Raw genomic sequence first — 72089 nt, 5'->3', positions numbered from 1 at the left:
TCATTTCCATCCATCATTGCAATAGTAACATTATCTTTCATGTCAAAAACATAGGTCGTGTTCATAATGGTAAATAAGTATTTTGCAAGGTTTTCCCAAAATTGACACAAATTTACATTCAAATGACAGATTCTCACCTTTGTCACAGAAAACGCAGATATCATCAATAGCCACAAATTTGGATATCATAGAATTACATGGATATATCTTATGTACAATTTTGAAGTGCACTTCCTTAACTTTGTTTGGTATACAATATTTGTAAGGCCTTAACCATGCATTTTTCCAGACAATGTCAGGAATAAGCATGTTCCAGAAAAACTTTGCTCTCTGTGTAAGTTGGTTTTGTGAATGAAGAATTTGTCTTACATATTTATTACAACAAGATCTCTCAAGTAAGCCCACGCCTTCCAATCTGAGTTCTGGATCAACTTTGTGATCATTCCCAAAATTAATGAGTTTTCATAAGTGTAGTTAGACCACTGGGAACGGCTTTGCTCACATAAATAAACAATCTGAAAGGTATTGGAAACTCTTTCAATGTTATAAATTGTTCATATGTGAGAATATTACCCTTGTTGTCGAAAACATCAAGAACAAAGTCAATATTCCTCTCATGCCAGCTGGGGTAGAACAATGACTTATTCCTTACAGTTATGTCTGAATTAGTCCACAAAAGAGCTTTATGTGGGAAAAAGTGTGCAGGAAACATATTTTCCAGGCCATTTAAAGCTTGTTGGTGAAAGCTAGCCAATTTAGCAGGTAAGGAAAGTAGCTATTGGCTGTCCTAAAATAATTATTCCTGACATCACCTAATTTGCATAATTGGACATGTGCAAGTAATTGTGATGGACGCTGTAGTAGAGAAGAATAATGTCGTGGGAGAGACAAAAAGTGAGTAAAATACCCTAAATATGTTTAGAACTACAAATTAACTTTGTTCTGGCTAGTCTTTTTTTGTTGTCACAATTCCAACCCTCTTATCTGGGCTTGGGACCGGCAAAAGTTACCCAAAATAGACACTGGCGGAGTTACTTCGTTTATTTTTTGTTTAGATTTCTTATTTGGTTTGGTTTTTAACCTCATGGTCCACTTAGGAGCATATAACAAGTCACTGTGGTAAAACATGAACATTCTTAACCATAACATTTTTTACATTTACATTTTACATTTAAGTCATTTAGCAGACGCTCTTATCCAGAGCGACTTACAAATTGGAAAGTTCATACATATTCATCCTGGTCCCCCCGTGGGAATTGAACCCACAACCCTGGCGTTGCAAGCGCCATGCTCTACCAACTGAGCCACACGGGACCACGGGTCCATTTAGATTTACGTATACAATCTAAATGGACCAAAAAAAGACAATAGAAAAAACTGTCAATGGCAATGTGAGAACTATGGTAACTAGTCTGGCCCTAATTCAGGTTAATTTTTTTTAGTTTTAAATGTAAGCCAGGGCGGGATCAGCCAGCTGCGGCTTCCCGCATACATGATTCATTTGAAGCCTGGACACGGAGGGGTGAACATCTCCTACTCTGACTGCAGCGCGAGGACTGGACCGCCTGTTAGTGCTTTGGGACGGGGGCCGCGGCAAGCACCCGCGGCTCGTTGAGAAGAGTACTTTCACGTCAAAGTATCCAATAACGCCGGAAAAAGAAGCTAGATTTGTCGCTAGTCCCTTTTTTGAAAAATTGTCGCTAGAGGGGTCTGAATACTCGCTAAATATAGCGACTAAGTCGCTAAATTGGCAACACTGCACACAGGTGCCTGTAATCATGGCCGGGTGCGGCCTGATCATTGGTTATTTATCATATTAAAATAGCAACAAAAAAAAAATGGATAGCGTACGATTATAGATACAATTTGGCGGGTGGGTATAATTTGTGGAACGTTCCAACAGGAATCCGTTCCAAAAACTTGGTAAATATCAAGGTTGCCAACAAACAACGCATACAAAGTCGTATAACGAGAGAGTGGGCTATGTAATTACGTTTTCACTCACGTTTATTCGGAAAAATGTCTCTTCGTTCCGGTAGCCTCCACCATTCCTCGTTCGTTGGTTTAGTTATTATTTCCGGTGTTCCTGCATTCGCCGGTGAACTCTTGCACCTCAATTAGGGAATCGCTATGGTTGAAATGTAACTAATGACCGCCAGCCCCAGTATTTTATTGTCTAGGTGGCTTGTACACAATTGTTACCGATGATACTGTATACACCAGCCTACTCGTACTACAGAAACATAACTTGGCAAAATACAATGTTTCTCTGTGTTAATCCTGTTTCCCAAATATATCAGCTAACTTGTGTCGATGTTGAGTTCAACTTGCGTAGTTAAATAAATTAGAACATTTAAAATATATCCCTTGACCTATTTCAGGTAACCTCAAGATGCTTGATTCACTACAGCTGCTTTTGAACTTTCCAGTCGTTTTTACTTTACATTCCGACTTTTGAACGTCTGTTTATTGGACATATATATTAGTGTCTTATAAAAAAGAGCAACGTATGTGAAGCGTCCCATTTGTTTTAAGGTTATAGTTTGTGTGATGTAGTTCCTCTTGCTGTCCACTAGGTGTCAGCAGTTTCAATAATGTCACACCAGGTTCACAACATGTTTTCATGTTGTGAATACTACAGATGTAGACCTTACAGTGAAATGCTGACTTACAAGCCCTCAACCAACAATTTCGTTTAAATAAAAATATGTGGTATGTAAAAAATAAAGAAAAAAATAAAAGTAACAAATAATGAAAGAGCAGCCGTAAAAACATTTTTGAAAGGATATATACATGGGGTACTGGTTAGTGAAGGTAATTGAGGTGTTCCTTTCAAGTCCAGTGGTGTAAATTACTTAACAAATGTATTTAAACTACTCCAATACATTCCGTTTATATCTGGGTTATTTTGTATCTGTACTTTAACTCTTTCTGTTTCTTTACAACTTTTAATTTTACTTCACTACATTTCAAAATAATGTATTTTTTTACTCCATACAGTTTCCCTGGCACCCAAAACTACTTGTTGCATTTCGAATGCTAAGCCGGACAGGAAAATGGTCCAATTCACACACTTATCAAGAGAACATCCCTGGTCATCCCTACTGCCTCTGATCTAGCGGACTCACTAAACACATGCGTCGTTTGTAAATGATGTCTGAGTGTTGGAGTGTTCCTCTGGTTATTTCTTAAATAAAATAAGACTCGTGCCATCTGGTTTGCTTAATATGTGGAAGGTCAAATAATTTATACTTTCACCACTGATACTTAAGTATATTTTAGCAGTGACGTTTACTTAGTATTTTACTTGACACATTCTCTATTAACATATCTACTTTTACTCAAGTTTGACAATTGGGTAGTTTTTACACCACTGTTCAAGACATTTAGCACCCAAGACCCAACATTCACTTGGTGGCTTGAAGTAGGAGTGCTGAACTAGGATCTGTTTAGCGTTTTTGAGTAGAATGATTAACATTACTTTGACAGGGGGGGGGACTGATTCCAGTTCAGCATTCTTAGCCTGCAACATTTCATAAATGGGTACAGAGGAGTACTGTTGTACGATCAGCTTTGCCTAGATCATACTGAATCGGGTGGGTTGGACGGGTGGGTTTGATCGTAGATTAGCACTCCTACTCAACAACAGTTGGTGTAACTTAACATTTTATAATCCAATTTCCCTTGCTGTCTAAAGTCCTTCCGGAACCCCACCTCAACATAGTTCTGTCAAGGCAACAAAAGCAAGTTGGCATGCTCTTGCAAGGATCTTAACTCACAACCTCTCCTTTGGGAATTCACCACCATACCTACTACAACTATTTCTAAACTATCTTAACATGTGGTTTTCTTCAGGGGGGCCAAGATTAGGGACACCTTTGGTCTACAAAGCATGCCCCCAGGTAAAAGTTGTCTTTTGCAGAGAATGGTTGTGTTACTCCACGGCATAATGTTATCACAACTCTATTGAAAGGACATTCTACACAAGTTGTCACTTAATTCTTGCTATTTGATGGGAAATAGCCCCTGTCCCCCTACACACCTCAAGTTAGCTCTTTCATGCCCACAAATGGCAACATAAAAAAAAAACACTAATTGCTCCTCTGGGATTTGAACTGTCAAACTCTGGTTTGGGGAGCAACCACCATAACCACGACTCTACCGGACAGACGATGTGGAGGGGTACTTGAAAATGCACACATTAAAGCATTTCAGAGTTGGGGAATGGTGTGGGGGCTTGTACTTCTTGGATCCATCAACTGTTCATCAATCTTCTTCTGATGACTACAAGCATAGATTATGAATCTTCAAAACCTACACTATAGGATGGATGTGTTTAGGAATGGGGGACGAAATTCGAAAGGGACTATTTCCCATTTCCAGCAAATAGACCCTAGAAATGTTATACCATCTTATTATTGTACATTTTTCCCTTCATTTGCCAACTACTGTCTATAAGCTATCATAACATGTGTTTTTTTTCTCATGGGGACCAGGTATCAGAACGCCTTTTGAATGGTCTACAAAGCATGCCCCCAGGTAAAAGTAGCCATTTGCAGAGAAGGTTTGTATCAAATCCAAATGATAGTTTATTGTTACTCCATGACATAATCTGATATGACAACACTTGAAATGACATACTTTACAATGTGACTGGAGTCTGACCATTTTTTTGCCCTTCCTCTGACACAGCCTAGTATATACAGTAGATCCTGGATGGCAGTAAGCTTCTACCCAGTGATGTACTCGGCCGTACGCAATCAAATTATATTCATAAAGCCCTTTCAACATCAGCCAATGTCAAAGTGCTATACAGAAACCCAGCCTAAAACTCCAAAACAGTGAGCAATGCAGATGCACGGTGGCTAGGAAAAACCCCCTAGAAAGGCAGGAACCTAGGAATAAACCTAGAGGAACCAGGCTCTGAGGAGTATCCAGTCCTCTTCTGGCTGTGACGATTATAACAGTACATGGGCAAACGTTCATAGATCACCAGCAGACTCAAATAATAATCACAGTGGTTCAAGAGAGTGGAACAGGTCAGCATTTCAGGAGTAAATGTCAGGTCAGGGACACGGTAGCATGTCTGGTGAACAGGTCAGGGTTCCGTAGCCGCAAGCAGAACAGTTGAAACTGGAGCAGCAGCATGACCAGGTGGACTGGGGACAGCAAGGAGTGATCAGGCCAGGTAGTCCTGAGGTGTGGTCAGGGCTCAAGTCCTCCGGGATAGAAGGGAGAGAGTGAATTAGATGGAGCATACTTAAATTCGCACGGGACACCGGATAAGACAGGATAAATACTCCAGGTATAACTGACTGACCTTAACCCCCCTACACAAACTACTGCAACGTAAATACTGGGGGCTGAGACAGGAGTGGTCGAGAGACACTGTGGCCCCGTCCGAAGATACACCCTCAGTAGCGCCTTACGGTCGGATGCAGAGCAGTTGCCATACCAGGAGGTGATGCAACCGGTCAGGATGCTCTTGATGGTGCAGCGGTATAACTGAGGATCTGGGGACCCATGTTTTCAGTTTCCTGAGGGGAAAAAGGTGTTATCATGCGCTCTTCACAACTGTGTTGGGGTGTTTTAATTATGATAGTTTGTTGGGGATGTGGACACTGTTAGGGTTCATTCCTTACGTCCTTCTTTGTCAATCATTGATTCATTGGTGAAATTAGCATTATAACAATATCTTTAATTAAATCATTCAAAAACCTTTATTAATGCAATTGCAGACAGAAGTTGACAAACAGGAACATAGCACGCATGTTTCTGAGTAAGTTCTGCCCCCACCAAAAGGTCTCCAGTGGTTTTATTAAACCCTAAGTCGCGCCCTGGTGACGTCACCGCCTATATCATCATCCTCTACTCCTGGGACCAAAAGCATGCCTACAAAGCTGTATAAAACAGGGCCCTTATTGTTAGCTAAACACTTAGCAGTAAATGTCCCCTCCCCCCAAAGTTGACCTGTTGTGGAATGTTTACCTAGTCTTATCTCCTTCACTCCCCTGCAGAGTTCTGTCTAAGGGCCTCTTTATAATGAGGCAGAGAGAGAGAGAGAACTAAAATACAAATGTAGAACAATACTAAACTTCTACAATGACTATCTATTAATCAGTAGTCTAAAACCCTATAAATGTGAGGGAGGGGTCTTTCAACCCCTCCCCTTCTATTAATATAACATGAGCATAATCAATTATTCTAATACACCAAACATTTGTACAGCCCCAATCATGACCCCTAGGTAAATTCTAACACCAAGAAACTTGAAACTCTCAACTTCTCCACTTCAGGCCTGTCCATGTCAATGGGGTCCTGTTCTGCCCTCCTTTTCCTGTAGTCCACGATCAGCTCCTTTTGTCTTGCTCACGTTGAGGGAGGGGTTGTTGTCCTTGCACCACACTGCCAGGTCTCTTACCTCCTCCCTATAGGCTGTCTCATCATTGTCGGTGATCAGGCCTAACACTGTTGTGTCGTCAGCACACTTAATGATGGTGTTGGAGTTGTGCTTTGCCATGCAGTCGTGGGTGAACAGGGAGTACAGGAGGGGACTAAGCACGCACCCCTGAGTGGCCCTAGTGTTGACGATCAGTGTGGCAGATGTGTTGTTGCCTACCCTTACCAACTGGGGGCTGCCCTTTCAAAAGACTTCATGGCTACCAATGTGAGTGCTACGGGGCGCTAATCATTTAGGCAGGTTACCTTTGCTTTCTTGGTCACAGGGACTATGGTAGTCTGTTTGAAACATGTCGGTATTACAGACTCGGTCAAGGAGAGGTTGAAAATGTCAGTGAAGACACTTGCCTGGTAATCAGTCTGGCCCTGCGGCTTTGGGAATGTTTACCTGTTTAAAAGGTCTTGCGCACATCGGCTATGGAGAACGTGATCCCACATTCGTCTGGAACAGCTGGTGCTCTCGTGCATGCTTCAGTGTTGGTTTGCTCGAAGTGAGCATAAAAGGCTTTTAGCTCATCTGGTAGGCTCTCATCACTGGGCAGCTCGTGGCTGGGTTTCCCTTTGTAGTCATGAATATTTTCCAAGCCCTTTCACATCCAACACGCATCAGAGCCGGTGTAGTAGGATTCAATCTTAGTCCTGTATTGACGCTTCAGGACAAGTCTCTGAATTTCCTTGAGTGGGCCAGCCAGAACCCTGACTTGAACCCAGTCGAACATCTCTGGAGTGACCTGAAAATAGCTGTGCAGCAACGCTCTCCACCGAACTTGACAGAGCTTGAGAGGATCTACAGAGAAGAATGGGAGAAACTCCCCAAATATAGGTGTGGCAAGTTTGTAGCATCAGACCCAAGGCTGTAATCGCTGCCAAAGGTATTTCAACGAAGTACTGAGTAAAGGGTCTGAATACCTATGTAAATTTAATCAAATTTGGATTTAATAAATTGGATATCATTTCTAAATGTCACACCCTGATCTGTTTCACCTTTCTTGTGATTGTCTCCACCCCCTCCAGGTGTCGCTTATTATCCCTAGTGTATATATCCCTATCTCTCTGTGCCAGTTAGTCGTGTATGCTTTAAGGCAACCAGTGTTTTCCCTTACTCCTGCTTCTATTCTCTTTTGCTAGTCCTCACGTTTTTTTTTTTTTTTTTACCCTTGCCTGTTTTCTGGACTCCGTACCTGCCTGCCCTGACCTCGAGCCTGCCTGCCACTGTACCTCCTGGACTCTGAACTGGTTGACATTTTGCCTTTCCACGACCATTCTCTTGCCTAGCCCTTTTGGATTGTTTAACCATCTGCCTCCAGTGTCTGCATCTGGGTCTCGCCTTGTGCTCTTACACTAAACCTGCTTTTGCTTTGACATTGTTCGCTATTGTGTGTAGTTGATGAGAGAACCAATGTAATCAATTGTAGAAGGCTGTAACAAAATGTCAAACAAGGGGTCTGAATACTTTCCGAAGCACTGTAAATATTGATAAGTCACCTTGTACCAAATATTTTTTAAACCGTATAGTTAAATTCAGAAATGGTAGGTTGAGACTAATACAGTTAGGATAGTATAACTTATCCCATCATATCCAAGACATTTGGTACAGTCTTCCAATACATTAGATTAATCAAGAGTCAATATCTTTATACCATTATGGTAATTAAGGCTTTTTAATGCCACTGATGGTAAACACCAACTTTGTGTCAAATTCCTTTTTCATCAATATAATGGTTAACCTCTGTAGAAGTTGCAGAAAGGAAAATACCTACTGTAGCTATGTAGGTTTCCTGCTGGCTGCCAATTGTCACTCAAATCATAAGAATAGGTTGTTTTTTAAATTCCAAATTAAGAACCTAGAGGTATATTTGTCAGAGAACTGAAAACAAAACCAAAAAAAAAACAAGTTCACTGAAATCCACTACCATTCGCTTATGCCAGCTCAACCATAACCCATCTATACAGTTAAGTATTGCAATATTATGACATTGTGGTACTGTTACTTTAATTACATTTGACCCTACAGTATATCACAAAAGTGAGTACACCCCTCACATTTTTGTAAATATTTGAGTATATCTTTTCATGTGACAACACTGAAGAAATGACACTTTGCTACAATGTAAAGTAGTGAGTGTACAGTTTGTATAACAGTGTAAATTTGCTGTCCCCTCAACTCACACAGCAATTAATTTCTAAACCGCTGGCAACAAAAGTGAGTACACCCCTAAGTGAAAATTTCCAAATTGGGCCCAATTAACCATTTTCCCTCCCCGGTGTCATGTGATTCGTCAGTGTTACAAGGTATCAGGTGTGAATGGGGAGCAGGTGTGTTAAATTTGGTGTCATCGCTCTCACACTCCCTCATACTGACTGGTCACTGGAAGTTTAACATGGCACCTCATGGCAAAGAACTCTGAGGATCTGAAAAAAATAATTGTTGCTCTACATAAAGATGGCCTGGGCTATAAGAAGATTGCCAAGACCCTGAAACTTAGCTGCAGCACGGTGGCCAAGACCATACAACGGGTTAACTGGACAGGTTCCACTCAGAACAGGCCTCGCCATGGTCGACCAAAGAAGTTGAGTGCACGTGCTCAGTGTCATATCCAGAGGTTGTCTTTGGGAAATAGACGTATGAGTGCTGCCAGCATTGCTGCAGAGGTTGAAGGGGTGGGGGGTCAGCCTGTAAGTGCTCAGACCATACGCCGTACACTGCATCAAATTGGTCTGCATGGCTGTCGTCCCAGAAGGAAGCCTCTTTTAAAGATGATGCACAAGAAAGCCCGCAAACAGTTTGCTGAAGACAAGCAGACTAAGGACATGGATTACTGGAACCATGTCCTGTGGTCTGATGAGACCAAGATAAACTTATTTGGTTCAGATGGTGTCAAGCGTGTGTGGCGGCAACCAGGTGAGGAGTACAAAGACAAGTGTGTCTTGCCTACAGTCAAGCATGGTGGTGGGAGTGTCATGGTCTGGGGCTGCATGAGTGCTGCCGGCACTGGGGAGCTACAGTTCCTTGAGGGAACCATGAATGCCAACATGTACTGTAACATACTGAAGCAGAGTATGATCCCCTCCCTTCGGAGACTGGGCCGCAGGGCAGTATTCCAACATGATAACGACCCCAAACACACCTACAAGACTACCACTGCCTCGCTAAAGAAGCTGAGGGTAAAGGTGATGGACTGGCCAAGCATGTCTCCAGACCTAAACCCTATTGAGCATCTGTGGGGCATCCTCAAACGGAAGGTGAGGAGTGCAAGGTCTCTAACATCCATCAGCTCCGTGATGTCGTCATGGAGGAGTGGAAGAGGACTCCAGTGGCAACCTGTGAAGCTCTGGTGAACTCCATGCCCAAGAGGGTTAAGGCGGTGCTGGAAAATGATGGTGGCCACACAAAATATTGGCACTTTGGGCCCAATTTGGACATTTGCACTTAGGGGTGTACTCACTTTTGTTGCCAGCGGTTTAGACATTAATGGCTGTGTGAGTTATTGAGGGGACAGAATTTACACTTATACAAGCTATACACTAACTACTTTACATTGTAGCAAAGTGTCATTTCTTCAGTGTTGTCACATGAAAAGATATACTCATATTTACAAAAATGTGAGGGGTGTACTCACTTTTGATATACTGTATATAAAAATGCCTACAAGGTAAAGTATATAATTTACAAAGTACTGAGTAAAAATAGTTAAATCCAACATGCCTTTTGATATTTTTTCAATTTCTGTTAACTTAATCTTTTCACACATTACCGTTTCCTTTCAATTTAAGGGAGAAGTAGCAAATGTAATTTAATTTGTTGCAACAAAGGCACATCTGTGTGTCCAAAAAAAATAAAGTTTTACCTCATATCAGCATGTTAAATGCACAACCAGAGGGAAACAAATTCGAGACCACCTTTACTCCACACACACAGAGACGTGTACAAAGCTCTCCCTCGCCCTACACTTGGCAAATCTTACCTTCATACCTGATAATTACGGTAAGACCCAGATGCAGACCACGTCGAAGAAACAATAGTTTAGTACTCAAACAGGGGCAAGCAATAGTAACTTTAGTTAACTCTACCTACATGTACATACTACCTCAACTAACCGGTGCCCCCGCACAATCACTCTGTACCGGCACCTCCCTGTATATATTGTTATTTTTTAATGCTGCTTTAATTACTTTACTTTTATCTCTTATTCTTATCTGTATTTTTTGAAACTGCACAGTTGGTTAGGGGCTCATAAGTAAGCATTTCACTGTAAGGTACCTGTTGTATTCGGCATGTGACTAATAAAATTTTATTTGACAGTACAAGGCAGGCAGGGGTCAGTAACCAGAGGTGTGGCAACGGTACCAGACGGCAGGCTCAGGTTCTGGGTAGGCAGAGGTCAGAAACAGGAGACAAAGAGCTGTGAGACATGGGTTTAACTCTGGACACATTAAAGGTGGGATGTATACGAAGAGCACGGAGCAACAGAAGATGAACAGCAGAGGGCCTAATATTCTTGGAGATGGGAAATGGGCCAGTAACCTGGGGGGAAGAGTTTGCGAGGTCCACCCGCAGTGACAGATTCCTGGTGGACAGCCATACCTTCGGCCCTAGCCGATGCTGGGGTCCGATAGCGATCCCCTTGTCTTCGATACCTTGAGGTGGTATTGAGGAGGGCCAATCGGGCTCTCCTCCAGGTAAGACGACAGCGGCGGACAAACATCTCGGCAGAAGGTATGCCGACCTCTTCCTCCTGCTCGGGGAAGAGCGGAGGATGATACCCCAGGGAACACTTGAACGGAGATAGGCCCATGGCAGAGCAGGGTAGGGTGTTGTGGGTGTACTCGACCCACACCAGCTGCTGGCTCCAGGTGGTGGGGTTGGCGGAGACCAGGCAGCGCAGAGTAGTCTCTAGATCCTGGTTTGCTCGCTCCGACTTACCAGTGGACTGGTGGTGGAACCCAGAGGACAGGTTGGCCGACGATCCAATGAGGGCGCAGAATGCCTTCCAGACCCGGGATGAGAACTGAGTCCCCCGGTCGGAGACCAGGTCCAAGGGCAGTCCATGGATCTGGAAGACGTGCTACACCATGGGCTGGGCCGTCTCATTGGACAAGGGTAGTTTGGGGAGAGGAATGAAGTGGGCGGCTTTGGAAAAATATGTTGGACCAGGGACGGTGGGTGTGACAAGCTAACCTGGAGGAATTGGCCCACTCCAGGACCGCGGAGCGGACAGCGTCAGGCACGAACATCTGGTTATATTGACCCACCCCCCAGGTTTTGGCTAGGACCGCTGCGCCTCCCGGACCTGTTCCCCTATACCCCAGCTGAGTGCCGTCACCAGGCAGGAAGGATTGTCTTGGGCTCCGGGGTGCTAGCCGTGGGGTTATGGCGGTGAAACAAAACATCTGGCTTGACGTTCTTGGACCCCGGCCGGTAGGAGAGGGAAAAGTTGAACTGGGTAAACAACAGCGCCCATTTCCCTTGCCTGGAGTTGAGGCGATTGGCGGTGCAGAGATACTCCAGATTTGTGGTCTGTCCACACAATGAACGGATGCTCCGCTCCTTCAAGACAGTGCCTCCATTGTCATCTTGACTGCTAGAAGCTCCCGATTCCGCACATCATAATTACTCTGTGGTGGTGGGATTAGGCGGCGCAGGGATGCAACTTCCAATCCAGGACAGAAAGTTGCAACAGAACAGCCCCCACTCCAACATCAGAAGCACTTGCCTCCACCACAAACTGACAGGAAGGGTCTGGATGAACCAAGATCAGAGGTGTGGTGAAGCGCTATTTCAGGTCCCGGAACGCCCGGTCAGCGGTCGTGGACCACGTGAACTGAACCTTGGTAGAGGTGAGGGCAGACATGGGGGAGGCAAGGATGCTGTAATCCCAGATAAAGCGGTGAAAAAAGTTGGCTAACCCCAGGAGGTGTTCAGCTGCATCCTGGATGTAGGCGGAGGCCAGTCCACCACCACTTTCACCTTCTCGGGATACATCTGGACACTCCCAACAGAGATCATGTAGCCCAGAAAGGGAATGGTGGAGCGATGGAAATTGCTCCAGAAGGCGCTGGAGATCCTGCTAGACATGGAGCATGTGTTCTTGGGGGGAGCGGGAGAAGACAAGGATGTTATCAAGGTAGATGAAGACGAACCGATTCAGCATGTCACGGATAACATCATTCACCAGAGTCTGGAACACGGCAGGGGAGTTGACCAGATATTCTTAGTGGGCGCTGTCCGTGTTGAAGGCGGTCTTCCACTCGTCCCCCTCTCGTATCACCACCAGGTGGGAGGCATTTCATAGATCCAGCTTGGAGAATACAGTTGCCACCTGGAAAGGCTTGAAGGGCGAGGAAATGAGTGGTGGCGGATATCGGTTCTTAACAGTAATGTCATTGAGTCCACTGTAGTCAATGCACGGGCGCAGGGTCTTGTCCTTTTCCACGAAGAACAAGCCTGCGCCAGTGGGAGAGGAAGAGGGATGGATAAATCCTGTAACTAGAGAGTCCAATGTAGTTCTCCATAGCCTTCGTCTCTGGTACCGACAATGAGTACAGACGACCCCGGGATGGCGTGGTGCTAGGAAGAAGGTCAATCCCGCAGTCATAGGTGCGGTGCGGCGGAAGGGAAGTGAGCCGGGACTTGTTCAAAACCTCCCAGAGGTCCTGGTACTCCGCATGAATGTCGGAGAGGTCCTTAACCACCTACGAGGACCCAGGAAGCCTTCCCGGGTCAGGTTGTGCCGAATTCAGACAATGACTGTGGCAGAACGGACTCCAGCCCATGATAGCACCAGTAGACCAGTTGATGAGTGGATTGTGCCGTTTGGGCCAGGAGAATCCCAAAACCACAGGAATCTGGGGGGACTTAATGAGCAGGAACTGAATGGTCTCGCTGTGTTCCCTGACACCCATAGGTTTATGGGAGTGGTGTTATGGGTGACCCGACCTATAGAGCGCCCGTTCAACGCTCGGACATCAATGGGAATAAAGAGGGGCTGAGTAGGGATGTTCAACTGGGAAGCCAGTGTGGTGTCCAAAAAGCTCTCATCAACCCAGAGTCAATGAGGACCCTGTCGCATCTGCTCCTGCTACGCCCTATGGTGTTCATCCGGTGCCTTCTTGACCTGCAGTTACTCCCCCTGTACTCTCTCTCTCTCTCTGTGGTTGGAGACATGTGTGCTGGAGTCAGCAGATCCCTACCAGCTACAACTTGTTCCATAATCAAGACCTCTACAAATACTCAGTCCTGCCACTTCCACTCTGCCAGATTCTAATCTCTGCTCAGTCAGATTATGATTCTAGCCATTTATGATTACTCAAGATCCTGTTACTCTGCTGTGCTTGTTTCCCTGCCTGACACTGTTTATCCTCTCATTGCAGTTACCGCTCTCTCTCTGGCTCCTGTCTCCTGTTCCATATCTCACCACCCAACTACCTTGCTCTGGATTTTACTCACCACTACTACCTTGGATTCCCCTCAGGACCTGTTACCCTGTTTCTCAGCCAACTTCATCCTCAGTCTCCACATCTCTTTTTTTCTTCTGCAACTCCCGAGCTTCCCCGGATCTGCACTCCATATCGCTGTGTAACAAATATTTTGGTTTATTCATCCCTGTTTCCTCATCCGAGTCTGCTCTTGGGTTCCCCTATGTCGCTCCACTTAACAGACCCGGAGAGATTTGGACTGGTTTCCCCACAGCAGAGTGAAATGATGAGAGGAAGGGGAGCAGAAAAGTTCTCCATATGGCCAACCAGAGTACTCGCTCCTGGTCTGAGCTTGGTCTTTTACTGAAAACGAGGACAGCCCAGCGCTGCCTAGTTGCATGGACTCGGGAAACAGTGCTTCTGCCCTCTTTGGTGACTCTCGAGGAAGGTTGGGAACTCTCGGGTGCTCTCGGCCACGGGATCGTCGGGGCCTTCCAGGATGACTCGGAGGTGAGGTCGAATCCCTGAACGTGCGAGTGAAATCAAACTTCCTCTCCATCTGACGTTCCCGCAATCCCCCATCGATGTGCATGGTCAAAGCGATAAGAGAGTCAAGACCAGTGGGTAACTCCCCAGCAGCAAGCTCGTCCTTAACCTCCGAGACGCAGTGCAAGAACATGTCAAACAGTGCTCCCGGGTTCCATGCACTCTCCACTGCCAAAGTGCGGAAATCCACTGCATAGTCGGCCACCCTGCGGGCGTCCTACCAGAGCGGAGTTAGCGTACAGGCAGGTTCTCGCCCGGAGAACGGGGCATCAAAAACCTTCCTCACCTCTCCCACGAACCCCTCCAGGCTCACGCATATGGCTGGCTGCTGTTCCCATACGGCGGTATCCCAGGTGAGAGCCCTTCCAGACATCGACGTGATGAGGTAGGCTATTTTGGAGTGATCCGAGGGGAAGGAGGAGGGCTGAAGCTCGAAAATTAGGGAACACTAGGCTAAAAACGCCCGACAGGTGCTCGGCTCTCCATTAAAGTGTTCTGGAGGAGGTAACCCGGGGTGGGACGGCTCTGCTAACCGTCGAGTGACTGAGGAGCGGTGGGGTTACCTCCGTGGCAGGCTGCCCTCCAAAGAACCCGCGGAATTGCTCTAGCAGCATGTCCAACGCCCGGGTATGACGGGTCAGTAACCAGAGGTGGGGCAACGGTACCAGATGGCAGGCTCAGGGTAGGGTTAGGCAGAGGTCAGAAATCAAACGGGAAGCAAAGGTCCAGGTCGACAGGCAGGCTCAGGCAGAATGTGCAGGGTCAGGGGCAGGCAGTGGTCAGGTAGGCAGGCTCAGGCAGAATGTTCAGCTGGGCAGGCTCAGGGTCAGGGGCAGGCAGAGTTCAGGTGGGCAGGGGCAGGGAGAGTGGTCAGGTAAACAGGGTCAGGCAGAGTGGTCAGGTTGGCAGGCTTAGGGTCAGGCAGGCAGAGTCAGGTAGGCAGGCTCAGGCAGAATGTTCAGGTGGGCAGGCTCAGGGGCAGGCAGAATGTTCAGGTGGGCAAAGGTCAGGGGCAGGCAGAGTGGACAGGTGGGCAGGCTCAGGGTCAGGCAGAGTGGACAGGTGGGCAGGCTCAGGGTCAGGGGCAGGCAGAGTGGTCAGGTAAGCAGGCTCAGGGTCAGGCAGAGTGGTCAGGTTGGCAGGCTCAGGCAGAATGTTCAGGTGGGCAGAGTGGTCAGGGTCAGGGGCAGGCAGAGTGTTCAGGTGGGCAGGCAAAGGTCAAAACCAGGAGGGCGAGAAAAAGAGACTTGAAAAAGCAGGAGCTGAGACACAAAACGCTGGTTAACCTGACAAACAAGACTGGCAACAGACAAACAGAGAACACAGGTATAAATACACAGGGGCTAATGGGGAAGATGGGCGACACCTGGAGGGGTGTGGAGACAAATCACAAAGACAGGTGAAAGAGATCAGGGTGTGATGATACCAGTATCATCCTGATTTCTGTTTACAAGCAAAATTAAAGCAGGAAGCACCAGTGACTCGTCTATAAAAAAAAGTGGTCAGATGGAGCAGATGCTAAACTACAGGACTGCTTTACTAGCATAGACTGGAATATGTTCCGGGACTCTTTCGATGGCATTGAGGAGTACACCACATCAGTCACTGGCTTTATCAATAAGTGCATCGAGGACGTTGTCGCCACAGTGACTGTACATACATAACCCAACCAGAAGCCATATACTACAGGCAACATTCGCACTCAGCTAAAGGGTAGAGCTGACGCTTTCAAGGAAAAAAAGCAATCCCGCTATGCCCTCCGACGAACCATCAAACAGGCAAAGCATCATTACAGGACTAAGATCGAATCATACTACACCAGTTCCGACGCTCGTCGGATGTGGCAGGGCTTGCAAACTATTAGACTACAAAAGGGAAGCACACCCGAGAGCTGCCAAGTGACACAAGCCTACCAGACGGTTTACCAGGACGTTTACTCCGAGCATGCGCTTACCAACTGGCAGGTGTCTTCACTGACATGTACAACCTCTTCCTGTCTGAGTCTATAATATCAACATGTTTCAAGCAGACAACCATAGTCCCTGTGCCCAAGAACACTAAGGTAACCTGCCTAAATGAATACCCACCCGTAGCACTCACGTCTGTAGCCATGGAACGCTTTGAAAGGCTTGTCATGGCTCACATCAACACCATTATCCCAGAAACCCTACACCCACTCCAATTTACATACCGCCCCAACAGATCCACAGATGATGCAATCTGTATTGCACTCCACACTGCCCTTTCACACCTGGACAAAAGGATCACCCATGTGAGAATGCTATTTATTAACTACAGCTCAGCGTTCAACACCATTGTTCCGTCAAAGCTCATCACTAAGCTAAGGACCCTGGGACTAAACACCTCCCTCTGCAACTGGATCCTGGACTTCCTTATGGGCCGCCCCCAGGTGGTAAGGATAGTTAACACATCCGCCATACTTATCCTCAACACGGGGGCCACTCAAGGGTGCGTGCTCAGTCCCCTCCTGTGCTCTCTGTTCACTCATGACTGCACAGCCAGGCACGACTTCAACACCATTATGTTAGTTGATGACAACAGTGGTAGGCCTGATCACCGACAACGATGAGACAGCCTATAGGGAGGAGGTCAGAGACCTGACCATGTGGGGCGAAGACAACAACCCCTCCCTCAATGTGATCAAGACAAAGGAGATGATTGTTGTCTACAGGAAAGGGATGACCAAGCATGCCCCCATTCTCATCGATGGGGCTGTAGTGGAGCAGGTTGAGAGCTTCAAGTTCCTTGGTGTCCACATCACCAACAAACTAACATGGTCCAAGCACACCAAGACAGTCGTGAAGAGGGCGCAACAAAACATATTCCCACTCAGGAGACTGAAAAGATTTGGCATGGCTACTCAGATCCTCAAAAGGATTTACAGCTGCACCATCGAGAGCATCCTGACAGGTTGAATCACTGTCCTGGTATGGCAACTGCTCGACCTAACTAACTTTTGAATCGCCCTGGCTTTACAAATCTATACATCTACAGAAATAAGACCATCCCTGCTTCTATTGGCTCTTTGAGTGGACCTGTATCTGGGGACCGTCCACCCGGCTTCTTTGGGAATTGAGGGGGTGCCCGCCCTCGTCTCGTGCCTCTCAGGGAAATCCCTGGAGTGGGCTAACGCCGTGTGGGTAGAAGGAGATGTGGTGCTGGACAACTTCGAGGAGTTCACCCACCGCTTCCGGGCAGTCTTCGACCACCCGCCCGAGGGTAGAGCGGCGGGTGAACGTCTTTTCCACCTGAGGCAGGGGACGAGGAGCTCCCAGGAGTTCGCCCTGGACTTCCGGGCCCTGGCTGCCGGATGGAACGACAGGGCCCTGATCGACCACTATCACTGCAGCTTGCGCAAGGATGTCCGTCGGGAGTTGGCCTACAGGGACACTACCCTCACCTTTGACCAGCTGGTGGACCTGTCCATCCGGCTGGAAAACCTGCTGGTCACCCGCGGACGTTCAAACGCGGCTCTGTCGGCTCCATTTCCCAGCATCACTGCTCGACCTGAAACCCGCCTCTCCGCCTGCCCTGCTGGAAGCTGGGCCCGCGGTTTGTGAGTCATTTAAAGTCCTGAGGAGACTGAACGTGGTTAGTTACCGGTTACAGCTTCCCCACGATTATCGTATTAACCCCTCGTTCCATGTGTCTCTCAGGCCGGTGGTGGCTGGCCCGCTGCAGGAGTCTGAGGTGCGGGAGGTTCCTCCACCCCCTTTGGACAACGAGGGGGCCCCGGCATACTCTGTTTGCTCCATACTGGATTCCAGGTGTCGGGCGAGGGACCTTCAATACCTCGTGGACTGGGAGGGGTACGGTCCGGAGGAGAGATGCTGGGTCCCGGTGGAGGACGTTTTGGACCCTTCTATGCTGCGGGAGTTCCACCGTCTTCGTCCGGATCGCCCTGCACCTCGCCCTCCGGGTCGTCTCCGAGGCCGATATCGGCGCGCTGCTCGAGCCGCACGTCAAGGGGGAGGTACTGTCACGACTTCCGCCGAAGTCGGTCCCTCATTAATTGGGAGGCGTTCGGCGGTCGATGTCACCGGTCTTCTAGACATCGCCGCTCCACCTTTCATTTTCCATTTGTTTTGTTTTCCCGCATAAATACAAAATAGAACCTGGTTGTTTTCACCCACACTAAAAGTTTATTTTTTAAACATATGAAAAATATATATGTTTATAATTATATATATTTCAGCAGCTTAGGGAAAGAAAAAAAATGCATGAGCCCGGTAGTGTAGTTTAAGTATAACTCAGACTTGTGTGATACGTGTGTCTCTTCTCATTTGATAGCAATTAGAATTTCCACCACAGTATCCAACTGTCATGAGTAAAAGTAAAGATACCGCCATAGAAAATGACTGAAGTAAAAGTGAAAGTCACCCAGTAAAATACTACTTGAGTAAAAGTCTAAAAGTGTTTGGTTTGAAATATACTTAAGTATCAAAGGCAAATTTAATTGGTAAAATATACTTAAAAACAAACGTAAAAGTTCAAGGATAAATCATTGCGATCAAGATTTTCTAGTTTTTTTGAATTTACAGAGCAAGAAGCACACGCCAACACTCAGACATAATTTACAAACTAAGCATGTGTGTAGTGAGTCCGCCTGATCAGAGGCAGTAGGTATGTTTTTGATAACTGCCTGAGAATAGAACCATTTCTGTCCTGCTAAGCATTCAAAATGTAAGTATTCAAAATGAGCATTCAAAATGAGCATTCAAAATGAGTAGTTTCGGTGTCATGGAAAATGTATGGAGTAAAAACAACATATCTTTAGGAATGTAGTAAAGTAAAAGTGGTCAAAAAATATAAATAGTAATGTAAAGTACAGATAATAAAAAATAAAAAAACGACTTAAGTATTTTTACACCACTGGATTGACCATACCTGATGTGCTTCACCAGGTCCTCGCTCATATGGCTCTCCGCGTTAGGGGAACCAGTAGAGTCCAGGACAATGGCAGAGTGGGTCCTGCGATTGACATACTAAACACAAGCGGTAATTTCAAGTCAGTTTATCAAAATGGCCTCAAACATAACATTCAAGAATAGTACTGTCTAATCTCTCACTAAAATGGTCATTCTTGTGGAGCTTACCAAGAGTATCCAGTGGTAGTTTCCAACGTTGCAAACGCTAATCCAGCAACTGTGCTGCTCCAGACTGGTCTACAGGAAGTGAAGATACATTTATATGGTGTGGCAGGCAATATTTTGTCAGGAAGGTGGCAGCTCTCCCTACATTGACCCCTCCAGCCTCTTATTTAGAACCATGACACAAAAGCAACTCTGCGGACGTGCCTTTACCTTTGACAAGGTGTTCTTGCGCATCGCCACCTTATCCCCATGCAGGATCATCCCTGCCACAAAGTGATCCACAATAAAAACATCCCCCCTCCACTTGAAGGTCAATCCTCTTCAGTTGGAGGTAGAAGTCAATTACCTAAAGCAGAATGGCACATGGTTGGTCAAAGTTGACATGATGCCCAGGCAATACAGTCAGCTCAGGCAACAACTCTAATTGTACTTTATACCAACTGCACGCATGGAAATTTCATACAATTCAACCATAACATGTGGGGGACCTTAACATACCTCCCCGCTAAGCCACTCATTGGGCTTCAACGTAAGGAAGTCATGGAGGTGCAGGATGGCAACAGATCCCTCCAACAAAATTCTTGCGGTTGCCCTGTCCATTCCATCCGACGACATTGCCCATAGTTGCCTTACCAATACAAACAGATTTTGTGCATCAAAAAACTGCCTGACTGTACAGATGTGATCAACATGCAGTAGGAAAACATGCAGAATGTAACCAAAACAGTCCCATTCCACTTACTCTACTCTCCAATTCTTCATCCCTGCTGGGGTGTTTGACAGACAGGTCACCCTATTGAATAAATGGTGACAGTTCAGTTTGGGACAGATCTGCATTTTGTGTTCACGGGTATACATAAAACTCATTGGGTACCACATGGCTTAGTAAAATGGTTATCATTTTAACATACCCAAATAAGACATGTAACTAAATACAACACATAAGACCGACCTGTTGATGAACGGTCGATTGTTCTTCCTGGTGTTTGGCGCCCGTCTGGACATGCTCCTTGGTGGCACACTTATGGCCAGAGCGTTTTGCGGCCAGATGCCTTGTCCTCAGCTTTATTGGCATAGGACTGTCCACACTTCCGCCAATGGCCAGTACAGCTGCCAGTCAGTGGACACACCTCTGGGCACTGTCGGAAGCAGAGCAGGAGCACGTCTCCATTGGCAACAGTAACGCTGCTTGTCTGAGAAGCCCTGGTAGAGGAACAATTTGGTGCTTGGAAGCAGGAGGATTCGTCCTTTTGCCACAATCATCCTGACCAAGGCCTCAGCTCCAGTTACTGCCATGACAACCTCTTCTTGTGCCACACAGGACTGATGCCTTCAGCAAAAGACACCATGTCTCCCTCTGACATGTAGTAGGGGAAACTGGTGGTGGGCATTTGCCTGGAAAATTGCTCATGGCACTCAGGGGTCAGGTGGAAGTTCCCTAGGTTACCTTAGCCCCGCAGCACTTCCCTCAAGCCATTGGTTTGGAGTTGGTAGAGTAGATAAACCAATTTATCTACTCTGACCTTCTTCCATCCAACCAATGCCTTGAGGACAGCATTGAAGCTCTGAGCAGTTGTTGGTAATTCCATCTGACTGGATACCCAAGCTGTTGAGCACATATTGTGCGCTCTTGTCCATGGTGTCAGAGTGACTGATGGAAATAAGCCATGAAATCAGGGCTCCAGTGAAGGCACACACTCTCCAGTGTTCATTTGTAGTCACTCCTTGATTTCGTGGCCAAGAGCTCTTTGATGGCCTGCTGGTAATCGGCCACATCTTCGGCACCCTCTGACCCCATCTTGTGCTTCACATTGTTGGAGATGTGGTTCCAGAAATTGACAGTCCTGGCTTGCGGCAGCACAGACTGGATTGCTCCCTCAAAAGCCGCTTCCCGGTTTGTGCAGAAGATTGCTGTTGATAATTGAGGAAGGAATGAAAGGATGGTGCGAAAGGACTGTTTGTGGTTTTCCATGTGCCAGGTGGTGTGAATGAGGAATGCAAGGGGAAGGAAAGGTGCCTCTTGAAACGCAACATGACGGAAAACAAGGGGTGAAACATAAAAATTGCCGAGGTCAAATGTGGTGTAATAGTATAAAATGTGCGCCCCTTGGTGTTTGCTTTTAATAACTGCCTTGGCCTCTTCAACCATTTCTGGTGCTGCCACCACCAGAAGGGTTGCAGGTCGAGTCTCCATACGGGTGACAAATCCGGGGAGAATGTCACCCATCATTTGTGTTGACTCCAACTCGTCCCGGTCCAAAACAATGACGTCCCTTGCTCGACGAATTGTGTTCTTCACTTGTGCCAAGTTGCGAGGTAGGTAAACTGGCATGAATGATGCATTTGGGGATGGTGGTGGGTTATTGGTCATGTCTGAGTATACTTTGCCAGGTGTTTCAGTCTTTCGCCGGGACATTTCATCTATAATTGAGGTAGCCGATCGGATGAAATCCCTTGCTTGCTGCTGTTGGCTGTTGCCGTGGGAGACATTGGAGTGTGCCTCCTCACCAAAATAGTGAATTGGCACAGGAGTATCAGGCTGGTGAAGCAACTCATACTCCCTTTTTGGAGCCCTGGTGCTTCCTTTCCTGCATAGTACCGCACCCTTAGTTTTGGTGAACGGCGAGGAAGGCTGTGGGATCCCTTCTGAATCCATCTTTTTTGGTCCGCCTTCCAGTGCTCACATGACAAGGAACTACCTGCAAACAGAAAAATGTCTCCAGGCTTGGAAGGTGGGATACCTTAGCGGGATCAACCGTTTCAATCATTTCAGCTGCTTGTGCTGGTGTATACTTGCTGAGGTAGTGATTGGGGGACTTGGGGTTTGTGATGGGGCAATCTGGGAGACGGGTTGTGCATTGGCCATCCTTCCCTTACTCCACACGTCGTAGAGTTGACGGTGATAGCTGAGGGTGTTAGACCTTTCCAGTTCAATGACTATCACAGAAAATAATCAATTTTCCTGATGGTAGCTCGCTGCCTAGCCTTTCAACAACTGAGGCAATGTCATCAAAAGTTGGGGCCCTCTTTCTCTTTGGCATTCTGACAAGGAAAATGACATGGGTATAAGTATTGAGATTACACTTAGGACAAGTTCAAGACAGTTAACTAACTATATGGAATGTTATAAGTAAAAATATCCCCTAGTCCCTCAGTTTACCAAGCCAGACTGGGGTACATTCTGAATGAAATTAAGACCTGTTACATTCTACATAAATTACATCATTTTGAATTAAAATCTGCATGCAGAGTTTGACATTGAAGGTCAAGGAAATGGATTTAAAGTGAATTCTATTCTTTGAAAAAATAAAACCATATCCCCCCTCTAATCAGTGATCATTTCTAAATACATGACTTGCCAAATCATGTCTAAGCAATGATTACTTCCAGGGAGGATGGAATTACGCTATCATTCATAACCAGTGGCCTGCAGGTATAAGCTACATAAGCAGTAGCTAGGGGGCCACCTACCATTATTAGGATTTATTTATTAAAGAATTCTATCACTTACTATTGTATTAGAATAGTAAAATACACAAGGTGAAATTGAGATTTGGTTATGAATCAGCAGCTGGTTATCAAATACACAGTAATACCTAACAAATGTGTGTTTGTAGCTCTCACAATGCAGTAATACCTAACAATAGAAAACACAATCTTAAAAATGTATAATAAATATCAGAACAAGTTGTGTAAGTTACTGAGTCACATGTCAACTACAAACATTTAGATTGGTAAATTAGTCTAGCCAGTTGTCTAAACTTCTAGTAATAATGCCCCAATACCGATTTTGTTAAGTCACTCTCACTCAGATATGGTTAACAAACGTAAGTCTTGGCAAAATGTGTATAATTGCAGGAAATTCCCTGCAATACTGCTCCATGGCAAAAATGAGTCTAATTGCATGATTATAAATGTCTTTCGCTCCACCGTCAGGGAGGGCGGCAGAGAAGTCAGGCGCAGGAGAGCGAAAACTGATTTACAACTGTGTCGTTTAATAGACATAAACCACCGTAAACAGAACAATCAATGAATGGGTCAAACAAAACCCGGTCTCCACCAGCATAACGTACACAGGCACTACAAGAAACAATTACGGACAAGGACATGGGGGGAACAGAGGGTTAAATACACAACATGTAATTGATACCAGGTGTGAGGGAAGACAAAACAAAACCAATGGAAAATGAAAGGTGGATCGGCGATGGCTAGAAGGCCGGTGACGTCGACTGCCGAACGCCGCCCGAACTCGGAGAGGGACCGACTTCGGCGGAAGTCGTGACAGAGGGGGACCTGGGTCTTCATCCACAAATCATCTCAGAGTAATTGCTGATCTAGGATGTGTCTATAATCTTATTCTTGTTGTAAACTGCAAAACTGATCCGAGAGGAACACTTCTACTCTGAGACACTTGATACATAAGGCCCCAGGTTAGATTGAATGTTGACATTTGGCCCCTGGGGTTGATTGAGGTCATATGGGTATCAAACTTCATGCTAATGAATTTACCTGGAGTCGGAGTGATGAGTTATTGCTGACGCGGATAACGCAGAGGCTCAAGTGTTGTTTCCACTGTACGAGATATCTGTGGAATGGTACAGACAGTATACAGGTCAGAGGTCAAAAGTCTATTATATGCAAATAACACGATTGGGTTGTCGAGCTGACAATAGTGGCTCGCTCAATCTTTACATATATCCCTCCTTTCTTCCTCCCTAAAAGTAATCACTGATTATTAATAACTAGAAGGGTTAAACCCATGTAGTGGAGCCCTTGGTTTGACCTGCCCAATCCTGTCTAAGCAGTGATTGCTTCATTGAGGGAGTAATTAGTACCAAACATCTCAGTTCTCCCAAAGTGCACCCATTCAATTCTCAGAATTTAAAGGAAATATGGTGCAAACTCATTTTAGCCCATGCATAAGCCAATCTAATCCTTTTACATTTATGGCGAACAGTGAATAATATTATGTGCGCCCTTCAGGAGAAGTGAGTGTTTGATGTCATTAAACTGAATTGAAATCATGATCATTAGTTATTTGCAGTAGCGTGCCGTGGGCCTGGGCCTTCAGTGAGTTCCTACACAGTCCCACCCGAATTAATCCACCTTTTATTACCATCATTATGATGCCATGGCTCTAGACACTATACATTTAAACAGAAACGCAGTATAACCAGGCGTTGCGTCACCTTGAAATTTACATTTTTATTCCGAGAATTGCAGGGGAAGAGTACAGTACAGTTCAACTAATAGGCAGAACATAGTCGAGTGCAACAGTTATATTAATATTCTTCTTCTATCCATTTCTGGTCCACAAACTTTGAGCTTTAAGTCCCCAAAAAAATAAATAAAGTGTGTTCACTAAACAGCGCATTGTCGCACCCAAAGCAGTTTCACCGTGATGATAAAGACATAACTATTCACTGAAAATAAAAAATAAAACAAATAATTTGCAAAATAGGCTATTTGCCATTTTATTTTGTTAATATATAGGGTATTTAATATTAACGAAATAAAATGCGAAACATACATAAACATTTAATAAAAAATAACATGCATTGTATGCCTACTCACCAAAGACTGATTATTTGAACACAAAATCCTTCCTCCTTTCTTTCCTCAAGAAGACTTCAATGACTCTGTTGTACAGTCTATCTGTGCGTTTTAGTTCCACCAATAAGTCCTTTTCTATCGACATGGAGGCTAATGCTGAAAGCCGAGTCTGTCCAGTAGCATTTCTGGAATACGTTTGATTCGCTTTAAGGCCGAGAATGACCGCTCGACAGAAGCAGTGGACACAGGGATAGTCACTGTCACACATGCCAATGTGTAAAGTTGCCCCATGCCCTCATTCAGATTTTTCTGCTTAAGGAAATCAAGGAGATCAGAGTGACTTTTCCCTTCAAAATCAGTCATAGCATACATTACAGTCAGTTCTGTTTTTAGCTTGGATAGGTCGAACAGTGTTCCGTGACTCTGTTAAGCTGGAGAAGGCTGTTTGCGGGAATTTTTTCCGGTAGGTCTGAAAGTGCCGGGGGTCCAGGAGGGAGAGAAACATTAATTTTTCGTGGTCTTGAAACCTGTTTCGTATCTGGCAAAGAAAGTTGTCCAGAATATTGCTGTGGAGTTGTTGATAGTATGTGCGAGGGTCTCCTTGTGCTGGGCCTCTGCGTGCGCTGGGTGAACTTGAGATGCGCGCTGTGTCATCGTAGATTTGACTGAACCTGCACCTCTCTCGCTCAATTGTGTCACAAAACTCGTTCACCCTTGTCAGGCAGAATTGTACATCCAAAGTTTGTTTCTGTAGAATTCCAAAAAGCACATCCGAATAATTAAAAATCCCATTGAATATTTCAAGCAAAAAACAAAAACTCAAAATCATCCAAACGTGCATTAAATCCATCAGCCATAAGCACAGTATCCCCGTCATGGGCATCATGATGTTCCAGTAAGTGGTTAAACAGCTCCTTTAGGGCAACTCTCTTTTCAAAGACTGCATTGACCAATCTAGATGTATATTGCCACCTCGTTGGTGCAACCTTAGGAAGACGACGCTTGCAGATGTCATCCAGCAGTTGCGTGCGCTTAGGGGATTGTGAGAAAAATGCTGCAAGGCCATTGAGGTGGGCAAAGAAGACCTTGCATTCTTTAAGCTTTGAGGCTCTTTGAGTCAGTACTACATTTAGTCGATGTGCATAACAGTGAATGAATAAGGCCATCGGTGCCCTCTCCTTAACATTAGCCTGCACCCCATTGAGTCCAGATGCCATGACTGCTGCGCCATCAAAACACTGTGCCACAACTTTATCCAGACTACATTCATTTTCCTCCAAGAAACGGAAAATAAGAGCGGCAACGTCATCAGCTCGCTTGCCGCTTGTCACATCTTCAAATCGGATAAATCACTCCTTGACTCCTGTGTCCGTCACATAACGCAAGACGAGTGAGAGCTGTGCTGCATTTCCCCACATCTGTTGTCTCGTCCACCATAACAGCAACAAAGGGAGCTTTTTTAATCTCCATTTTGATCTCTTCTCCCATCACTTCAGCAATAGCATAAATTAGGTCATTTTGTATTTTGCCTGACGTCCCAATGAACACTTTGTTAGTGGACAGGTGGTATTGTGAAATAAAAAATAAATAAAATAAAATTGTAAATCTGTGTTGCTTTCAGAAAGAAAAGAAAGAAGCTCCACGTAGTTCCCTTTGTTTGTGGAGTCAGCACTTTCATCGTGTCCCCTAAAAGAAAGTTCCTGTTTACCCAAAAACATGACACAATCAATGAGTCTTTTCAATATTTCCCTATTTTTCTTCACCTTTTCATTGTGCAGCTCCGTTGCCCTGCGCGATTGTTCGTTGAGCTGTAGATCCACTCCGGTGTCCCCAAAAGTTTTCAAAAGCACCATTGCTTGAAGTGCCCAGCCGTACTTTGGTGTCTCGTTGCTGCCTTGGTTAGACAACTCAAGTTTGCAAAGCCAGTGTGGCTCCAAACACCAAATCGATCACTTGCAAATAATAGGCATTCCCAGCAGTACAGTTTGCAGTGCTTCTCGGAGCCTGTGAGCCATTGATAGCGCTCGTAGTTGGAACTTTGAAAGTGGCGAACGAACCCCTTTCCCGCCTTGTGACAGGCTTTGTAGCGTCGGCGTCGGGCGACCTCTCCTTACAATGTCTAACTTTTCTTGAAAAGTTCGTCTTGAGAATGGCGTTATAATTATATCCTAGACCAAATCGATATCTTCTCCTCCTTCCGCCATTGTGGGTTGAAAAAACAGCTTAGTCGTACGCAAATTAATTTGTTTATCAAATTCGGTTTCCTAGTTCTGAGGATCTGCATAGACCTGCCCATAGGACCTGCTTCTCAATATTGGTAATCCAATCAAAAGACGTGCACGCACTACGCCTGCTAGCTGGCTCCTGTGTAACACTGGAGCCAGCCAGAAGGCGTACAATAGCCAACTCTAAAGCTGATTGGTTGACACTAAATTTTCATTTCCATTCACTTTAAGCTACAAGCACCCGCACTGTTGATTCTGAAGGCCTGAGGGCAGATTTTAGACCCCTGGCAACACATGATGGCTGAATATGATTGGATAAAAGATCTAACATAAAGACCAGCCCTCCAAATCTCAACCTGGGGCTGGAAGCAGTGCAACCAAGAGGAAAGCTATGAAATGAAGAGTATAATTCTTACTCTGGGGAATAATTTAATACATTTGTGGGAAAATGTATTTAAAAAAAATATCTATTCTGATTATGTTTAGGCCAGCAGAGAAGGCCCTGCTGGCCCTGACGGCTCACCACTGGTTATTTGTTACACAGACATCCGACCAAATTATGTAAAAATATTTACAGGCCACTCAAAACGACAAATTAAGAAAGACTACAAACGAAATGCTTCACCTACAAGAACAAAGTGATATACAGATAATATTTGCCATTTCAGTTGTCATTGATTGGCATTTCCCCTCATCCCAATTCACATGTCATGTCTACATTGTGTAGAACCTTTCCATTTAACTGCATAGTAGGCCAGCCAACATGGGACAAGTGCTGGGGGGGGGGAAAAAACAGTAATATGCTAGATCAATCAGTGAAATACCAACAAAGTTTGGCAGGATGTCATCCAGAATGTGGAAATTTAAGGCCATATACAAGAGGTCAAAGGTCACAATTGGGCAGAATGGGAAGTATCACCAATAACCAGAGACTGGATGCATTATTAGTATATTTGTATACAGTTATGCTTAAAGACTGGCACATACACAGAAAAGACCTGGTTCATTTTTCACCCATTAGATGGAATTTCTCTACCCCAAACTGTCAGATATAATTTTAGTGGTTCATGGAGGTCATTGGACAGGAAAGTTGTGGTTAGCTAAATGGGCCACTTTCACCAAAATGGAGAAATGGCATGTTTTTTGTATAAAAGCAAAAAGTTACTAAATGTTTTCTGACAGGGTCTACTACATCATACGAGAATGGTCCTTAGTGGTGCCGCAGACCACCAAGGTAGCAGAAAACCCACTTTCAACATTTCTGTATATTTCCATAACTGTAAAGGCAAAAGATTATTAGGGTAATGCATGCATGCAAGGTTGTCTGATAACGCAAGCAGTCATTCTGGTCAATTACAGGGTATTTTCACCTGCATGTGTTACTAGTGCCATTCTGTGCCTAAAGATAAGAAATTGGACCGTTGACCCTTTGATCATTCTAAATTCCGGATGACCTCCACCCATACGGTGTTCATCACCCTATCATTTCATATAGCATGGATGACTGACTGTTAAAAGGGTTGTTGCAGTCACTTTGTCAACAGTGGGTCATCTAATATCAATTCAAATACAGGAATGGACTTAGTATTAGAGCAATCCTATTTCAATACCTCTTGTGCCTCAAGACCCCCAATAACCTCCTTTACCACAGAATTTTCAAATTCAGGAACTGTAAGGGACATGACACTCTAAAATATAATTTGGTGAAATGTTTTTATTACACTACTTTTGAAATGTGAAGATAAGTCTTACATTTTAGATTGGAGGGTCACGTCCTTTCACGTCAATTAGATGGTTGATGTGAAAGAGCTGGCCGACGGCTTTGAATGAGTCTGGAGGAGGCACAATGAGACATGACAATGGCATGTGCATGTTAAAATGATCTTTATATGAATTTTGGCATGTCTCATGGAAAATGTGATGCTATAACAAATAAACCTTACCAGTCACAACTGTGTCAATGAGTTGTTGGAGGCACGTTCCACATTGCAGATGACTTTTAAGGCGAGTCGAGACTGATTTAGATTAACCTTGATTTATAAATAACTACTTAATATTATTTGTAGCTCAGTAATTCAGTCACAATTCACCTTTGATCGATCACAGTCTTGATGCTCTGGAACGCGGCAATCTATGCTTTCAAGCACTTATAACGAGCACCTAGACTACAGACACCTGTGTAGCATTGACAACACTTCAACGTGCACTTACGTGTGGTCAATTAGACATTAACGACCAGAAATGACTAGACACCTTGTAAATACTTGACTTAACCCTTGTGTAGTCTTAACATTCTGTTTACTCCCCTTGTTCCAAGGGTAAAAAATTATCCACCTTCACTAAACCCTGAAAATAAAGCCGCTTAATTGAATTTTAAAGGCCAATCTATTTTGCATGAAGAAACAACCTGTCATTCATCAAACTCTTTGTGAATATCTGGGTTTTCCAGAAAGAATGCATTTAGTCAGTGGACACCACTCGTTTTTATTACAACACACCTGTCATATTTATTTTCTTTACTAAAGTAGAGGTTTATTATTATTATTACTTTGCTAAATGTACTGCATAGGTATAAAAATGCCCCCCCCCCCCTCGAGAGATAGCACTCGTCCCCCATTTCTAAACACATCCATCCTATAGTGTAGGTTTTGAAGATTCATTATCTATGCTTGTAGTCATCAGTTAGAAGATTGAGGAACGGTTGGTGGATCCAAGAAGTACAAGCCCCCACACCATTCTCCAACCTCTGAAATGTTGTCTTTGATGTGTGCATCTTCAAGTACCCCTTAATATTTTGACTGTTTGGTAGAGTAGTGGTTATGGTGGTTGCTCCCCAAACCAGAGTTTGACCGTTCAAATCCCAGAGAAGCAGTTTATGGGGAAACATTTTTCTTGCTGCCTTTGTGGGCCTGAAAGAGCAAACAAGAGGTATGTAGGGTTACAGGGGCTAGTGTAACGGATGTGAAATGGCTAGCTAGTTAGCGGGTGCGCGCTAGTAGCATTTCAATCAGTTACGTCACTTGCTCTGAGACTTAAGTAGGGTTTCCCCTTGCTCCACAAAGGCCGCGGCCCTTGCAGAGCAAGGGGAAACCCTACTTAAGTCTCAGAGCAAGTGACGTAACTGATTGAAATGCTACTAGCGCACCCGCTAACTAGCTAGCCATTTCACATCCGTTACACTCACCCCCCTTTCAACCTCCTCCTTTTCCGCAGCAACCAGTGATCCGGGTCAACAGCATCAATGTAACAGTATAACTTTAAACCGTCCCCTCGCCCCGACACGGGCGCGAACCAGGGACCCTCTGCACACATCAACAACAGTCACCCACGAAGCGTAGTTACCCATCGCTCCACAAAAGCCACGGCCCTTGCAGAGCAAGGGGCAACACTACTTAAGTCTCAGAGCAAGTGACGTAACTGATTGAAATGCTACTAGCGCGTACCCGCTAACTAGCTAGCCATTTCACATCCGTTACACTAGTTCCCATCAAATAGCAAGAATGAAGTGACACCTTGTTTCGAATGCATTCATTCGATGTATTCACGTGGTGAACCTGGTGTGACACTATTGAAACTGTGCTGACACCTGGTGGACATCAAGAAGAACTACACTACACCACACATACACACGCACACTATAATGTTAAAACAGATGGGATGCTTTACATACGTTGCTCTTTTTTATTAGACACTAATATATATGTTCAATAAACAGACGTTCAAATTCGGAATGTAAAGCAAAAACGACTGGAAAGTTTTTCAAAAGCAGCTGTAGTGAATCAAGCATCTTGATGTTACCTGAAATAAGTCAAAGGATATATATTAAATGTTCTAATTTATTTAATCTTTATTTAACTAGGCAAGATGAACTCAACAACATCGACACAGACAAGTTACCTGCTATATTTGGGAAACAGGATTAACACAGAGAGAACTTGGCAAAATACAATGTAGTACGAGTAGGCTGGTGTATACAGTATCATTTGTAACAATTGTGTACAAGCCACCTAACTAATAAAATACTGGGGCTGGCGGTCATTAGTTACATTTCAACCATAGCGATTCCCTAATTGAGGCGCAACAGAGTTCACCTGCAACTAAACCAACGAACCAATGGTTGAGGCTACCGGAACGAAGAGAGACATTTTTCTGAATAAACGTGGTGAGTGAAAACGTAATTACATAGCTCACTCTCTACCCGGTATCTCATTCTACCGGTTTACGACTTTGTATGCGTTGTTTGTTGGCAACCTTGATATTTACTAAGTTTTTGGAACGGATTCCTGTTGGAACGTTCTACAAATTATACACACCCCAATTTGGCTACATAAGCCTACTAACATTTACAATAGCAAAATCACAATAATGGCTTCAGATCAAAGTCTACGTTGAGACCAAAGGGATCAAGGGTCTTTAAAATAAAGATCCAGGCAGCCTCTCGTTTTAACAATAAATTGTCGAGGTCACCCCTCTCCTAGGGAGGGTTACATGTTCGATGCCAATATAACGCAGAGACGAAATCGAGTGGTTTGCTTCCAAAAAGTTGGTCGCAACTGGGTAAGTCGAGTTTTTGCACCTAATGATGCGCCGAGATACGTACTTTTAATTCGCGCTTTGTTTTACCAAGATCATTTTTACCACAAGGACAAGTTATAAGATAAATCGGGTGTTTGAGGGATCTACATTTATAAGTGCCATTGCATTGAGCACAGCCATTCCACTTGTAGTTTCCATCTACTAAGGGCGCAAATAGACATTGTGCAGGGATATCTTGGTGGTAAATCAGAGTTTACCAATTGATCTCTGGGGTGTCTGTCCCGCGAGAATACGACCAAGGGAAGGTCCAAAAACACATTACCGATACTATCATCGGATCTTTGAATGTGCCAATGTTTTAACGATTCCCTTAATTTGTTCAGAGCACTTTGAATAGCGGGTAGTTAGTACGCAAGAATGTTTATTTTCGCTAGACTCACCTTGAAAAAGGTCATGTTTTATTTAGAATTTTCTCAATGGCAGTATTTATCTGACCATTTTTGTACTTGAATTTTCTTTGCGTCTCAGCCATATTTCTGTCAATCTGATTGTTTTTTACAAATTATTTTGTTTCGACAGAATTGGCTGTAGGGCACACTATTTTTCAAGGGAAGTGGGTGACAACTATCAGCCCTCAACAAACTGTTCCGATCAGTAGGTTTCCTGTAAAGATCAGTGTATAGAATATTATCTTCACACAAGATCAGAATATCAAGAAAACTGATTTGACGTGTATCAGATTGCATAGTAAATCTCAGATGTTCTGAACAGGAGTTAAGAATAGCATGGAACGCCTGGAGCTGTTTTGCATCACCCCTCCATAGAACAAAAATATCATCAATATACCGTTTCCAAATAATAATGTTAGGCAAAAAAACATTTGAGAAGATTGAAAATAGACTGTTTCTCCATGTAACCCACATACAAATTAGTATAGTTAAAAGCCATGGGGGATCCCATGGCAGTACCCTTCGTCTGAATAAAGAAATAATTTAGAAACACGAAGTAGTTGTGTGTGTGTGAGTACTATTTCAGCCAATGTTATAATGCAGGCACTGGAAGGTAGTTCATTAGGGTCACGTTGCAGAAGGAAATGTTCCATAGCTTCAATACCGCCCTCGTGTGGAATATTTGTGTATAACGACTCCACATCAAAAGTAACTAACAAAGTATTATCAGGGAGAGAATCAAGAGATTCAATAATAGAGATCATACTGCTGGTGTCCTTTACAAAGGAGGGGAGCTGTTCTGCGAGTGGTCTAATAAAAAAGTCACCAAAAGTAGATAGAGGGGCCGTTACTGCATCAATGCCCGCTACAATAGGGCGCCTTGGAGGTTTTGTGACACTCCCCATCTTTACAACCAATTAATATATAAACCAATAAACCTATAAACCATGACAGTTTACAGTCTAGGGTAACGCCTAGTAATTTAGTCTCCTCAACTTGTTCAACAGCCACACCATTCATTAACAGATTCAGCCGAGGTCTAGAACTTAGGGAATGATTTGTACCAAATACAATGAACTTAGTTTTAGAGATGTTCAGGACCAGTTTATTACTGGCCACCCATTCCAAAACAGATTGCAACTCTTTGTAAAGGGTTTCAGTGACTTCATTAGCTGTGGTTGCTGATGTGTATCTGGTTGAATCATCAGCATGCATGGACACACATGCTTTGTTTAATGCCAGTGGCAGGTCATTGGTACACCATACTTTACATGTTTGACATTAAAAAAGCTTCTTATTAAAGAAAACCTTTGAGCTCTATTAGATAGCTCTGAATCCACGATATGGTAGAGGTTGAAAAGCCATAAAACAAATGCGTTTTTTTTGCAACAGGTTATGGTCAAAGGCTGCACTGAAATCTTGCAGTACAGCTCCCTCAATCTTCTTATCAATGTCTTTCAACTGTTGGAAGCTTTGATCATTGAGATAGAACACAGTCTCATTTCCTATGTCAGAAGTTAATGGTTCTCTGAACGACAGATGGCTTCGGAATGTGTTCGGGGGGGATGAGAGGAGAGCAACGTGTGAAACGGGTGAGATAGATGGACATCTGTAGATTAGATGAGAGAGGGGTTGAGGTGAGGACAGATTATTTTAAGGCAGTGATAAAGATGTTATCCTGTTACCCTCTTTATTAGCTTCCCGTGGAGCAATACGATGTAAGGATTGGAGAGACGGAGTGTCTTAAGTAGGATGTATATAAACTGTGATGTGAGAAATGTTTTTCTGTCTGAATACAGCTGTACAGAACCTTTGGGGAGAATTAAACTTGGTTAAGCTTCCCTAGTGTCCGTGGGTCATTTTATTCTGGAAAAATAAGTAATCAGTCATTTGTGTCAGTGCAGTACATGTTGAGTACCCTTCTCTATAAGTATGCTGAACGTCTGTTGTTAATTTGTTTACAGAGAAATAGCATTGTATTTGGTGAAACACCATTTTTTTTCCCCCCAACAGTTTTCTAAGAGCTGGCAGCAAGCTTATTGGTCTGCGGTTAGGGTAGGGGAATTACTTTGGCTTCTGTTGGTTCCATTTTTCTGTGCTCCGTTTTATTACTTAACAAATAAGGAACACTCAACGTGCACGTATAATACAGCTGTCGACAGAAGTCAAAGATCACACATACAACCGATGTCTCTCCTGAGTTCTGCCCCATAGGAAAAGTCCAAGTTGCTTGTATCATGCTTGTAGTCAACCCCCTGTGATGTCATTACCTGCTACTCCTCGGACCAAGCCCATGCATACACAGCTATACAAACTTGCAAGAGATACAATAGTTCCAGTGTTTTCTAAGGCCTCAGCAGTAAAAGTCCATTACTCCCAAGTTGATTTATAGAGGTATGTCTCAGATTAAATATATGACAAATAGGAGTGGCTATAGAGTCAGCTACCGTCCTCAGTAGTTTTCCATCTAAGTTGTCAATGCCAGGAGGTTTGTCATTATTGATCGATAACAATACATTTTCCACCTCTCCCACACTAACTTTACAAAATTTAAAGTTGCAATGCTTTTCTATCGTTATTCGTTTTTTTTATGCATGAATACGATGGCTCACTGTTCGTTGTTGGCATTTCCTGCCTAAGTTTACCCACTTTGACAAATGAAGTACCCATTAAAATAATTGGCAAAATCAAATAGTTTTGTGATGATTCGATGAAATGTGGAGTAGAATTTGTCTTTCTGCCCATAATTTCATTTAAAGTACTCCAATGGTTTTTTCCCATCATTCTTTAGATCATTGATCTTGGCTTCATAATACAGTTTCTTCTTTTTTTGTTGAGTTTAGCCACATTTGCAGTAAGTCAGCCAGTCAGATGTGCAGCCAGACTTATTATCCACTCTTTTTGCAATATCTCTTTCAACCATACAGTTTTTCAATTCCTCATCAATCCACGGAGCCTTAACAGTTCTAACAGTCAGTTTCTTAACAGGTGCATGTTCATCAATAATTGGAAGAAGCAATTTCATAAACTCAAGTGCAGCATCTGGATGCTCCTTATTAATCACATAAGACCAACAAAATGTTTTAACATATGGTGGGGAAATTACAAGATTGTTGTAATATTGTTTGTGCATCAAATGTTTGTTTTATGCAAAAGAATGTAGCGGTTCTCAATCGGACCCAAAAGGTGGCAAATTTTTGTTTTTGCACTAGACACCTGATTCAAATCATCAAAGCCTTTTGATGAGACGATCATTTGAATCAGCTGTGTAGTGCTAGGGCAAAAACAAAAATGTGCAACCTTTTGGGTCCCCAGGACCAGGATTGAGAACAGTGGACTAGGGTTCTTAGAACTCTACTGTGTCTGTGTGAACTGAGAGTGGGCTTCTGAGATTGATCTCTAGCAACTGATTTATGATGGTCTTGTCCTCTCTCGGAGCCCGCATTCCATAGAAAGTTTGTGTAATGGGAGATACCAGGGTGTGGATGGCTCAGGTATGGATAAGGATGTTTCCGCACAATGTGAACAGTCTTTACAGCAGATACTGTCTGCTATGAATTATTAATTTCTTTCATACGAATCCTAACCTTTTGACCCATTCAAAACACATCTGTTTGTCATGTAGACTAAGGAGGTGTATCTTTGCTATAACATTTCTTTGTCAGGGATCTCAACCCATGTGTTGACCAGCCATCGTTATTGCAGAGCATGCTTTCCTTATTAATACATTTTGAATAAAGTAATATCCTGATTGGTGATATCTTGTCTCGACCTCATTATCGATTTAGAATTTCCACAACAAACATCATCCACATAAGAGTTACAGCAAAATCTTTTGTATGATCTCTTATACAATATTTTAGGCCCAGCTTTTGGAACTTTGGCTTTCCTGGATATAGCCACTATATTGTGATCACTGCATCCAATGGGTACGGATACAGCTTTAGAACAAAGTTCTACAGTATTAGTAAAAATGTGATCGATACATGTGGGTAATCTTGTTCCCATATCGTGGATTCAGAGCTGTCTATCTAATAGAACTCAAAGGTGTTCTTTAATGGAAGCTTCTCTAATGCTCAGTCACCTCCTGTACTCCCTGTTCACCCGCGACTGCATGGCCAGGCACGACTCCAACACCATCATTAAGTTTGCAGACGACACAACAGTGGTAGGCCTGATCACCAACAACGACGAGACAGCCTATAGGAAGGAGGTCAGAGACCTGGCCGGGTGGTGCCAGAATAACAACCTATTCCTCAACGTAACCAAGATCAAGGAGAAGATTGTGGACTACAGGAAAAGGAGGACCGAGCACGCCCCCATTCTCATCGACGGGGCTGTAGTGGAGCAGGTTGAGAGCGTCAAGTTTCTTGGTGTCCACATCAACAACAAACTAGAATGGTCCAAACACACCAAGACAGTCATGAAGAGGGCACGACAAAGCCTATTCCCCCTCAGGAAACCTAAAAAGATTTGGCATGGGTTCTGAGATCTTCAAAAGGTTCTACAGCTGCAACATCAAGAGCATCCTCACTGGTTGCATCACTGCCTGGTACTGCAATTGCTCTGCCTCTGACCGCAAGGCACTACAGAGGGTAGTGCGTACGACCCAGTATATCACTGGGGCTAAGCTGCCTGCCATCCAGGACCTCTACACCAGGCGGTGTCAGAGGAAGGCCCTAAAAATTGTCAGACCCCAGCCACCCCAGTCAGAGTGTTCTCTCTACTACCGCATGGCAAGCGGTACCGGAGTGCCAAGTCTAGGACAAAAAGGCGTCTCAACAGTTTTTACACCCAAGCCACAAGACTCCTGAATAGGTAATCAAATGGCTACCTGGACTATTTGCATTGTGTGCCCCCCCAACCCCTATTTTTACACTGCTGCTACTCTCTGTTGATCATATATGCATAGTCACTTTAACTATACATTCATGTACATACTACATCAATTGGGCCGACCAACCAGTGCTCCCGCACATTGGCTAACCGGGCTATCTGCATTGTGTCCCACCCGCCAACCCCTCTTTTACGCCACTGCTACTCTCTGTTCATCATATATGCATAGTCACTTTAACCATATCTACATGTACATACTACCTCAATCAGCCTGACTAACCGGTGTCTGTATGTAGCCTCACTACTGTATATAGCCTGTCTTTTTACTGTTGTTTTATTTCTTTACCTACCTATTGTTCACCTAATACCTTTTTTGCACTATTGGTTAGAGCCTGTAAGTAAGCATTTCACTTCAAGGTCTACACCTGTTGTATTCGGCGCACGTGACAAATAAACTTTAAATTGATTTAATGTCAAATATGTAAAGTATGGTGTACCTCAGGGCAGCTCTCTAGGCCATCTACTCTTTTCTATTTTTGACAATGACCTGCCACTGGCTTTAAACAAAGCATGTGTCCATGTATGCTGATGATTTAACCATATACGCAACAGCAACCAAAGCTAATGAAGTCACTGAAACACTTAACAAAGAGCTGAAGTCTGTTTTGGAATGGGTGGCCAGTCATAAACTGTCATACAATGCTCTTAGTTTTAGAGATTATTTTATTTGGTACAAATCATTTCCTATGTTCCTGACCTCAACTGAATCTGGTAATGAATGGTGTGGCTGTTGAACAAGTTGAGGAGACTAAATGACATGACAGTTTACAATCTAAGGTAATGCCATGTTCAAAACAGATAGATTCAATGGATGTAAAGATGGGGAGAGGTCTGTCTGTAATAAAGAGATGCTCTGCTTTTTTGACACCACACTCCAAAAAGCAAGTTCTGCAGGCTCTAGTTTTGTCTAATCTTGATTCTTGTCCAGTTGTGTGGTCCAGTGCTGCAAGGAAGGACGTAGTTAAGCTGCAGCTGGCCCAGAACAGAGTGGCACCTCTTGCTCTTCATTGTAATCAGAGGGCTGATAGAAATACTATGCATGCCAGTCTCTATTGGCTAAGAGTTGAGGAGAGACTGACTGCATCACTTATTTTTATAAGAAACATTAATCTGATAAATCCCAAATTGTTTACATAGTCAATTTACACACAACTCTGACACACACACTCTTACCCCATCAAAATGGCACCAGGGGTCTTTTCACAGTCCCCAAATCCAGAATTAATTCACGAAAGTGTACAGTATTATATAGAGCCATTATTGCATAGAACTCCGTTCCATCTCATATTGCTCAAATTAACAGCCAACCTGGTTTCAAAAAGCAAATAAAGCAACACCTCACTGTACAATGCCTCTCCCTTATTTTACCTAGATAGTTTGTGTATATGTAGGATACATGTGCCTTTAAAAAAAATGTTTGTCGTTCTGTCCTTGAGCTGCTGTTGTCTACTAATGTTTTTTATTATGTCATGTTTTGTGTGGACCCCAGGAAGAGTAGCTGCTGCTTTTGCAACAGCTAATGGGGATCCTAATAAAATATCAAACAAGATTCTCTGGTCTGATGTAACCAAGATTGAACTCTTTGGCCTGATTGCCAAGTGTCACGTATGGAGAAAACCTGGGACCATCCCTACGACGAAGCATGGTGGTGGGAGCATCATGCTGTGGGGATGTTTAAGTGGCCGGGACATGAAGACTAGTCAGGATTGAGGGAAAGATGAATGGAGCAAAGTTCAGAGCGATCCTTGTTGAAAACCTGCTCCAGAGCGCTCAGGACCTCAGACTAGGGCGAAGGTTCACCTTCCAACAGGACAACGACCCTAAGCACACATCCAAGACAGCGCAGGAGTGGCTTCGGGATACATCTCTGAATGTCCTTGAGTGGCCCAGCCAGAGCCCGGACTTGAACCAAATCTAAGATCGCTGGAGAGACCTGAAAATAGCTGTGCAGCGACGCTCCCCATCCAACCTGACAGAGCTTGAGTGGATCTGCAGAGAAAAATGGGAGAAACTCCCCAAATACAGGTGTGCCAAGCTTGTAGCGTCATACCCAAGAAGACTCAAGGCTGTAATCGCTGCCAAAGGTGATTTAACAAAGTACTGAGTAAAGGGTCTGAACTTATCTAAATGTGATATTTCCATTTATTTTCATAAATTTGCTATAAAAAAAAAAAATCTAAACTGTTTTTGCTTTGTCACTATGGGGTATTGTGTGTAGATTGATGAGGGGGGGAAAACAATTGAATACATTCTTGAATAAGGCTGTAACTTAACAAAATGTGGAAAAAGTCAAGAGGTCTGAATACTTTTCGAATGCTCTGTAAATACTAACATATTTTCACTTTAACACCATTACACATGGAACTACGTTATATTAAGTACCTAAATCAATATAAAACAGCTCACAGAAGTATTGCTTACCCATGTGACGTTTTTGAAGTAATGTACGATGAGCAAGGATGTGACTACGTGTCTCAGCAGCATTCCTAAAACACGTACACATCTCATTTGAATAGTCTAGGCTCATTAATATCAGAGGACGTAGAGGGGCGGAAGGATATGGACTGTACCTCAAAGCACCCAAATAACAAGGGTTACAATAGCATCTCTCTCCATTGAATACAGGCGGGTGATGTCAACAACCTTATCGAATATTCAAAAACTGATTACAGTAATGACCTATGCACCAAGCTAAATAAAGTATTGCCGGGGAGCTAGACAGCCGTTGTGCTGCTTTGCTGACAACGACTCATTGTTAGGGCAGAGAGACGTGTGTCTTGTCAATATATCCATAATCTTTGGTTCACCCTCTGATCAGATCTGCTGTAGATTTTTTTTTGATTTTTTTAAGTTAAATGAATGGACAGACTGGACCATCGTCGAATTGTGTGCAAAAGGTTTGTATTTTAGCTTTACTTTTCACTAAGCAGTTTTAAAATGTAGTTAGAATAATTGATATAGGCTTTCTGTTTGTATAGACTAGTAGGCTATGCGTCAAGGCATACAATTAGCCCTATAGGCCTAAATAGTAGACCTACGGAACATTCATTAAATTAATAGTAAACATTTGCATATTGTCTTATGTAAATGTTTATTAGTAATGCTATGGCTATATTATAACAGCTTTTTTTGTATTTACATTAGGCTAATTTACATTTATTGTGGTTTATCCATCCAATAAGTATCTGCAAGCCATTCTTCAAAATCGGTAGATTAAATAAAGAAAGAATATAACTTATATTTTTTAAACTATGCAGTTAAGAACAAATTCCTTTTTACAATTACTGCCTACCCTAGCCAAAACCTAACCCGGAAGACGCTGGGCCAATTGTGCGCAGCCCTATCGGACTCTCAATCTTGGCCGGTTGTGATACATCGAACCAGGGCCTGTATTGACGCCTCTAACACTAAGATGCAGTGCCTTCAGACCGCTGCGCCACTCGGAGCTCATAAATACATTAAATGCATGCCTCTTAGATCAACTGTCCCAACCTTGTTCTTTTTTCTATTCATTACGATTACTTCTTGTTCCACGCACCACAAACCTAAAGTAAGATTGTAGCCTACAACTAGAAGTGCGCGGAGCTACACTAACTAGTTTTCCATCCAACCTTTTTATGTGAGTAGCCTATGTGTCGGATAAAACAAATGTTATGACAGGGCAAATTTGTCGGTAAACTTTTCAAATGTCACAAAATAAAATGCACTAGACAAGGTGGGATCTGTGTGTCGGTAATGTTGCGAGAAATATTGGTGAAACGCCTTTATGCGGCAAATATTGATATAATAACCATCATATTAAACATGGAGTCACACGATGGTGTTGTACCTCCTACTATGACTCAGGAAAGCATGCAGTTTATTAGGCAAAAATATGTTATGAACTTCAAAGGGTGGTGAAAATGTTGTGATGGCGTTTTATACTCCAATAAATATCGAGGGTCTTATTCTGGTGAAATTATGATCGATCCTTTGCTGCCGTTTGACAAATAAAAATAATATCGGCTTCAATTTTGTTACTTTGTAACTATAAAATTGATAAGATTCCAGCAAAATTATCTGCTTTTCATAGGCAAGTATTCTTAGCGTGGTCACTAAAATATGTGTGTGTGTAATTCCCCCCGCATAGGTATTTCATTCGGAACAGTAAGGATATTTTGTATAGAAACAAGTCTTTATTTTTTCATATCCTCCTGGTGAATCAACTTTTTAATGCCGAAGGATTGTTACTCAATTATGAGGAATGTTTATCTCGTTACAATATAACTCACACGTACAGAGTTCGCCATAGTCTTTGATGCTATTCCATCTGGAACTCTCATGTTGTTTAGAGGTGGAGCCAGACCTCACCTTCTTGAGCTACCCTCGCTTAATCCAGTTGACTCTCCAATAGGAAAAATGTGTTTCTCATTACTTCTTTAGAACAACCGATCTACACGTGCTTTATTTCAAAGGGATACTGTATATATTCCTTATGTCACAACTTACTAGAATACATTTGTCAATAATATCTGTTGGAAAAAAGTATGGTTATTACCACACAAGAACCTGCTTGTTAACAAGGTCAAAGAGGTCTCTCAGAATGATCTATAAGTATTACCTTGCGAATCATTACCGGAAGAAACTCAAAAAAGACATTAACAACACATTGTGTTGAGCATCCAGAAACAATGTTGCATTTATTATGGCATTACCGCAAGATATTTATAATTGTTAATATTCTTGATGACTTTTGTTTATTTTGGGAGAATGTGCTGCTCGGTTTCCTTATCTATAATAAGGATAAAGAAAAAACAATTTGACCTCATAAATCTAATTGTGCTAATGGTAAAATGTCATATTCATAAATGTAAATGTTTTTTTACGAGTGAACTCTTTCATGTTTTCTAATAAGGAATTCGAGCAGTACATTTAAGATCATTCTACATTCTTCCAATAAGAAAGCTGTTAAAACAGTCAATACGTGTGCATCTTTTAAGGTCTTCAATCTGTAATCTGTTGTGCCCCCTAGCATATGTTACCATTGTCTGTTTGTATACTTATTGTATGTATGTATACTAATGTTTCTGCAATAACATCTGCAAAATATGTGAATGTGACCAATAACATTTGATTTGATATGAGGAAAATCTAGTCATCAAACAGCTTTCCAGGTTCAATGACTCACCCAATGGTGTGCATCTCACTCACTGACGATAGACGATTGGCTCCTGCCAAATGCCTATCTCTCTCAAGATAGGCTTTTAATTTTTTTTGTTTCAGCAGGACCCATTTGCTTTCCAACCTTTGCTATCCCACAATTGCATTTGAAATATTGCAAAAGGCCTGTTTTGGCCGCATGCTGTTCACTGACAGATTTGCCATCCGTTCCCGACTGTAAGCAATGCATTGTGATTGGGTTTACACACAACCCACAGCTAGGCTATACATGATTTCTTTTGTAATCTATTGATCCTCTGTGGCTAAATTACAGGCAAATGTATTTCAATGTACTTCCCATGGCTATGATTCTCTAATGAAATACATGATGAAGTACAACTCTGGAGAGATGTAGTTGCAGGCTCATGTCTCATTTTCACATTCGAGTTCGATGCACATTTGTGGCCTGCTGGAGGTCATTTTGCAGGGCTCTGGCAGTGCACCTCCTTGCACAAATGCGGAGGTAGCGGTCCTGCTGCTGGGTTGTTGCCCTCGTACGGCCTCCTCCACGTCTCCTGATGTACTGGCCTGTCTCCTGGTAGCGCCTCCATGCTCTGGACACTACGCTGACAGACACTGCAATCCTTTTTGCCACAGCTCGCATTGATGTGCCATCCTGGATGAACTGCACTACCCGAGCCACTTGTGTGGGTTGTAGACTCCGTCTCATGCTACCACTAGAGTGAAAGCACCGCCAGCATTCAAAAGTGACCAAAACATCAGCCAGGAAGCATAGGAACTGAGAAGTGGTCTGTGGTCACCACCTGCAGAACCATTCCTTTATTGGGGGTGTCTTGCTAATTGCATATCATTTCCACCTTTTTTCTATTCCATTTGCACAACAGCATGTGACATTTATTGTCAATCAGTGTTGCTTCCTAAGTGGACAGTTTGATTTCACAGAAGTGTGCTTGACTTGGAGTTACATTGTGTTGTTTAAGTGTTCCCTTTATTTTTTTGAGCAGTGTGTGTGTGTGTATATATATATATATATATATATATATATATATGATGGCGATAACATTGATTCAACCAGTTTGTTCCCAGTGGGTAGCCCCTTCAAGAATTTACATTGCTTCCTTGGTCAAAATGTGATGCTCTTGTCTTCTACAGATGGGTAGGTGCAAGCAGGTACTTGTCCTAGCTATTTTCTGTCTGTCAGCATCAGTGATGTACTCCTTCATATACCACCATAGCACAACAGAAGAAGACGCATATCAATTAGTTTCTCAGCAAACAAGGTACATTTTCTTTATCAGTAACTGTTTGTTTGAACTTTTAGTTGGAAGACTTTCACCGGTTATGGTGAAGCCTGAAAACACACTTGTTTTTTAAAGACGGTTCTGCCATCGCGAAAATCAATAAAGTACTGTACCAGTTTTAAAATTGTATATTGGGCCTCTATCTTCAGCAATGGAACCTTTCCAGTTCTTGCAGATTGTGATCTATTTGTCCCTGCGAATCAATAGAGCCGTACCATCCACCAGTCTCAGACAACCCAATTGCACCTGTCAGGGAAGCGGAGTGTTGGTACTGAAAGATCACCTTCCAAAAGACCGGTATGATGACATAGTCAAACGAAGAGCTGAGGAGTACAGGAAGCATCATATCAGGTGGGTGAAAATATTACAAATGTAACCTGGTGTTACGGAAATCACGTAGCTTGCTTAGCGAGTAACCCCGTTCCCCGCCCGATTCGGCTCATACCTGGCTCGAACACGAGACCAGTGCTTCGCAACACTCGTGACCGTCACCCATTTAACATTTCAAGCCAACTGTGGAGTTAGTTAATTGTAATTCCGTTACACTGGCAAGCAGGTCATTTCTGGGCATGATATTCTTCCATTTCAAAAATGGAAGAATACTCACTAAATTGATTGGTATGTCTTAGATATGCGCGCGACCTACTGTACGTGCTGTACTCGGGGAAACATGAATGTTTCCCATTTGATAATCACCTAGGACAAGCTCCAGTCTGAACAGGCTTATTTTTGCTCCATCCAACTCCCCTCTTCAGTATCCAATCCAGGGGTTCACTGTTGTCCCTCTTCAGAAGACATTGATACCAGGTAGCCTATGCAAGAACCATTTTGTTTATGTACCGTTCATCATCAATAAAGGCTAACTGTATACAGCATGTTCTCTGCAAAGCAGTTACACAATAGATTAGTAACTCGATGTTTAAATTGTGCTTATAAAAAATATTATTTCAGGTTTAGCTCTCCATGCAGCAAAAAGACAAAGTTACACGGTTTGTTCGAAACGCTTTGAGTTGATAATGGGTTTATGGGTCTTGTGTTGTAATGAACAACTATTTGTTGGTGTTTGATTGGAATCTTTGGTATAGACTTTACAGTCAGGATATTTATTGACTTAACTTATGCAGTGTATGTTATGGCTAAAGCCAGTGTACAAACAAAGTCAATTTTACCCTTACTGTTAAGAGTTACCTGCTCTTTTTGGTGGTGGTTCTTTACATCAGGTGTCATTACTACCATTTTCTGCTTAGCTTTTACTTCATGTAGGGGAGAACCGGGATGAAAGTAACACTACTTTTTAGTTTTTTCCTATTTACTCAGAGATCGATAGTGCTAGAAAAAATCATATTTTTTGATAAACAACTTACAGTATATATGTCCTATACCATTATAAACTGTAATTAAATGTCTAGGATACATTATTTTAAAATATAAAGACCGAGAACGAAACTAACACTACTTTTGTACCTGCCAGGTGGGTCTAAACTAAAACAAGCTTGGCGCAAAATTAACAGCTGGCCAAAAGTGCACAATATCTGTCTTATTTACATTTTTTCTGGTTTGTAATGCTCCTTACTTTCAACAAAGGTACTATCAGCCATAGTTTATTCGTCTCGATTCAATAAATAAGTATATCGGTTTGAAATTCATTCAAATTAACCATGCGTCAACATCGCTAAGTCGCGCAACCACTATTTTTGACTTATTTAGCCTATTAATCGGACTAAAATGAACACATAATAGCTATATTAACCAAAGTTTTCTTTAATGGAAATGTTAAATGACTATTCACGTTTAGCCCTACAAATCAGATGTGCACCAGTTGGCTTTGTCATGCTACTCCTCGTGACGTAATGGAATAAACATTTATATTCTCTTCACAAATGGCAAACTCATCATGCTTATCACATTTCCATGGCGTGACCCCCAGAATCATAGCTATATATATATATATTATTTTTTTTAAACCTCTAACCTGTCGATTTTAAAAGCTTTTTGTGAGAAGCTAATCAAGTCAATTAAGGCATTATTTTAAAGATGTCATATCATTTTTAAACATTTAGATAGCAATATGAATTAGAAGAGGCAATGGCCAGTGCTTAATTAAACATGTGTTTATTTTATTCCAGGTCATCAGTTGACCTTTTGTCTCACCCAAGACTAGCTAACATGATACTTAAAAGCTATGCTGTCGTTTAGTCACTAGATGGGTTAAGAAAATGACATATGTAAGCACATCTCTACAACCCAAAAACATTTCTGGGTCCGATAGTCGTGCTGACTTCCCTACATCGTTCTAGCTTCTGAGTTATCTGAGAAAATGGGCATGTTACTTTCAACCCTGTGTTACTTTCGTCCCAGTGTTATGATACTTATGATTTGTCCCACAGATGGTTTGTTTATGCTTCTACTGTTGTGACTAGATGGAGTAACAACAGCTTCATTTAGTGGACGCATGACAACTGTAGCAAACCCTAAGCCATTCTCCTAACTTGCTCCGTTAATTCACCTAACCTGCCGCGTTAATTATCATAACCTGCTATGTAAACAAATCATCAGTACCATCACACCGGTTCTCACTGTCTTCCTTTCCTTGAAGTAAGCAGCAAATCGTTTTTTTCTCCCACTGGTTCATTCCTCGGTTACGGTATGTCTTTTTGAGACCGCATTGAAATTAACAGGATTGACAAGGTTTTTTTTTCTTCAAATGTTTTCCTAGCTAACTGCCAGACAGACAGTTTCGCAAATATTAAAGGCAAATGTTCAAATTTAAAGTTTTACCATGAATAACAAATCTTCCACCTACTTTTCACATTTGTCTACAATGATAGTATTGCTAACATTTTGTGCTCCAAAATATACAAATCATTTTTGAACTGTACATCTAAACGCTAAATCTCAATTCAGTGTTTTTCTGCTTCAATCTAACTTTTAACAGCTACTTAATTTTAATACACCCCTGAGGAACTTAATTGATTAGAGAACGAAGTATGCAGATGCTAACGGGAACCACATTGATTCAACAACTGTACAATCACATAAGTTCCATAGAAGTGGGAAATGGTCCATCTGCTCAACCTTTGACCTGAGTCTATGAAAACGCTATGGCGTTATGTACCTGAAGGTGACTCTGAGTGTGTCCAGTGGTGTCCTGGCCATCAAGGCCCTTGGAGAGGGGGACAAAGAGGGACAGGTAGAGAAAGAGATCACTGTCCAGTCTACCAGCCTATCTGACCTCAACAATCTTCTGGGACGAATTACCTACACCAGCACTGTGTACCGGATGAGGACTGGAGACTTGGGTAAGGCCATCGATCCAGCTTTCCTACCATACCCATGTCTTCCTCTCCACATGATCTGAGACCATCCTATGACACCACCCTTCCCTGCTCTTTCACCAGCTCACTTCACGTTTGAACACCATGAGGCTGTCTTCCCCATTGTCATCCAGCAGACATCAATGCCCGTTTTATATGACATAGGAAACGGTGAGATCCCCCTTTATTCCCTTGTAATGTAGCCAGTATCTGAAAGTGAAATTGGGGATAATGAATCAACCATAGGGGGAGGATCAAGACTCGGGATCAGAGTGGTGGGGATAGACATAAAGGGTACACTAAAGATAATGTGATTGTTAATTTGTTGTTTTTACTCATGACGCTTCTACAGGTATGTGCAAACGGCGGCGCCTTTAAACTGCAAAACTTATGGCTATCGGCAGGTACCAAGATTAGGTCATCAGGGAGAATTATGACGTCACCCCTCATATGATGAAAATATGAAAGCTGAGCAGACATGCTGTCAGCTTGCCAAACTCAACATTCCATAACCCTACTTCCACCATTCCTGAAAAGTGGAGCTTTAAGCATCTTCATCATGAGTCCAAACTCTGCTGTCTTACCAACTTCAACCTGCCATCACCGAACTGCTATCAGCAATGTTGGTGTATTGACATATTTGGGTCCAAAATTATTGGCACCTTTTAATTAAAGAGAGCTAAAAAGACTATAAAATAAAAAAAACACTGAGTTGCTGTATATTGTATGCAAGAAAAGAGAGGAAAATTATGTTATTTTATAGTAATACAATTGCTCAGAAATAGATTTAAGAAGTAAAAAAGATAGGGGTCAAAATGATTGTTTTCAACTCTCGAGCTCCTTCCCCTTGCGAGAATAAAATGCTTTGTGAGTTTGGAGAACACATTGGGAGGGATCTTAGACCATTCCTTCATACAGAATCTTTACAGATCCTTGATATCCTTCATCCTGGTATTTGGTAAAGTTCATGATGCCGTTGTCCATAGGGGCCCCTGGACCAGTGGAAGCAAAAAAAAAAATCCCCATAATATCACAGATTCACCACCATAACAGTCCGTGGTAACAGTCTGTGGGAAGTCAGATGTTAAACAAAATTTAATTTCAACTTCCTCTGCCGGTTGTCTGGTAACACATTATTAAACAGACTTTCCTAATGTGACAGCCTGTAAGGTCAGTGAGAGGGTTTTGTGCATGCAGGAACAGTCATGTATGCCTTTTTTTTACATAATAGTGTAGGTTAACAGGGAGAATAAACCAATATGAAAGTTATCAATATCTTATTGAACTATCAATATTGGTGCCTACCACTAGCAAACATTGTGTATAAAACCTTAAAAGGACCCCTAATATGGGATTTCACATGACTGAGAATACAGATATGCATTGTTGGTCAGAGATGACTTAATTTTTTTTTTTAAGTAGGGGTGTGGGTCAGTAAACCAGTCAGTATCTGATTTGACCAACATTTGCATCGTGCAGCGTCACACATCTACTTTGCATAGAGTTGTTCATTGTGGCGTGTGAAATGCTGTCCCACTCATCAATGGCTGTGCGAAGTTGCTGGATATTGGCGGGAACTAGAACACGCTGTCGTACACGTCGATCCAGAGCATCCCAAATATGCTCAATGGGTGATATATGGTGACTATTTCGGCTGTGGACGAACTGGATTTTCAGCATTTTCAGCTTCCAGGAATTGTGTACAGATCCTTGCGACATGGGGCTGTGCTTTATAATCCTTGTGACATGGGGCTGTACATTATCAAACCTGAGGTGATGGCGGTGAGTGGCACGACAATGGGCCTCAGGATCTCGTCACGGTATCTCTGTCCATTTTTTAAATTGCCATCGATAAAATGCAATTGTGTTCGTAGCTTATGCCTGCCCATACCATAACCCCGCCGCCACCATGTGGCACTTTGTTCACAACGTTGACATCAGCAAACCGCTCGTCCACACAACGCCGTCTGCCCAGTACAGTTGAAACCATAATTAATCCATGAAGAGCATACTTCTCCAGCATGCCAGTGGCCATGGAAGGTGAGCATTTGCCCACAGAAGTTGGAGACGACGCCAAACTGCAGTCTGGTCGAGACGCTGGTGAGGACAGCGAGCATGCAGATGAGCTTCCCTGAGGCGGTTTCTGACAGTTTGTGCAGAAATTCTTCGATTGTGCAAACCCACAGTTTCATCAGCTGTCTGGGTAGCTGGTCTCAGACGATCCTGCAGGTGAAGAAGCCAGATGTGGAGATCCTGGGCTGGCATGGTTACATGTGGTCTGCTGTTGTGAGGCCGGTTGGATGTACTGCCAAATTCTGTAGAATGACAGAGGTGGCTTATGGTAGAGAAATTAACATTAAATTATCTGGCAACAGCTCTGGTGGACATTCCTGCGGTCAGCATGCCGATTGTACGCTCCCTCAACTTGAGACATCTGTGGCATTGTGATGTGACACAACTGCACATTTTAGAGTGGCCTTTTGTTGTCCCCAGCACAAGGTAACGTGTGCACTGTGTAATGATCATGCTGTTTAATCAGCTTCTTGATATGCCACACCTGTCAGGTGGATTGATTATCTTGGCAAAGGAGAAATGCTCAATAACAGGGATGTAAACAAATTTGTGCACAACATTTGAGAGAAATAAGCTTTTGTGTGGATGGAAGACTTCTGGGGTCTTTTATTTCAGCTCATGGAACATGGGACCAACACTTTACATGTTACGTTTATATTTTTTTCATTATACAAATCAAACAGACACGTCCACCTCCAAATGCAGTAGGATCTAGGATGTCGCTGCATTAAACCAGAGATTCTCTCATTGCAGATATCAACTCCCGGGTGACCATCGTCACCAAGACGTTTCTGAGATACACCGAGCTGCAGGTCCTCATCAGTAGCATAAGGACCTATTACAAGGACATCAAAATCATCATCGCCGACGACAGCCTGGAGCCACAGAAAGTGAACGGCTCCAACATTGAGCAGTACATCATGCCCCCAGCACAGGTACAAGCTGGTTTTGGTCAATTTGAAAACCTCAGTGGACATTCAACATGAATTGATGATGGACATAAAATACATGTTGAGCATGTGTGATTGAATTTCTGAGTTGAAAGGAATAGAAATAACATTTTATTGAAATGTTATTAATTAACCCCAGGTGTATGTATTTGTCTCCAGGTGCAGATCAGTGCAATAAGGGCAACCTGCCATAGACTTACTTACAGATGTAGAATCTTAATTTGAGACAGTTTGCTACAGCAGGAAAATAATCTTGCAGCAACAGGAAATGTGGATTATAATTAATGGACATTTTTGTAGGGGTTGATGCATTTTTTTTCCATTGGGGCAAGTTTTGAAGTGCAAATTACAAACGTTAGCTGTGCAGAAATTCTCAAAAACAAATTAGTAATCAAATTAAGATCCTACATCTGTAACAAACTCCAGTCGGCCACACTAGAATTGAATAAAAATACATTCGAGAAGAACGCAGACAACCACCAAAGCCTTGAAGTTTGAATTGTCATTTTCAGCAGCAGTCAGACAAACGAGCAGGTTTAGGCAACAGCCTTCGTAAGCATGCGCGTTTATTTAGATGACGTCACATACGTTTTTCTCATTCATGGTGGCTATTGTTGAAACGAAAGGCTTGTTGAAATGGCTGCGTTTACACAGGCAGCCCAATTCTGATTCCCCCCCCCCCTCACTAATTGGTCTTTTGGCCAATCATATCAGCTCTGAAAAAGAGCTAATGTGAAAAGATCTAATGTGATTGGTCAAAAGACCAATGAGTGGAAAAAATATTACAATTGTGCAGCCGGCGTAAACACAGCCTACCTGGCTCTAACGTGTCCTTTGTCCTGATCTTGTCCATCTTCTTATTGTGCCCATATTTTTAGACAGGTGTAGACAATTAAAAGACTCAATGTGATCTAATTGTTATCAGATCTTTATGACCATCTCCTGAGGAAGACGAGCATTCTGTCTGGATATGTTACAAGTGTAGATGGATCTGGACAGTGAAACCATTTAAATCATCATTATCCCGCCCTCTAAAATCATTGACAGGTGATGCCATTGACTTATGGCATCTAATGTCTTAAAATAAATATTATTTAGAAAGAATATCTGTCATATTTTGAATAGAGGGAGGCACTAGGATATGGTCACGATGCAGACACAGTGGAAGGTTAAGAGACATTTTACTACCATGTGTAGATGCAAACGGTTACGATGTGGACATGTGGGTAGCAGGGGTGGAACCCCCCTTGAATGATTGCTTCCCCATTCTCATTGGGTCAGAGCGCTGTCAATCTGGCTCAGATTGTAGATGAAATGTCCGCAATCAGCAGTTAAGTGGTTTTGTTTTTCTTCCTCCACATTGCGCTCTAACGTTCGTTCTAACTTTAATTATCACCCCGTTCCTGAGAGGTAAGACTGTTCACAATGCTCACCAGCCACGCAGGCGACATTAGAAGGTACTGTGACAAAACCGCAAATGAAGAAATGCAGATCTTTTTTTACTGATCAATATTTGTATGACTGGTGCACTTACTGATGCAAATACAAATTGTTACGCCTTTGTCATTTGAAATATTTTCTTATTGGCCTTATCAACATAGAAACTGGTTGTATTTTTTGTGCTACTATTGTTAAAAAAGCTATTCTGTAACAATATAGATAAAACCACTATTGTTTGTCAGGGTAGCTTGTCATTTTGGTCATTTTGTGTGGTATTAAAAAAATATTATGCTAACTCCAGTAATGTAAATTGCTTTCACCAATCTAACCATATCAAAATCAGATTTTATTTTGACTGTCAATATACACGGAGCAGTGGAGGCTGGTGGGAGGAGCTATAGCAGGACAGGCTCATTGTAATGGCTGGAATGAAATGAATTAGTCCAATTCTAGCTATTACAATGAGCCCATCCTTCTATAGCTCCTCCCACCAGCCTCCACTGAGACTTAGTGTACAAAACATAAAGAACACCTTCCTAATATTGAGTTCCACTCCCCCCTTAATATAATAGTTTGCTTAAGACATTCGCGTGCTTTGTAAGAAGAACGATTTCCATAACAATCCTGTTTCCATGGACACACCTGAAATCAGGCTAACTAATGCTACTTTGATAAATGCAGACAAACGCCAATCAAACTAAACGTTCTACCACAGCGAGCATGCTATTTTTGGGAAGCGTGTTTTATTCTGAGTTCGGACGTATAAAGTTTGCATGTGAACTACTTCTAAGAGCCATCCATTGTTCCGAACACACTTCACTCGCGCTAAAGAGGGAGGCTCGCTCGGCTGGTGGTATCACATGCGCAGATCCAGTACCTCTGGTACGCTGATATAAGGTGTTTACATGTCCTAATCATTTTAAAGATTGCTCAGAAAACCAGGTGTTTTAATCGACGTATGCTTACTTTGACCTGACGCCGATTTAAGATAAACAGAGTAAGGGGACTATTTTACATGACTATTGCATAATCTGCCTACTACCATAATCAGTTTAATATGCAATTATTAGCGTTCATGTAAACATACTCACTGATTTGAAGTGGATTTAACAAGTGACATCAATAAGGGATCATAGCTTTCACCTGGTCAATCTCTGTCATGGAAAGTGCAGGTGTCCTTACTGTGTTGTACACTCGGTGTATAATCATGCCAACCATTGTGAAGCTGTTTTGGAATTGTTTAAAAGTGTTTTTTTTATCATGTACATAAGAAATGTTCAATATGAAGAAAAGCAGTATGACAATGTGGCATAAGCTAGAAATAATAGGTGCATGACAATTGTTCTCCTACCGCTAGAGAAGGTTGTCTGCAGATCTAAAGAACATTCTATTTCAGTTGGTGCAGGGTTTCCTTTTCTATGTTATACAGGTATAGGATCTTAATTTGATCACTGTTGCTGTGAATTTTCACACACCGTAAGAAAATACAGATGAGCTTTGGGATTTACATAAATTCACTGAACCTGTACTAACACATGGTTATATTAACAGTATTGCACTTCTTTAGTGTAATTTTAGCCAGCTAATACCCTAATCACCTATCAAGCAACATGATGTACTAAATGTTCAAATCCCTTTGCTGCAGGACTATTTTGCGATGACAGTGCTGGTCAAATTAAGATCCTACATCTGTATGCCTTTCGAACCCTGCACCCATAGACTTTTGATGATGAACTGTTGAGTCAGGAACACATTCTGCTGTTAACAAGTTTACCATTCTTTTATAGGATACTTTCATCACAGATTACAAAGTAATTTTGAGGACATTTTCCTTCTCAAAGGGCTGGTTTGCTGGCAGGAACCTGGCTGTCTCTCAGGTTACTACCAAATACTTCCTTTGGGTCGACGACGACTTCCAGTTCACAGACGAAACCAAGATCGAGAATCTGGTGGAGGTGATGGAGGCCACACCAGAACTAGACGTGGTGAGCAGAGTAACTGTAGCCTGATTTCCCCCGATATGTCACCAGGCTAGAACAAGTATTACCTGTTTTGCTTAGACTGGGGCTGGAATTCAGTGCTAACACAACTCCAAATCAACACTTTCTCGTCACAATATTGATGGTGTGAAGAAGAAAAAAATCCTGCTTCAGACCGACTAAGCTATCCACAACTCTGGATCCAAGTACCTGTCTGACCTCTACCCTCCTGCCCCACATGCACATTTCACTCCTCCAGGTCCATCTCCCTTCAGCAGACTAATAACTATGTGACAGGGCTTTCAGTTGAGCGGCTCTGCGGCTGTGGGACTTACTGCCATACACTGTCAGGGCTGCAGAGTCTCTGTCCTCGTTTAAGGCACAGGTCAATACCCTGCTGTTCAGAAAAGCTTTCAAGGACCTCTGCTAATTCTAGTTTCAAAAGGGTTCCAAAATGGTTCTTCAGCTGTCCCAATAGGATAACCCAATTTGGTTACAGGTAGAACCCTTTTGGGTTCCATGTAGAACCCTCCGTAGAACGGTTTCTACATGGAAACGAAACGGGTTCTACCTGTAACTAAAAATAGTTAATCAAAGGGTTCTCCTATGGGTACAGCAGAATAACTCTTTTAGGATCTAGATACACTCTTAGGGATGGGGGGGGGGGGGAGTGCTATGTTCTCTGTTTTGGATTGTTTTATTCAAATTTTTTCTACACATTGGGTCTGAGATGTGCTTTACAAATGATAAAAATAATAATAATTCTTACTACATGTGGACCTGCTCTGTTCTCTGCCTCCTGTGATCAGGTGGGGGGCTCTGTGGCGGGCCACGGCCAGTTCTACTTCTCTCTGGTGTATGAGGAGGGTAATGGGGAGGACGGGGGTTGTCTGAACAGAAAGGGTGCAGTGAAATACCAACCTGTTCCAGGCTTCCCCACCTGCTCCTTCACCAGCGGGGTGGTCAACTTATTCCTTGGTCGCACCGACGCCGTGCGCAAAGTGGGCTTTGACCCCCGGCTGAAGAGAGTGGCGCATTCAGGTTGGCTTGACTTTTTATTTATTTATATATATTTAACGTGTAATTATCCAGGAAGTCTCGCTGTGGTCTGAAGATCTCTATTTGGTGGGATACTTTTATTTTATATACATACAGTACCAGTCAACAGGTTGGACACACCTACTCATTCCAGGGTTTTTCTTTATTTTTACTATTTTCTACAATGTACAATAATAGTGACGATATCAAAACGGTGAAATAACCAAAAAAGTGTTAAATAAATCCAAATGTATTTTATATTCTTCAAAGTAGCCATCCTTTGCATTGACAGCTTTGCACACTCTTGGCATTCTCAACCAGATTCCTCGAATGCATTTCAATTAACAGGTGTGCTTTGTTAATTAAAAGTAAATTTTTGGAAATCAAATCAAACTTTATTTGTCACATTCGCAGGGTACATGAAATGCTTACTTACAAGCCCTTAACCAACAGTGCAGTTCAAGAAGAGTTAAGAAAATATTTGATTAATTGTTCAGCAGATTTAAGGCTTGGGGGTAGAAGCTGATAAGGAGCCTTTTGGTCATAGACATGGCGCTCCGGTACAGCTTGCCCGGCGGTAACAGAGAGAGCAGTCTATGACTTGCGTGACTGGAGTCTTTGATAATTTTTGGGCCTTTCCTCTGACACCGCCTAGTATATACAGTGGGGAGAACAAGTATTTGATACACTGCCGATTTTGCAGGTTTTCCTACTTACAAAGCATGTAGAGGTCTGTAATTTTTTATCATAGGTACACTTCAACTGTGAGAGACGGAATCTAAAACAAAAATCCAGAAAATCACATTGTATGACTTAAGTAATTCATTTGCATTTTATTGCATGACATAAGTATTTGATACATCAGAAAAGCAGAACTTAATATTTTTTTGGCCCACTCCTCCATACAGACCTTCTCCAGATCCTCCAGGTTTCGGGGCTGTCGCTGGGCAATACGGACTTTCAGCTCCCTCCAAAGATTTTCTATTGGGTTCAGGTCTGGAGACTGGCAAGGCCGCTCCAGGACCTTGAGATTCTTCTTACGGAGCCACTCCTTAGTTGCCCTAGCTGTGTGTTTCGGGTCGTTGTCATGCTGGAAGACCCAGCCACGACCCATCTTCAATGCTCTTACTGAGAGAAGGAGGTTGTTGGACAAGATCTCACCAAGCCCCATCCATCCTCCCCTCAATACGGTGCAGTCGTCCTGTCCCCTTTGCAGAAAAGCATCCCCAAAGAATGATGTTTCAACCTCCCAGTTTAGACCAAAAAGCTCTATTTTTGTCTCATCAGACCACATGACCTTCTCCCATTCCTCCTCTGGATCATCCAGATGGTCATTGGCAAACTTCAGACGGGCCTGGACATGCGCAGGGGGACTTTGCATGCGCTGCAGGATTTTAATCCATGACGGCATAGTGTGTTACTAATGGTTTTCTTTGAGACTGTGGTCCCAGCTTTCTTCAGGTCATTGACCAGGTCCTGCCGTGTAGTTCTGGCCTGATCCCTCACCTTCCGCATGATCATTGATACCCCAAGAGGTGAGATCTTGCATGGAGCCCCAGACCGAGGGTGATTGACCGTCATCTTGAACTTCTTCCATTTTCTAATAATTGCGCCAACAGCTTTTGCCTTCTCACGAAGCTTCTTGCCTATTGTCCTGAAGCCCATCCCAGCCTTGTGCAGGTCTACAATTGTACCCCTTACACAGCTCTCTGGTCTTGGCCATTGTGGAGAGGTTGGATTCTGTTTGATTGAGTGTGTCGAAAGGTGTCTTTTATACAGGTAACGAGTTCAAACAGGTGCAGTTAATACAGGTAATGAGTGGAGAATAGGAGGGCTTCTTAAAGAAAAACTAACAGGTCTGTGAGAGCCGGAATTCTTACTGGTTGGTAGGTGATCAAATACTTATGTCATGTAATTAAATGCAAATTAATTACTTAAAAATCATACAATGTGATTTTCTGGATTTTTGTTTTAGATTCCGTCTCTCATAGTTGAAGGGTACCTATGATAAAAATTACAGACCTCTACATGCTCTGAAAGTAGGAAAACCTGCAAAACCGGCAGTGTATCAAATACTTGTTCTCCCCACTGTAGGTCTCGGATAGCAGGAAGCATGGCCCCAGTTATGTATGGGTCATACACACTACCCTCTGTAGCACCTTACAGTCAGATACCGGGCAGTTACCATACCAGGCGGTGATGTAACTGGTCAGGATGCTCTCGATGGTGCAGATGTAGAACTGTTTGAGGATCTGGGGACCCATGACAAATCTTTTCAGTCTCTTGAGGGGGAAAAGGTGTTGTCGTGCCCTCTTCACTACTGTCTTGGTGTGGTTGGACCATGATAGTTCGTTGGTGATGTGGACACCAAGGAACTTGAAGCTCCCGACCCGCTCCTCTACAGCCCCGTCGATGTCCCTTTGTAGTCCGAATTTCTCTCCTTCTTAATGAGTTTGAGTCAATCAGTTGTGTTGTGACATGGTAGGGTTGGTATACAGAAGATAACCCTATTTGGTAAAAGACCAAGAACAGCTCAAATAAGCAAAGAGAAATGGCAGTGCGTCATTACTTTAAGATATGAATGTCAGTCAATCTGGAAAATGTCAAGAACTTTGAAGGTTCTTCAAGTGCAGTCGCAAAAACCATCAAGCACTATGACAACACTGGCTCTCATGAGGACCGCCACAGGAAAGGAAGACCCAGAGTTACCTCTGCTGCAGAGAATAATTTAATTTCAGATACCAGCCTTAGAAATTGCAGCCCAAATAAATGCTTCAGAGTTCAAGTAACAGACACATCTCAACATCAACTGTTCAGAGGAGACTGTGTGAATCAGGCCTTCATGGTCGAATTGCTGCAAAGAAACCACTACTAAAGGACACCAATTAGAAGAAAATGTGGGACCAAGAAACACGAGCGATGAGTTGGACCGCAGAGTGAAGGAAAAGCAGCCAAAAAGTGCACAGCATATGTGGGAACTCCTTCAAGACTGTTGGACAGGCATTCCAGGTGAAGCTGGTTGAGAGAATGCCAAGAGTGTGCAAAGCTGTCATCAAGGCAAAGGGGGGCTGCTTTGAAAAATGTATTTGTTTAGCACTTTTTTGGTTACTACATGATTCCATATGTGTTATTTCATAGTTTTGACATCTTAGCTATTATTCTACAATGTAGAAAATCAAACTTGAATGAGTAGGTGTGTCCAAACCTTTTACTGGTACTGTATATACACTGCTAAAAAAAAATAAAGGGAATACTTAAACAACACAATGCAACTCCAAGTCAATCACACTTCTGTGAAATCAAACTGTCCACTTAGGAAGCAACACTGATTGACAATACATTTCACATGCTGTTGTGCAAATGGAATAGACAACAGGTGGAAATTATAGGCAATTAGCAAGACACCCCCAATAAAGGAGTGGTTCTGCAGGTGGTGACCACAGACCACTTCTCAGTTCCTATGCTTCCTGGCTGATGTTTTGGTCACTTTTGAATGCTGGCGGTGCTTTCACTCTAGTGGTAGCATGAAACGGAGTCTTCAACCCACACAAGTGGCTCAGGGAGTGCAGCTCATCCAGGTTGGCACATCAATGCGAACTGTGGCAAGAAGGTTTGCTGTGTCTGTCAGCGTAGTGTCTAGAGCATGGAGGCACTACCAGGAGACAGGCCAGTACATCAGGAGACGTGGAGGAGGCCGTAGGAGGGCAACAACCCAGCAGCAGTACCACTACCTGCGCCTTTGTGCAAGGAGGAGCACTGCCAGAGTCTTGCAAAATGACCTCCAGCAGGCCACAAATGTGCATGTGTCTGCTCAAACGGCCAGCAACCGACTCCATGAGGGTGGTATGAGGGCCCGACGTCCACAGATGGGGGTTGTGCTTACAGCCCAACACGGTGCAGGACGTTTGGCATTTGCCAGGGAACACCAAGATTGGCAAATTCGCCACTGGCGGCCTGTGCTCTTCACAGATGAAAGCAGGTTCACACTGAGCACATGTGACAGACGTGACAGTCTGGAGACGCCGTGGAGAACGTTCTGCTGCCTGCAACAACCTCCAGCATGACTGGTTTGGCGGTGGGTCAGTCATGGTGTGGGGTGGCATTTCTTTGGGGGGCCGCACAGCCCTCCATGTGCTCGCCAGAGGTAGCCTGACTGCCATTAGGTAGCGAGATGAGATACTCAGACCCCTTGTGAGACCATATGCTGGTGCGGTTGGCCCTGGGTTCCTCCTAATGCAAGACAATGCTAGACCTCATGTGGCTGGAGTGTGTCAGCAGTTCCTGCAAGAGGAAGGCATTGATTCTATGGACTGGCCCGCCCGTTCCCCAGACCTGAATCCAATTGAGCACATCTGGGACATCATATCTCGCTCCATCCACCAACGCCACGTTGCACCACAGACTGTCCAGGAGTTGGCGGATGCTTTAGTCCAGGTCTGGGAGGAGACCCCTCAGGAGACCATCCGCCACCTCATCAGGAGCATGCCCAGGCATTGTAGGGGGGTCATACAGGCACGTGGAGGCCACACACACTACTGAGCCTCATTTTGACTTGTTTTAAGGACATTACATCAAAGTTGGATCAGCCTGTAGTGTGGTTTTCCACTTTAATTTTGAGTGTGACTCCAAATCCAGACCTCCATGGGTTGATAAATTTGATTTCCATTGATAATTTTTGTGTGATTTTGTTGTCAGCACATTCAACTATGTAAAGAAAAAAAGTATTTAATAAGAATATTTCATTCATTCAGATCTAGGATGTTATTTTAGTGTTCCCTTTTATTTTTTTGAGCAGTGTATGTTATTTGTTTAGCTTCTTGATTATTTTAGGAGGGAGACTTGGCCAGTATGTGTTATGTACAGTTAAAGTCGGAAATTTACACACACCTTACCCAAATACATTTAAACTCAGTTTTTCACAATTCTTGACATTTAATCCTAGTAAAAGTTCCCTGTCTTAGGTCAGTTAGGATCACCACTTTATTTTAAGAATGTGAAATGTCAGAATAATAGTAGAGTGATTTATTTCAGCTTTTATTTCTTTCATCACATTCCAAGTGGGTCAGAAGTTTACATACACTCAATTAGTATTTGGTAGCTTTGCTTTTAAATTGTTTAACTTAACTTCCACAAGCTTCCCACAATAAGTTGGGTGAATTTTGGCCCATTCCTCCTGATAGAGCTTGTGTAACTGAGTCAGGTTTGTAGGCCTCCTTGCTCGCACACGCTTTTTCAGTTCTGCCCACAAATGTTCTATTGAATTTGAGGTCAGGGCTTTGATGGCCCCTCCAATACCTTTACATTGTTGTCCTTAAGCAATTTTGCCACAACTTTGGAAGTATGCTTAGGGTCATTGTCCATTTGGAAGACCCATTTGCGACCAAGCTTTAACTTTATGACTGATGTCTTGAGATGTTGCATCAATATATCCACATAATTTTCCTACCTCATGATGCCATCTATTTTGTGAAGTGCACCAGTCCCTCCTGCAGCAAAGCACCCCCACAACATGATGCTGACACCCCCATGCTTCACGGTTGGGATGGTGTTCTTCGGCTTGCAAGCATCACCCTTTTTCCTCCCATCATAACGATGGTCTTTATGGCCAAACAGTTATGTCCAGAGGACATTTCTCCCCATGTGCAGTTGCAAACCGTAGTCTGGCTTTTTATTTTATTTTATCCCATTTTCTCCCCAATTTTCGTGGTATCCAATCGCTAGTAATTACTATCTTGTCTCATCGCTACAACTCCCGTACGGGCTCGGGAGAGACGAAGGTCGAAAGCCATGCGTCCTCCGAAGCACAACCCAACCAAGCCCAACCCGGAAGCCAGCCGCACCAATGTGTCGGAGGAAACACTGTGTACCTGGCCCCCTTGGTTTCCGCGCACTGCGCCCGGCCCGCCACAGGAGTCGCTGGAGCGCGATGAGACAAGGGTATCCCTACCGGCCAAACCCTCCCTAACCCGGACGACGCTATGCCAATTGTGCGTCGCCCCACGGACCTCCCGGTCGGCTGCGACAGAGCCTGGGCGCAAACCCAGAGACTCTGGTGGCGCAGCTAGCACTGCGATGCAGTGCCCTAGACCACTGTGCCACCCGGGAGGCCTCGTAGCAGTGGCTTCTTCGATATAGGACTCGTTTTACTGTGGATATAGATACTTTTCTACCTGTTTCTTCCAGCATCTTCACAAGGTCCTTTGCTGTTGTTCTGGGATTGATTTGCACTTTTCGCACCAAAGTATGTTCATCTCTTGGAGACGCAAGTATAAACACCGGTCCCATGGTGTTTATACTTGCGTACTATTGTTTGAACAGATGAATGTGGTACCTTCAGGCGTTTGGAAATTGCTCCCAAGGATGAACCAGACTTGTGGAGGTCTACAATTATTTGTTTCTGAGGTCTTGGCTGGTTTCTTGACTTTCCATGATGTCAAGCAAAGAGGCACTGTGTCAGAAGCTTCTAAAGCCATGACAGCATTTTCTGGAATTTACCAAGATGTTTAAAGGCACAGTCAACTTAGTTCATGTAAACTTCTGACCCACTGGAATTGAGATACAGTGAAATAATCTGTCTGTAAACAATTGTTGGAAATATGACTTGTCATGCACAAAGTAGATGTCCTAATCAGCTTGCCAAAACTATAGTTTGAACATGAAATTTGTGGAGTGGTTGAAAAAAGAGTTTTAATGACTCCAACCTAAGTGTATGTAAACTTCCTACTTCATCTGTATGTAGATATACAATATGAGACGTGCACAATGTGTGTGGCGGCAGTATCGTATAATGTTGAGTGTGTATTTTTCAGTCTGTTGGTATTGTTTATAGCAGTACTGTGTGTCTAAGACAATTTTCCCACCAGTGTCATTAAAGTTTATCCTATGCTAAGACGGCCGTTAAATCCCCGTTAAAAACCGCTGCACACATTTTACATTTACATATGAGTCATTTAGCAGACACTCTAACCAGAGTGACTTGCTGGAACAATTAGGTTAAGTGCCTTGCTCAACGGCACATCGACAGATTGCAGCAAGTCTGTAAACTATGTCAATAGGAAATCTGGAAAGCTGTGTCAATAAGAAAGACAGATGGACAAATTCGAGCGTGATGTTCCGTTTCAGTGTTGTTGGGTTACGTGTGGTAAGTTTGGAAAAAGTCAATTGTTTCTATTGATGATTATGAACATGTTGCTTTTTTTTTTAACCCAAGTTGCTGTTCTTACACTTAAGGCACTGCTGTCTTTGGTAATTCATATTTTCTCCATTCCATTTTCCCTGTCCATATGTCCGTTTCAGAGTTCTTCATGGATGGGTTGGGCAGTTTGCTGGTTGCCAGCTGTAGTCATGTCGGCATCGGCCACCAACCCAAAATTGAAAACGCAAAGTACTCGTCGTTCCGACATCAACAATCAAAAGATGTGGAAGAGAAACTAGCCCACCACTTCTTCAAGAACCACCTGAAATGTATCCGTTATGGATAGTTTACAAAGAATTAAACGGTGAAAATAGTGGTGCAATAGTGAGGTGCACTATTCCAAATGTGTAATCGCGGCATCCCGTCTGTAGTGGTGGAGTTCTCTTCAAAAAATTTACAGGAAGCAAATGAGTATGAGGCGACAAAACCAGTATCTTGTTTTGACTGTTTGTGGGAAAAATAAAGGTTTTACAGTCACATTTAAAACGGTCTGAAAACTGTCACTAGGTACTTTCTCCTCTACTGATTTCTGTGCTCACGAGTGATAAAGAGTATAGTAGACAGTTGTGGTCAAAAAGTGATTTATGAGTTATTTCTGTGTCCTGTGTTTTATGCCCTTTTTAAGGATATCCTGTCCAGATGTTCTCGCTATTTCGGGTGTGGTTGTGTAAATTGATAGGGCACCTGTCTCTGAAATAAAGCACATGTTTGAAATCAAAAGTAATGGACTGGTGATTGATGTGTGGTGAAGTGACCTTGTTGAACTTAAAGAAAATGTGTTTGACCATTTGAAACAGTTGAATTTTTGTAGTGAACTTATGGAGCTGCTCTGTAGTGAGCGTGTGACCCTTTGTAGAGTGGAAAAATTCATTTCTAGGTAGGTCTGCCTGAGTAGAAGTAAGTGTTAGACTTGTCCTGTGAACACTACGAGCGACAAGAAACCTCGAGAGCGAAACGACAGAAAACGTGTCTCCTAGACCAATTCTAGGTGTATTGTGTCCTCCTTGTCTGGGCCACGATGACAAAACCATCGATGCCATTCTTTGTGATGCACCGGATTGTTTTAATGGTGTGATTTGATATGAGTGAAGGCCATATGGGTTACATTTTCCAACCGAACGATTCATCAGTGAAGATTTTCACACACAGCTGCCTCAACACCCTTTTTTAGCCAACAAACTGGAGTTTTTCCTCCTGTGTTTCGCATGAGAGAATGGCTTAAGATAAGACTTGCTCTGTCAGATCGAACAGGCCCAGGGATTAAATAGCTCTTCCTCTGGACCTCTATCTCTCCACCCCCCCAAAGGTGTGTGTGTGTGGTGGGGGGGGGGGGGGGTAAATATCTCAGATGGGGAGGAGTGAGGCCTAAGAGGGTTTTATAAATTAAGCATCAGCCAGTGGGTCTTGCGACGGGTATGCAGAGATGACTAGTTTACAGAGGAGTATAGAGTGCAATGATAAGGAGCATTGGTGGCAAATCCGATGGCCGAATGTTAAAGAACATCTAGCTGCTCGAGAGCACCCTTACCTGCCACTCTATGAATTATGTCTCCGTAATCTGGCATGGGTAAGATGGTCATCTGAATCAGGGTTAGTTTGGCAGCTGGGGTGAAAGATGAGCGTTTACGATAGAGGAAACCAAGTCTAGATTTAACTTTAGCCTGCAGCTTTGATATGTGCTGAGAGAAGGACAGTGTACCATCTAGCCATTCTCACAAGTACTTATATGAGGTGACTACCTCACGCTCTAAACCAGGGGTGTCAAACTCATTCCACGGAGGGCCTAGTGTCTGCAGGTTTTTGGTTTTTCCTTTCAATAAAGCCCTAGACAACCAGGTGTGGGGAGTTCCTAACTAATTAGTGATGTTAATTCATCAATCAAGTACAAGGGAGGAGCGAAAACCTGCAGACACTCGGCCCTCCGTGGAATGAGTTTGACACCTGTGCTCTAAACCCTCAGAGGTACTAATCACACCTGTGGGGAGAGGGGCATTCTTACCAAACCACATTACCTTTTGTTTTGGAGGTGTTCAGAACAAGGTTAAGGGTAGAGAAAGCTTGTTGTAGAGTGTTTAACACAAAATCTGGGGAGGTGCCAGCTGAGTATAAGACTGTATTTGCATATAAATTGCCAAGAGAACTTCCTTCTTTCTTAGCTATGTTGTTGATGTAAATTGGGAAGAGCGTGGGGCCTAGGATTGACCCTTGGGGTATTCCCTTGGTGACAGGCAGTGGCTGACACAGCAGATGTTCTGACTTTATACACTGCAGTCTTTGAGATAGGTAGTTAGCAAATCAGGACAAAGACCCCTCAGAGACACCAATGCTCCTTAGCCGGCCCACGAGAATGGAATGGTCTAAAGCTTTGGCCAAGTCGATAGAAATAGCAGCGAACATTGCTTAGAATCAAGGGCAATGGTGACATCGTTGATGACCTTTTAAGGTTGCAGTGACACATCCATAACCTGAGCGGAAACCAGATTGCGTATCAGAGAGAATACTATAGACATCAAGAAAGCCAGTCAGTTGATTATTGAAAAGTTTTTCCAACCATTTTGATAAACAGGGCAAAATAGATATAGGCCTATAACAGTTTAAAAAAGGACGAACTGTGGCTGCCTTCCAAGCAATGGGATACTCCCCATAATGGAGAGACAGGTTAAACATTTCTGAGATAAGGTTGGCGATGATAGGGGCAGCAACCTTAAAGAAGAAACGGTCTAAACCATCTGTCCCAGATGTTTTTTGGGGTCAAGTTTCAGGAGCTCCTTTAGCACCTCGGACTCAGTGACTGCCTGCAGGGGAAAAAGAGGGAGAAGCATCTGGCTAATCGCATTAGAAGTGGTGGGAGATTAGGAAATGTTGGACGGGAACAGAGGCATGGCTGAGTCAAGTAGGAATCCTGACTTAATGAAGTGGTGATTAAAGAGCTCAGCCATGTGCTTCTAGTCAGTATCAACATTAAGGGATATGGGCAGCTGTGAGGAGGGTTTATTTTCCAGAACTTCTTGGTGTTATACCCACAAAGAGAGAACTGCTAACTAACTTTGGCCTTCCGGATAGCCTTATATCTCATTTGCCTGAACGAGAGCCAGTCAGCCTGAGTATGCGTGTGCCGAGCCTTTCACCAAATGCAATTCTTGAGGTGGAGTAACTGCAAGATCACGGTTGAACCAGGGCTGAACCTGTTTTTTTAATTCTTCTTTTCTTTATGGGGCCATGTTTGTTCACAATACCACTGAAAATATAAAAAAGAAGGTCCAAGTGTCTTTGACAGAGGGGATCAAGCTGATTCTAGACTATTTTACAGAAGAGGCCAGTTCATGAAGGAAGGCTTGCTCATTAGAGTATTTTTAGCAAGCGTCTATGACAAATCAGGACTGGTCGTTTCACTGAGCAGCTACTACGAACACGGGCTGTAAAACAGCGATCACTAAGGTCATTACAGGACACACCAGACTGATACCTATCAGGATTATTTGTGAGGATAACATCGAGGAGAGTAGCCTTCCAGGTGGGTTAAGCATGTCCCAGTTTAGGTCACTTGGCAGGACAAATTCAGGCATAGTGCAAGGGGCCAGGAGAGAGCTTAGGGCAGATAGGGTACAGGCCGGTGCTGATGGAGGATGATAGCAATCAGCAACAGTCAACAAAGAGCTATTTGAAAGTTTAATGCTTAAAACCAGCAAATCAAATTGTTTGGGGACAGACTTGGTGGAGACAACCCGAGCACTGAAGGTGATCCTTGGTAAAGAGTTCCACTCCACCACCTTTGGAAGATCTGTCTCGCCGATAAAGGTTATAACCAGAAAGGGTAACATCAGTATTCAAAACATTCTTCCTTAACCACGTCTCAGTAATGATCAACACATCTGGATTAGAGTTGTGAACCCACACTTTCAATTGAACCATTTTAGGTAATACGCTTCTACTGTTAACGTGCAGAAAACCCAGGCTTTTACTAGAGCAGTAATCAGTGAAGCAGATATCCGAGCACAAGTCAGAATTGGGGCTATCAACAGTAGATGGGACAGGGTGTCCGTGCACATTTACAGATATCATCAGCGGCAATACAATCAAGGCACGGCAGAGGACGGGGAGAGCATTAGATGGCAACAAGATCATATTGTACAGCCATTTCATCAGGTAACATAAATACAAAGCCGGTGGAGGTGGTTAGAATAGGAGGGGAGGCCAAAAGTCAGTCTAACCAATAGAGAGTCAGAGTCCCGACTCTGGTTATAGACTGGTTATCTGTATAACACTGTAACAACTGCTGATGCAAAAAGGGGTTTTAAGAAATACATTTGGTTGATTGACAGATGTGTACTATAATAAAATAATATAACATTATTAATATTATGTTACAGGTGAGACATACCCAGAAATGTCAACGTCTTGTCAAGTGCTCAAACCCGGGCCTTATGGATAAACCCCAAAAAAGACTATATGAGCTTGGAGAAGCTGACCAGTGATATAAAAGTGATATATAAAAATAAATAAATAGATGCTCTATGATTTCTCTGTACAGCAGCCCCAGACAATCATGTACAGTAGCTCCAACTTACAAGAATTGGTTTACAGGACAGTAATGAAAACAGTTTATATGAGCACTAATTCAAACATACAATGATATATATTTGATACAATTACCCATTCAAAAATGTTGTTTCAAGGTTTCACAAACATAAAACAACTATCTAATTAATGTTTCTCGGACTAACACACTGTTGAGTTTCCTATTTACTAAAGAACAATCAATAAGACAAAACACAAAAAGTTGTAATATAGTCTGCATACGTTCTCTACTGAAAACAGGTACATTCTAAAAGATTTTGTTGTGAGAACACAATTTTTATGCACATCTCAATTTAGGATAATACTGTTTATTTTAATTTGACTTAAATTGTATTATTTATGTCGTCTCATACCATGCTAACACACTACCAAGCAATGCAAGCAGATGTGGAATTAACCCCAAAACAGTGTTTTTGAATCAAGAATTGATCAGGAATACCAGTAGGCTTGAACCTATTCCTATTCAGGCATCATATAATGCACAGTCACAGTCACATGCTAATCAATAAACTCCACCGATAAAACATTGAAAACCTTAACATGACTACTGGCAATGTCATTGCTTTCATCACCATCCATCAATGGTTGACTTGCATTATTTTTATTGGTACATGCACTGAGCTTCCATTGGCTGGAGACGATCAACGTGGTAAATGAAAAAGACCCAAATAAAAAGTAGGTGAAAAAATGAGGTCAAAGTAAAGATTTCCTATTATTTTTGTTCTATGTTTTTTTTTTTACAACAACCAGGTCTTCCTAACATTTGCCATAACTAGTAAGCCTTACATCCTGACTACATGGACTTATGCACCTGGGCACACATGGGAGGGGTGGGACCACATGCACTTCTAAGTAAATGAGGCGAGAACATAATTGCTATGTTGTAAGAAAAATCATTGACCCATAAGAGAACACATGACCAAAGCAAGGCGTGACCCTTATAGAATTAAAGCAACATTCTTCATGAGAAATATAATCTTATCACGTTTCAGGTAAGACCCAAGTGCAGACTCTGCTGAAGTAACAATGTTTATTACATCTACAGGGGCAGGCAAACGACAGGTCAAGGCAGGCAGGGGTCAATAATCCAGAGTTGTGGGGCAAAGGTACAGGACAGCAGTCAGGGTCCGGGTCCGGTCAGGCAGAGGTCAGTAATCCAGAGTAGGGGCAACGGTACAGGACGGCAGTCAGGGTCAGGTCAGGCAGAGGTCAGTAATCCAGAGTAGAGGCAACGGTACAGGACGGCAGTCAGGGTCAGGTCAGGCAGAGGTCGGTTATCCAGAGTAGAGGCAACGGTACAGGACGGCAGGCAGGCCCAGGCAGAGTGGTCAGGCAGGCGGGCTCAGAGTCCGGACAGGCAAGGGTCAAAACCAGGAGGGAGAGGAAAAGAGAGACTGAGGGAAAAGCAGGAGCTGAGACAAACGCTGGTTGACTTGACAAATGAGACGAACTGGCAACAGATCAACAGAGAACACAGGTATAAATACACAGGGGATAATGGGGAAGATGGGCGACACCTGGAAGGGAGTGGAGACAATCACAAGGACAGGTCAAACAGATCAGGGCGTGACACTGATAATTGTTTGCCTATCCAAAGATATGAAAACTGGCTCCACCATTGTATTTAGCTAGGTATAAAACTTTCATATTGGCAGTAAGGTCATTGAGAAAAACAATAGACAAAAGTTATTGTTGGTAGTTTAGGGATAAATATAGGGAAGGTTTACGGATTTCTCCTTTCTAGGGAATATAGTTTATTAGACATTCTAACATATGCCTATGTACTTAAAAATGTATATGCAACATTTAAACAACACTTTCGACCTCCCTTGGGTTATGATGTATATGACAAGATACATTGGCTATTTTAGTTTTATTTACATGTTTATAATCCAAAAGTAAGTTTTTAGAGGGGAGGGAAATATTGTTCATGTTAAACTGTAGAGAACAAGAACCTTTGGTGAATCAAGGAGTCACTGATGTTTTATACACACATATATCGAGAAGGCTCGTTCTGACAATAAACAAGACGCTTTAAAGTTTCAAACGAGACTGTCAAGACAGGTCCGTACTGTAGTACTGCACTATTACACTGTTACGTACTACTAATGTACTAGTATCTAAGATGTTAAGGAATATCTACAGGGGGAACATGTGCACATTATAACACATTCCCCACAGCATCGAAGGATCCATGCACTGACACTGACATTGCATTTTGTTATGTGAAAGTAGCATAAGTACGTGTAAAGAGTTTACACTTTTGTTTAAAAGTTTAGGAATATGTCTCTTGTAAATATTGAGATGTGGTACATATTATTATGTCTTTCAATTTGTTACACATTTTTTAGTAGTACTTGTGAGTTGTAGACATGTTTTTCAGAGGTTATAATACAAATACATATTTGAATTTAGTTACGGGTTGAGTTGTTTTTTACATGTAAGCTATCAACCTAATACATATACAAGCTTTTTCATTCACCCATTGTTATATAAACTGAACTCTAGGTTTCATAGTTTCTATGATAATGATATACAAATGAAAAAAAAGTAAATAGTTAATTGCATTTTATGTCATTGTTGATTTAATACTTTTCTGTTGATTTGATACTTCACATTTTTGGGTATGTCTCACCTGTAACATAATAAAAGTAATGATAATAATAACAATATTTTTATTTTATAATCATTTAAATCTGTCAATCAACCAAATTTATTTCTTAAAAACAATTTTTGCATCAGCAGTTGTCACAAATTGTTTTACAGATACCCAGTCTAAAAATCTAAGACCCATCAAGGCATATGTCGAAGCACAGCATCTAGGAAACGCTCCCTAGAAGTCATAAACCTAGGATTAAAACTAGAGCGGAACCATGCTCTGAGGGCTGTGCTGAGTGCATTAAGAGTACATCGGCCCCTTATTTTTTTATTCATGATGATCCAACGTTCATAGATGACCAGAAGGGTCAGATAATAACCAGGGTGGCTATAGAGTGGGCAAAAGTTCAACACTCAGGAGTCAATGTCATGTCATTTGTCTTTTATATAGCGTGAGAGTGAGAGAGTGAATCGATTACATGAAGTTAACACAGATGGACACTATATAACACATGCCATGACTGTCCTGTGAGGATCACAATGGGTCAGATGAGCTTGGCAATTGCAGACAATAACCAGCCCTTCTCCCACCCGCCGAGGGGAGGATAGAACTGGTGTTGGGGTTTTGACACCTCCACACACGAGGTGAAGAAAGAAACTCACCTTCCTTTAGACCAGAGAGACAAAGAGCTGCAGCTCATGTCCATCATGGTTCGCATCCTGAAGACCAACACGAGGAGGAAGAGGCGAGAATCTCACCTCAGACAATCTCTGGTACAGCTGATTTGCTGTCCTAAGTACGGTACAGAGGACAAGTGAATTCAAGTAGGACCATCCTATTACTCTCTTCAGACCATCGTCTACCACGCTGCTCTCATCACCCCACTGGGGATCATCCACACGGCTGATTAGCCTGTCTTCAGAGGACCACTCTTCCAAAACGAGTGGGAGGGAACACCACCTTTTAGTTCTGCTCAAGACTACATGACATGTCATTGAATCCACGGACAACTAAGAAGAAGGACATCTTGACCTCTTGTGGACAATCAGAGCCTTACACTCAAGTCCGAGAAAAGGACAACCAAACCCCTTTCCGAGAAGGCTTGGTTCTCTGTGTGTGTGTGTGTGTGTGTGTGTGTGTGTGTGTGTGTGTGTGTGTGTGTGTGTGTGTGTGTGTGTGTGTGTTGGGCGGTCTTTGTTGCATGAGGAGGTGTCAGGTTACAAGCCACACACACACACACACACACACACACACACACACACACACACACACACACACCCATAGGGGGGAGAGACAGAGGTCCAGAGGAAGAACTATTTAATTAATTTGATTTTCTTTCAAACATTTTCTTTTCTTCAAAAACTTTACTACAGAAATACATACATAATAAAATAATTTTTATTAAATTAAGTTTACCATGCAATATTAAACTATAACCCTAATGTTTTTTTAATAAACCTTTGTATAAATCATACATATTACTATTATTATATAAAACTACAATTTAAAACAAAATAAATGTTTATATGTATAATTATTATTTTAGGTGTAAAGACTGTTTTTAAATGTATTTCTTCTTAGAAATAAGAATTTTCCTCTGCTTGTAAACTCACAGCTTTTAACCTGACACCTCCCCACGCAACCAAGACCCACACAAGTTAAGGTTAGGGTAAGGGTTAGGTTAAGGTAGTGGTTCCCAAACTTTTTATAGTCCCATACCTCTTCAAACATTCAACCACCAGCTGCGTTACCCCCTCTAGCACCAGGGTCAGCACACTCTCAAATGTTGTGTTTTGCCATCATTGTAAGCCTGCTACACACACACCATTCGATACATTTATTAAACATAAGAATGAGTGTGAGTTTTTGTCACAACCCGGCTTGGTAAGAGGACCAAGGCACAAATAATAATATCATAATTATCAATAATTTGGCTCTTTATTTAGCTATCTTACATGTAAAACCTTATTTGTTCATCAAAAATGGTGAATAACTCAAAACAGGTTAATGAGAAGGGTGTGCTTGAAAGGATGCACAGAACTCTGCAATGTTGGGTTGTAATGGAGAGTCTCAGTCTTAAATCCTTTTCCACACACAGTCTGTGTCTGTATTTAGTTTCATGCTAGTGAGGGCCGAGAATCCACTCTCACATAGGTACGTGGATGCAAAGAGCATCAGTGTCTTAACAGCGCAATTACTCTGAGCGCAGCCCCATCCGGAAATCTGGCAGTGGCTTCTGATTAAATTACATTTTCACAGAACCGCTTGTTGCAATTTGATGAGGCTCTCTTGTTCAGATATCGGTAAAAGGACTAAAGGCAGGGCATGAAAGGGATAACAAATCCACTGTTTTGTATCGTCCATTTCGAGAAAGTACCTGCGTAATTGCGCACCCAGCTCACTCAGGTGCTTCACTATATCACATTTGACATTGCCCATAAGCTTGAGTTCATTTGCAGATAAAACATCACACAATGATGGAAAGACGTGTGTTGTCCTTGTTAATGCAGACAGAGAAGAGCTCCAACTTCTTGATCATAGCCTCAATTTTGTCCCACACATTGAATATAGTTGCGGAGAGTCCCTGTAATCCTAGATTCAGATCATTCAGGCGAGAAGAAACAGCACCAAGACAGGTCAGTCGTGTGAAAAACTCGTCATCATGCAAGCGTTCAGACAAGTGAAAACTTTAAGCTCGTCTCTCAATAAAAAGAATGTGTCAATACTTTGCCCCTTGATGACCAGCGCAATTCTGTATGTTGTAAAAGTGTTACATGGTCGCTGACCATATCATTGCATAATGCTAAGTTAACCATTTTCACTGTAGTGTCCAAAACGTATTTCAAGCTGTCAGGTATTCCCTTGGCAGCAAGAGCCTCTCGGTGGATGCTGCAACGTACCCAAGTGGCGTCTGGAGCAACTGCTTGCAAAGCAGTAATTGTTTCAAAACATCTACCATGTCTCTGATGCGCTGTGAAACAGTGTTGTTTGATGAAGGCATTGTCTGTATAGTTTTTGGGGTCTTTTCCCACAGCATATTCCCAGCCATATCCGCGGCAGCAGGAAGAATTAAGTCCTCCACAATAGTATGGGACTTGCCTGTCCGAGCCACTTGGTAGCTCACCATGTAAGACGCTTCTAGCCGCTTCTTATTACAGTACTAGCAGTAGAGCTGGTATGTGTCTCTATGGACGAGGGTCTTACTTTTTTTAACCATTTATCCATTTTCGAGTAAACTGAATGAGCAGGAGCTACGTTTGGCTACATA

General features: G+C 42.9%; 1 protein-coding gene across 1 annotated transcript; it reads left to right on the top strand.

Annotated features, from left to right (window-relative positions):
- The first annotated feature begins 31394 nt into the window (after positions 1-31394).
- On the top strand, positions 31395-62353 carry LOC129832895 (beta-1,4 N-acetylgalactosaminyltransferase 1-like). Its single transcript, XM_055896996.1, has 11 exons — positions 31395-31475; positions 43507-43634; positions 43863-44006; positions 44356-44462; positions 44607-44644; positions 46777-46954; positions 47054-47140; positions 49796-49977; positions 53274-53417; positions 54221-54452; positions 61746-62353. Exons 2-11 carry the CDS (start codon positions 43507-43509, stop codon positions 61928-61930), a joined length of 1425 nt encoding a protein of 474 aa, XP_055752971.1. The 5' UTR covers positions 31395-31475; the 3' UTR covers positions 61931-62353.
- Positions 62354-72089: the final 9736 nt, after the last annotated feature.

The sequence above is a fragment of the Salvelinus fontinalis genome, chromosome 34 (assembly GCF_029448725.1).
Source record: "Salvelinus fontinalis isolate EN_2023a chromosome 34, ASM2944872v1, whole genome shotgun sequence".
Taxonomy (NCBI): domain Eukaryota; kingdom Metazoa; phylum Chordata; class Actinopteri; order Salmoniformes; family Salmonidae; genus Salvelinus; species Salvelinus fontinalis.
Note: the sequence above shows the minus strand (reverse complement) of the source record. Positions and strands in the feature narration are given on the sequence as shown.

Bases quoted from the DNA above. Each gene is read 5' to 3' on its own strand.
- LOC129832895 (XM_055896996.1), top strand. From the start codon at position 43,507: ATGGGTAGGTGCAAGCAGGTACTTGTCCTAGCTATTTTCTGTCTGTCA. The intron at 49,978-53,273 runs GTACAAGCTGGT...TCCTTCTCAAAG, and splicing joins ACATCATGCCCCCAGCACAG to GGCTGGTTTGCTGGCAGGAA. The intron at 53,418-54,220 runs GTGAGCAGAGTA...TCCTGTGATCAG, and splicing joins CCACACCAGAACTAGACGTG to GTGGGGGGCTCTGTGGCGGG.